This window comes from Dicentrarchus labrax, unplaced genomic scaffold, assembly GCF_905237075.1.
Source record: "Dicentrarchus labrax unplaced genomic scaffold, dlabrax2021, whole genome shotgun sequence".
NCBI classification, from domain to species: Eukaryota; Metazoa; Chordata; class Actinopteri; family Moronidae; genus Dicentrarchus; species Dicentrarchus labrax.
This window is the reverse complement of record NW_026136722.1, coordinates 17,796,775-17,857,722: the sequence shown is the minus strand read 5'-3', so window position 1 is coordinate 17,857,722 and position 60,948 is coordinate 17,796,775. Positions and strand designations below refer to the sequence as shown.

Below are 60,948 nucleotides of genomic sequence, written 5' to 3'. Positions count from 1 at the left end.
CATTTTATGTGTATATGCATCCATAAAGAAACATGTTGTCTGAGGTTTGGACTTAATGAAATCAACTGTTAAAAGTTTAATCACGACACAGCAGTTTCCAAAGTTAGAAAACATGATGATACAGTATTTTAACTTAAAGGAATGTTACTAAGAACTAAGTAGAATTTAAGGTGAAAATCATTTGAGTGGTTGAAAGAGCAGAACAGCACTTTAATGCAGTCCATTTGCCTGACTGTGCATTGCATTGTAGGATGATAGTGTCCATCCCCAGCTCTCAAACATCCATATACATACTGTATACATACTGACTTTTATCCTCATTTTGTCTCCAAACCTGGTTAGAATCCATGTGGAGTATGAAAATAGGACACAGCCTTAACTTTGCATGATGCAAAGGGTGTTTAAAATGTTGTAAGTGAAGTATAACAATGGAGGACATGCACAGAAAACCATGTCAGAATGTCAGCATGCTTTATTTGTGCTCTCTGTGTAACCCCCCCCCACCTCCTGAAGTGTCTGGGTCAAAGTTCAGCCACCAGCTCTGCTTCTCTCCTGCGTCTACTCCCGCTACTAACGTTGCTAATTGGTGCCCTCTGCTGTCCACAGTAATCTCAGCTAATGCACCACAAGAACAGGTGAAAAAAGACTTGTTAAAAACACAACTGAAACTGAAGCTGTCCTTTTCTTCACATTCTTCATGTCTGCAAACACGCACGATGGTGCACCTGCAAACACGGGTGGGTGCTGTCATGCATCAACAGATTATAAACCCTGTCCGCTGTAATAATCCCGCCTCTGAGTGTGACACAGAGGAAGACCACTGCTGTAATCTGCCTAGATTGTTCAGCAAAATAATAGGAGGTCTTACATTTGAGAGGAATGTCTTTCACCTCGTCCTGTGATCATAAAGCCTTCTGCTAGCATGTTAGCATTTTCTGAGTGGCTTTTTAGCCGCGCTCTCCGGCCTCTGTTTAGCCAGATGGCTTCCTCCGTCAATCCCCACTCACAATCAAGATTAAGATTACACACACGAAACATGCGCTCAAATACGCCACATACACAGTAATTCATGTTCACTTGCTCGCAGATGATATAACAGAAAGTCTGTCACAGTTGCTGAGTTACAACTGAAGCTTAAGTTATTAAAAGGGAGTCATTGATCGCAGAAAATTCAAGGTTGGAGGAGTGGCGCGGATTAAAGTATTTTTACCACAAAGCCACGTATCCACGAGCGCTCAGCTGAAACAGAGAGGTGAGAGGCAGAGGAGGAGAGGATGGACGGAGGGAGGGGGGAGGACAGTGGAGAGACAGATTGAAGAGGATAGAGAGGGGAGAAAGCCCTGCTGTCACCAGGCTTGTTTAGTGTTTCTCAGTCTGTAGCAGCAGTCGATACCTTCCACCTTCCCTTCCTCTGAGGCCTCCGAGGCGCTTGTTCTTCGAGGCCTTGGGGCCGCCCAGCATGAGGCAGGCACCATGGGCTTTCTGGAAAACTACCAGGAGATCGATCCCGTCACTTTGAACCTTTGCATCCTCATTGCCAGCTACGTTATCTTGCTCCTGGTCTTCCTGATATCGTGTATCATGTACGACTGCCGGGGCAAAGATCCTACCAAGGAGTACGCCCCGGACCCGCAGCCGACTCAGTCTCCCATCAGGCTGGTGGTGATGCAGACCTCTCCAGCCCCAGTGGGACGGTGGGACACGTCCAACATGATCACCACCTACCACGAGCCAACGCACTCGGACTTCAGGGAGAAGAAGAGCACGATGGTCTGAGTCAGACTCGGCGGACTCACCTTTGTACATACCTGACTCTTTTTTTTTTGTACGTACGTTCTTTTTACAACTCCTTGGTTTTTTTGGGGGGGGACAATGTTAGGATTCGACCTGCACCGGACCAGACTTGCACGGTAAGAGAGAGTGACATGTGTTGATGTCTTTAAGTGCTGTGTGTATGCACGTGAAATCCCTCTTTATCTCAAGGATCTCAAGCCAAAGCCTGCAGTCTGCTGTGGAGAGGAAATGTCAGAACTGATAAAGCACAAGGAATAAAGAGGGCATTTTCTGTTGTGTAGTGTTGAGAGACAGGAGTGGGAGAGAGGTTTAATATTATAATTGGGAAAAGACACACAGAAAAGTGTAGTAGAATAAAGAGAAGAATAGAAACTCTTTTTCTAAATGAGGCATTGAAAGACAAACAAGACAAACCTTTAGGCGAAAGAAACACTTGTCGCACCTTGACATCTTTGGACTTTGTTCCCTTTCTCCAACATGTAGATAAAACTATTATCTCTACTTGCACTACAATATCAAAGCTGCATTGCTCTTGATTGGCTGCCATTCAGGGATTAGTAGTCTGAACAGACAGTAACCTCTTACATAACTGGAGGAAGTGTGATGTACATTAGTTTGACTCACAAGGACTAGCTGTGGGTACAAGCCTGCCTGCAGGGATGGTGTATTTTTGTATTTTTGCCAACCCAGAAGTTAGCAGCGGTTGCTTGACTTCAGCGTCACTGCCACTAAACTTTAAGAGTTCGCCATGCTGACATTTTACCTCCATAGTCTCATTTAGCCACTTGTTAGCGACTGCCCTTTTTCAAGACGCGTAAGAATAAAAAATCCAGAGTGGGGTATTTACTGACATATTTTATGTCGTAGAACAAAACATGAGGTCTTATTTTAGGCATCATTCGTGCAGCAAAACTGAGTATTTCAGTTGGGAACTCCTCTATCTGTGCGTTACCGATTTCAAAATCCTCTTCGAAATAACAACAAGCTAACTTACACAGTGAAAATTACAATTTTATTCCAATTTACCGATCTGTTTCACTTCACACGAGCTTCTGTGATATTGGTTAAATAACGTTCTGCTAGAGCTACATACAGCTGATCTGAATCATCCAGTGAGCTCGTCCAGAGCTAAAGTAGAGGCCAGCTTCCCCTGTAGGCCACAGATGATCAAACTATGTTTGTGTTTTTTATCCGTAAAAGTCATATCACGTAGTCGACATACGTCTTTTACTGTTTCCTTTTGCAGGGACAGTTTAATGCCAGAGCTCACCCAGGTATTCAGACTATACACACTTATTTTTCAGTTGCCGTTGGGTATATCTACTTCTAAATCCCCTCTGATGCACATCATTCTCACTAAATGAAGTTTGGGGCATAAGTTAAGAGGATACCCACTTCTTCAGACGCCACTACACCATTGCTAATCTCCCAATGTAAAAAATGGTTCACCAAAACAAGTCGATGCACTGTGGGCTTAGCATCGCCTAGATAATTGATTGATTTAAAGAAATACAAACCAGCCAGAGCATTTTAACCCCTATACTAGAATGATAAAGACGGTTCTCCAGCGCTGGTGCAGTGCTAAAACAAAGTGTTAGCGATAGGTCTGGCTATGTGAGACGAGATGTGCGTGGATGTGGTTGCCAAAGCGGCAGACAGCCGGGTGAAAGCTCCCTGATCAAGGTCCTGACCTACACATCTAGATTCTTATTTTGAGACCGTGTGTCTTTAATCACCCCACCCTCACAACAGAAGGTTGTTAACCCTTTCAGCGCTCCACTTACCTGCCACTATACGAGCATAGCTACGACTTGCTGTTCATCTTAAACATTTCCACACCGACGATGAACAGATAAAGAAAATGCTCGAGCACTTTTCCTTTGCCTCTCGTATTTCTCAAGTGCAGATATGCTGTATCAAATCTGTCGAAACATGCAAACAAAGTCTTGTGTAAAAAAGAATGAAGCACATGATAGCTGTGTTTAACTAGTAAACAGAGTACAGTTGACATAAAGCTGCAGTGTAGTCGGTCTATACGCCCGTTTCCTCACTTCAGGATGAATAAATGGACCGTTATGATAGATTTCTCCTCTAATGCACTCAACATTTATTCCTTCACCCTCTACCCTTAACTTCAATTATATTTAGCATCTGCTTTCATGCTCCTCCTGGTCGTGTCCAAACAGTTTTACAGGTCACTCATTGTAAAGGATCTTGCGTGCAGCGTCATGCTGTAATCTGTGGCGAGTCAGACTGATTAGCTGTGCTATCAGAGTCAGGGGGTCTCACGTCAAGGCGGGGGCTTTTGAGCAGATTTACTGAGTTATCTGGATAACTGTGCTGAGAGAAACCACAAAGAATATCCAATCTGAAACGTGGAACAAAAGAAAAATGTTGCCGGGTTTTACTCAACGGGGTCTTGGAGATAAGTCAGTTTTAGTCAAACAAACATTTCCTGGAATTTAGACTCAACCAATATAGCCCAAGCTATGTTATTGACCTACGTTAGCTGCATTAGCCTAGCCTGCCATCACAATACAAACTGTCCTGACATGTTGGAATTGACATGAATTACCAGTTTCTAATTTCTTAATGTCATTTACGTCAACATCTAAGTTGTAAGCGCCTGAAAACCAGACAAACATGGACGACTCGTGTTGTTATTCAAGATAATTACACACTCATTTAATCAATTTAGTATTATTTTGTCTAAGTTAAGTACTTTTAACCCAACAATTATATAATTTTCTTGATTTTTCTGATAATGTGAGCGCCTGTGAGTGTTAAACACTTATATGGAGTTAGCGGATGTTAGCAGATTGTAGTTTGTCTTTGAATTCACGTTTGCTTGTGAAATTCTGCTAAAACTGTCTTTGACTCCTGTTTTAGCCTCTAAAAACTCATCTGATTAAGATAAATAATACCACAATATATCTGATATGAGATGTAAGGTTATGGAGAGGCTATACAGGCCACCGAATCATTTGTCTCTTGGTTAATTGAGAAACTGTGTCCTGATTATTCAACCGCTCTCAGTTTGCGCTGCCAACGCTCAACACAAATAGATCTCATAGCTCTGAGAACTCTCACAGTAAACATGGACAGAAATCTGGATGAAGCTCAATGTAATCCTGCTACTTCTGAGAAATGTGCAGTGAATGCAGTAAACGCACTCCTCGGAAAGTTTGAAACGATAAGCCAGAAAAGATGGTGGACACATTGTGCAAGTACAGATGATATCTTATCCATTTTACAACAACAAAAAAGAGAAGTAAGAATTTAAGTCCAAGAAAAGTCCAAGCTTTGCCTCATAATTTCACCAATAACTGTAGTGTAAAAGTCAAATATCAAACAATGTGCCTCAGGTATTAAATATGTTCATAAAAACTAAATATGAGCAAAATAAACTGATAAATCTAATAACAAATGTTATAGACCTAGGAATTTGGCCTGTTGAATGTCGTCTACCTCTGATATGATGAAAGAAAGAGTTTGATTATAAACATAAAAACAACCTGAAATCGATTCTACTGTATCACTGTGATCCTGCAAGCATTAATGTATTTTATTGGTGTTATTAGTACGATGATCATTATCATCATTTCTGTCATTATCATGCAAGATTATAAGGGTATAAATGTTGCACACAAATGTTGAACACAATAACTGCAGAAAGTTGTGTTAACTGGCAATTTGGATGAATTCTTTCTGATATTTTAACAATCATATTCTGTGTTTTCTTCTCCCTGATACCTGGCTGTTGTTCTAATGCAGTGAGTGAAGGCTCTGTGAATATAGCTTGTGTCCAGGTTTTGTTTAAGTTTAAATTATTATTTAAAAAAACAACAATTTAATTTGCTTTTCTTCACATAAATTAAAGAAACTCTGAGGTATCAGCCTAATGTGTAGTATACTGAAGGCCTCATGATTCCCCATGGAGCTTTGACGAACCCCAGGATGGAAACCACTGCTATAGAGAGATACTCAGATACAGCAAAAACACAGCACCAGTAAAGCTCCTGACCCAAATATAATGTATGGATTTTGTTGGTGGTGGTCAATAATAATAAAAAGCTGGGATTTTTAAATGGCGTATGAACATAAAATGCCTAATTGATCGATCTTTTAATCGTGTTTTTGCAGTTCAGTCTGAATAAACAGATTTTGTTGATTGATTTTTTAAAAAAACTCAAGTTTTCCTAATTTGCGTATCACCTTCTGTTTAAGCCAAGTACTGATTTCCGTCTCCCATACACTTTTTACAGTTATTCTTTACTTCTATATCGTAGATTTCCTCTGTAATTATTTCCGTACCTTCCCAACTGCAGGTAATGTATAGGCAATGCAGGCTAGAATGAGTAAACCAATTACAAAGCTGTTTAACCCCGGGTCACGTGTGAACATAAAGCCTCTTTTATTCCCAGGGCACTCCCCACCTATAGGCTATAGTTTTTAGAAACTCCACTCTTGTCGTAAAGTTTGTCGCCTGCATTTCACAATACAATACATTTAATCTTCAACCCCTCAGTAGGTCTATAATTGTCTATAATTTCATGAGTGTGAAACCTGCAAAACCAGTTGGAGATTTTATACTAAAACCTGCACATTTGCTTCAGTCCTACAGTCAACAAGTGTCTCCCTACAGTGTTTTTATCTGTGGAGGATTCTCATCCATTTTCAGTTTGTGTTCTTGGAAATTATAGGATATCTGGGATTTGAGGGGTAAAGTTGAGGACACAGAAACTAGGTCAGCATGTGCCTGATTCTCATTGAGTTTACAGTACATAGGCATGGCCGACCTCTGACCCCTGACTTATCAGGCTGATGAGATAATATTTGTTTGTCAGTGCTGAAATTACCACCCCAACCACAGCCTGCCTGCCCTGCTGCTGTCTGCCAAGACATACAGAAGTATCCGCTGCCGTACAACACCAGACTTATCAGCAGCTTCTTCTAAATTATCCCCATTTGTACTGAATGTAACTGTAATCTGATTACCTCTCTTTTCTTCTGTATCTGTAATGTAACACATGAGAACAGAATACAAAAACACTCTGTCCAGAAGAAATGTGGTATAAATCACAGGCTGGTCTGGTTGTTATATGTTCTGAATCTGCTTTTCCAAATTTCCTTTCGCAGTTTACTTCAGACTGTCACGAAAGCAGATTTAGACATCCGATCCTTCAATTTATTACACATTATTCCACAGTCACTTCCTCCTGCTTCTCCTTTGTCAGTGTGGAATTATCATCAGGCTTTACACAGCCAGTGACTGCTGGGGTTTTGGCAGCAGGGAGGACAAACCAGCTGCACAGACTCAAGCAGAGGCAGAGCAAGTTGAATTAAAGGCACATGAACAGGTTTAAAGCAAAGGCAAGCATGCAAGTCACACAACAGGAAAGCTGGTGGACTGGGATATTTATGTGTGGACGCTTGATGAGAGGAACGTGGGACACATGTGCAGGGAGGAGCAGCAGACTGGTGGACAGGTGGATCGGGAAAGCCCCTTGATGAACAAAGCTGGACAGATGGAAGAGTAGGAAAGATGTGTTCTTTGGACAGTCGTATGGTTACAGAGTCCCACAGCCACACAGGTGTTTTCACTTATTTTGCCTAATTAAGACTCGGTGTGATTGACAGGTCCCTGAGGGGCCTTTTAGCTTTGATGCACTTGTGAAGGAAAGTTCCTATTGGTTCATGGAGTTCGGTGATCTCCCAGTGGTCCCTGCATACCTGACCACAGTGTGAGCAGAGGGTTAACTATACTGAATATGTTTCTATTTCTAAAAACACACTTTCTTTACCTCACAAAATAAATAAATCAATTAATCAAACACTTATCTTATATTTAGTCCTGATATGTACAGAAAAGAGTGGATTGTGACAGTTTGTCAGAGTCAACCAAGTGAAAGCATGTCTAAAACCCTGCACTGAATGCCATGCACACCCACACAGGTGTTTTCAGTTATTCTGGATGATTAGACCTATGTTCAGGTTGACGTTGGCAGAGAATTACATGGAAGCACGTGTACTAATAAAAGGCACAAATAAACCAACGAAACATCCCCACATTCAGCTCTGAAAAGAGTCCAGTGACCCTGAGCAATGCTTCAGTTTCAGCAGTGTTATACTGTACCAAGCAGGGTGATGGCACACTGCAAGAATAACAACTCCAACATTTCCAAACAGTGTTTCTGTGTCTGATGTGAATCTGTAAGTCAGGTTGAACTCTGACCTGCAAGTTTATGCAACGATATTATGCTGAAAACAAGAAACACATGCTTGATCTTGTCCCTCATACGGGCTTCAACGGAAGGGAGGCAAATATTTGAACAATGCAGTGCAATGTGACCACACCAACAGAATTTGTCGTGCCCTAACAAGCTCGACAAAACTGGCAGGACAGAAGTGATAGAGATGCCAGGTAAAGGGGAACTCCACTGATCTAAGATGTTTTTCTGTAGACCGAATCTACCGAAGCCACGCTTCGTTTTAGGGATTTACCAGCACTGGACAAAGGTCTGGTATCATTCTGGTATCGGGGGGAAAAACACTCTGACTTGTTTGTATTTCTCTAAACCAATCAATTGCTGAACATTTGCACATGGGGAGGCGAGACGTGGCATTAAAGGGTAATTTTTTGCAAAAGAAAAGGTAACCGCTGCTATGTTCGTACCTTTAAAAGCAGGCTAAGCTTGGGGTACCTTGCTATTTTCAGTGTGTAGGTTGGCTCGGAGCTGGTTGTTGTTGCACGTAGTGATGGGGACGGTGAAGGAGGAGAATGCCGCTTGAAACACACGGCCAATGGCAAGCTTATACCAACAGTCTTCATCCATGAAGTCAGACTACTACGGGATCAGGTTACTTGTCAAATATTTGCTTAAATTGTTAAATTGTTGGATCCACTCAATTTAAACGATTTAAGGCGATCAGTTTCCTCAAACAATTTGAGTTGAGCTAACTCATCCGGTTTTGGGTAATCCACTCTAACCCCAAACCTAGATAATGTACCTGGACCTCAACCAAACAAACCCAGATCCTCCACAATATTTCCTATGAGTGACAGGGACAGGTGTGAACTGATACAGCTGCTTGCACAATGTGAGAGTGCAGGTCAAACACCAGAGGAACTCCATCTGCAAACGGAGGAGGAGATCAGTGCGACTCAGACACAGACACAGAGGATTGTTTACGGCCAGGAGACAAAGATATCCTGACCCGCTGTGACGTGCTGCCAACCTGCAGCTTTCAGGTCGGTGTCACATTAGAGGTGTTAGCAAAGCGGCGCAGGGAAAAAAGCCGCCTGAAGCCAGAAACAAGAGGACACTGTCCCCTGACATATGGCCTCTGGCATTCTCCCGTTGTCTGTGCTAATGTCCTGTTTTAAAAACCCCAATGCAGACAATGAGCCCTCTCTCTTTGTCTGGATCATTCTCTGCTCTCACTGGTACAGCAAACTGCTACGTGTACCACAAAAGGCCCAGATACCTTTTTATTTAATGGGCTAGTTCACCATTCTTCTCTGGATTATGAGACCTGTCTTTGTATTTGTTACTAAGAGAAGAAAACCTTTTAGGAGGAAGGACGCTCAGTTCCGCTGGTCTCCTTCTTGTTGTGTGCAGCAGCACGAACTTCATTAAGCCCGAGGATTGCACTTTGGTCTTACATAAAGGCTCTGTTATATCTTAGAGTCACTGATCAAGTTACAGTGCTATTATATAACAGAGCTTTTACAGCGTGTCACCGTGTCTGTCTGTGTCACTTTGTCTGCTGCAACATCAGACTCACTGTTTGTTTGTTTTTTTGCCGTAACTCCTGATTTACCACCAGATTTATACATTTCCTCGTCCCGCTGGAGGAAGGTGTTGGGCGTCTGTCTGCAGCAAAATCTGTCAAATGGTTGAATTAAAAGATAAATTATTAAAGAGTTAAAGCAGTTCAAGTTCATGGCGAGTGTAAAGCTGTTTTACGTAACACACATAACACACAAGATTACATTACAAGAACATGTTTAACAGAACGTGCTAGATGATAGTGTGTGCCAGCGGTGGGGTGTAACCACGAGTACACTCTTTTCTTTCCACGCCTCTTTCCACTACCACAGGGAAATATTGTAGTACTTCACTAGTTTAACAATATATGGAGAGGTTATAAAATATGATGTTTTTGTTCTAAATTGAAACCCAAATGAAATATTTCCATCAGTTCATGGTTGCAGCTTCTCACATGTGAGGATTTGCTGCTTTTCCTTTGAATCATTTTTAATATTTCTAATGTATTTTTTAATATTTTTAAGGTTTGAGGTGTCACTTTGGGTTCTGGGTAATTGTGACAGCTTTTCTCACTTTTTTCTGAATTTTTACTAAACCAGATAATCAATCGATGATTCAAAAACAAAACAAAAGAAGCAGATTAATCCATAATGATTCATTCATTCATTCATAACAGCAACTTTAACAGGTTGTGAGGAGTCCCTGCAGGTTTTCCTCCTCATTTATAAAACCCCAATGGATCGAAATGTTTAATAATCAACTCTGCAGTTTCAAATGTTAAATAATTCATTAAAAGGGATTTCTGAATAATTGTTAATTATATATGTTTATAACTTGTTTATTGTGGTGCTGGATTGTGGTTTTATGAAATCTGGAAAATAAATTTTAATCTCAGTGAGGCGGCCTGATTAAATAAAGATTAATAAATTATAAACCATCAATTTTCCGGTTATAAATGTTAAATAACAATCTATAAACTCTGCAGCTGTAAGAAAATGTCATGATGGAGGAGAACTTTTAATGTAAAAGTCTTAAAAATAGCTTATATTCATATTATATATCCATAAAAATGACATATTAATCATAATTAAACCCATTAGTTACAGTTTACAAACCCCTTTTATAAAGAGTGCTTTTAAATAAGGATACCAAAACATGAAAAGGCAGTTTCATTTTCCTTTTGTACACATGACATAACATTTAAAGGGCGTGATGAGGTGACAGCACAACAAACAAATCACTTCCTACAACACACAGGAAAGAAAATGATTAATAAAAGAGTTAAGTTCTTCCCAGCATTTCTATATTAATTAATTAATTAATTTATTCATTTATTTAGCCAACATGTTATTTATCCATTACTCATAAACTCCCTAACATCCTCAATCTTTCGTTATCTTGCATATAAAGATTGCGGATGACGCTCAAGCACAGGGCCACGCCCACCCAGCGATCCGATTGGCCAACGTTGCCGGTCGTCTCGCTGCTCATTGGCTCGCACCGCCGTCACTCAACATCTCCCCACTGCTTCGGGCGGTGTGGCTCATATAAAAGTGATATTTAACGTTGAGCTGCGGGAAGCAGCCTGTCACTGACCGGCGGAGCGGCGAGCCTGCGGCGGGTCTTCTTCTCGGTTTGTCCCGGGCTGCCGGCTGGTGCTCATGGATGTTTCTAGCTAAAAGGCGAGGCAGTGAGCCAGTATTTGCTCCAGGATGGTATTAAGAAAAAGACTAAAATGGTGCCTTTGTAGCGGGAGGATGAATGCTGCCGGTGCCTTGTAGCTATAGTGAAAGTTAGCATCCCGTTAGCTAATGCTAGGCCTTCCGTTTCCTTCGGTTTATTGTTTTATTCTTTTGTAAAGCGGGTTTTTGTTTTTTTTTAAGCTGATATTTTTCTTTGCTCCCTGCGAATAAAGCTCTGATATGAAGAGGGTAAACAGCTTTCAGAGGTGGGTGGAAAATACTACAATCTTCACTGTCAAAATAACTTTTAAAAATAACGTTTAATGTTGTTTTTATTTTGTCAGTGTCCGATAATTGGAGCAAGATAACGTTGCCTTATTCTCCATGTTCCGTTAACACAAACACAGGTTGGGTCACATATAAAGGCTTTGTGTTGTTATATGAACAAAGGGATTTCTAATTAATGCAACTGTGGCACAAAAAATGATAAATATAATTTAATAACCGAGGAGCAGTGTTGGACTCATTACTGGTAATAATATTACTTCCCCCAGTAACTAGCAGTGTAATTAATTACTAATAAATGGAGTTAATACGACAGAAAGATGAGTAGTTACAGTATTAACTAACTTAAAATCTAACACTTTAATCACATCCTTTGATTCATATTTTGTAATTGGAAATATTCACATTATTTTGATTTAAAACAAACAAAACTGGATTTTATTCCTCATTAGTCTGAAATTTGGGGACACAATTAGCAGAAATGTAATCTAGTAGTGTAACTAATTACTGTTTGCAAGGAGTAAACAGTAAAGTAATGATGTATTAAGAGTAATGAGTAATATATTAAATCTTTTGAGTGACTGGCCCAACACTGTCTGACTGAAAATGAACTATTTTGATATTAATATTAATAATTAAAATATAAAACAACCTCAGATACACAGGGACGTATTTATCTTTGTATGTTTTTGGTCAGACGCTCATCAAACCACAGAATTAAATGATAATGAAAGTCATTATTTCAGTGTTAACCAGTATAAGTACATGAATCTACTTATTGTCTGTGTGTGTGTGAGTAGTAAACTTAAACATAGTTCTAAATATATTATTAATACTACGTTAGAAAATGTAGTATTTTGTCAAATTAAAGTCCCACTCATACACACACACACACAACAATACACTGCCATTGTGTATAGTGTGTTTAGTTTCTCCTGTCGGTTAATATTATACTTTATTATTTCAGTTGTTTTACTTCTTATCCACCTTATTGAGTGTGCTTATGTTGGGGTTTCGTCACTAATGCGACTTGGTAACATACTTTTGCATATTCCATCCTTTTATTTAAAAACTATTTTAAAACATAAATATATCTAACATATCTTTTATTGTACATTTTTATTTTATATTTATGGATCTTGACTTGCACGGTTTATTTTTTTATTTTCTCTTACTGTGTTCACAGTGACTAGGGCTGCACATCTATTTGAAATATTATGGTATGGCCAAGTGTCTGTAGAATAATGGCAGTATGCTTTCTTTACCTCGCTGTGCAGCCCTGACGCGTGACCGATTCCTACCTGATCATTTTCACCTGTTGTCTCTTGATAAGGACAGAATCAGAACGATGGTTGTGTTGGTGAGAAGCTGTACGTTGCTGGAGCAGCCTTCCATAGTTGCTCACGTGTGTGTGTGTGTGTGTGTGTGTGTGTGTGTGTGTGTGTGTGTGTGTGTGCACGCGCTCCAGGTTCATGAACCGACGGGCCTCTGCTAACTGCCGCTACCAGCCCACCTGCTACGAGCATGCTGCAAACTGCTACACTCATGCGGTGAGCGGCGTGAATTCACTTTTTAACGCGAGCGACAGAATCTGAAAACGTGTTGTTTTAACGGCTCTGTGATTGCCCCCCCCCCAACAGCTCCTCATCGTGCCGGCCGTCGTGGGCATGACGCTGCTGCACCGACTGTCGGACAACGGCTGGGAGAGGATCACCGCCTGGGTGTACGGCATGGGCCTGTGTGCCCTCTTCCTGGTCTCCACTGTGTTCCATATCATCACCTGGAAGAAGAGCCACATGAGGTGAGGAGGAGGAGGAGGAGGAGGAGGAGCGATCGGCTGGCACAGGACCAAGACTGACATGTACCAGCAACAGCTGCCATTAAAAAACCCTCATACACATGACCTACTTGCGTTCGATGGATTCGAAGTGTTAACGTCAGAATTTGTTGCCACGTTTTTTGGGCTTTTTGTGGAGCAGAAACACTGAGAATGTGGATTTGTTTGAGATAAAAACGAGGCTGTTTCCTGCAGTAGCTGAGTGTCTGTTAGAGGAACTGTCATTATCTTACTGATGGCTGGGTTTTTACATTAGTGCTTGAAACATGACCGTAGCCTAAGTAACCCACAGTGTTCTTACCACAAGCAGACATACAGAAATAAAATCAAATATAGTCCAACATTGGCAGATGCTTTATTGAATTTTGATAAGAGAGTAATTAAATGAGATAATGAATCAGCTTTTTGTGTTTTATACTTGGTGAGCAGTAGTAATATCTGATTTCCAGCCGTACAGACACACCTGTGCTTCTCTGACTGTGACCACTCAAACATGCCTGTTTTTTAGAGTTTTAAATACAAAGGACACATTTACCAGAGCTCCCAGTCAAAGGAAACCTTTCATAAACTGGATTAATGACACAAGAAGGTCTGAGTTTAGGCCGCAAACATATTTAAATTCACGAGCTTTGTACTGTGATGTTTTGTTGCTGAATCGTTCCCCAGAAGCATCGACTGGAAGCACCTTCACTAACACCACTCTAGGTGATCTCTGCAGTAGCTTCAGCACATTATGAATTATAGCTAACTCTATATAGATATATATACATAATAAAAATATATATCTATATAGATTTATATAGATATATATAGAGATATATATAGTCATTGCAGAACTTCAGTGGAAACATGATATCACTTCCTGTGAAGCAGATGGTTTTTACCTGTAAGAACATGTAAATAATGTTTCTGGTTTGCACAAGTAATAAATAGAAGAGAACCAACCTGTGTGTGTGTGTGTGTGTGTGTGTGTGTGTGTGTGTGTGTGTGTGTGTGTGTGTGTGTGTTTCAGGTCTATGGAGCAGTGTTTCCACATGTGTGACAGAGTGGTCATCTACTTCTTCATCGCTGCCTCCTACACACCTTGGTGAGTGTCAGACCGAGGAGTGTGTACACTCAGAGCGGCTGGGGGAGATGAGTGGAGGCCTAACATCGATGCATATGCTGACCCCCCCATTGTCTCCCCCTTCAGGTTGAACCTGCGAGAGTTGGGCCCTCTAGCAGCACACATGCGCTGGTTTGTGTGGCTCATGGCTGCCGCTGGAACCATATACGTCTTCAACTACCATGAAAAGTGAGTTCCTTTAACAGCTGTGTGTGTGTGTGTCTCTGTGTGTGTGTGTGTGTGTGTGTGTGTGTGTGTTCTATACTTTAAAATGGGATTGTACAGAAAGTCTGTGACCTTGGAACTGTGCAGCAGCCTCCCTCCCACCCAGTCAGAACCAGAACATCTGGATACAGACGCTGCTGCCATGTTTCACCACTCAGTCGTGATCCAGCTGTCACTCATGATGTGAAACTCTTTTTATAGCTTCAGATAGAAATTCAAACGGCAGAGACCATGTTTGGGGGAAAGTTATTTAGGTTTATTTAGTTTGTCCCATCTGCTAACATGGAGGCAGCAGGCTTTATGACCTGTACTGCAGTCAGCCACCAGGGGGTTGGGATGTTTTTGGCTTCACTTTTGGAGAGCGGTCATGTTGGTGGAGGGTTTCTGTGAGATTCAGTGTAAAGACACAGGAGAGGTGAACTCTGTCCCGACCCAACAGACACATTGTTAGAACGGGTAATCTCACCGTCTGTCCTTTCCTCTTCGGTTCATCAGAGTCCTAAATCAGCAGTTTGTTCCAGTCAGTTACAGGTGGTCCCACTGTGTCTCCCCCTCTCTCCCTCTCTCTCACTCTCTCCCTCTGTGTCCCACTCACTGTCTCCCTGTCCCTGACAGTTGGATGTGAGACAGATCTGCTCTCATTGTGTGCATCAGTAGACGTTCTGAGGCAGGTTTGGCAGGTTTCTCTCAGTGCTTCGGTTCATTGTCGGTGCTCAGTCACCATAATGGGCTCCTCACAGAGTGTCAACGCCCCGAGTGTTGCCCCATGCGTGATGTTGTCACAACCTGCCAGCGTCCGCGTGAACTGCCAACAAAAGCTGTGACAAAAAAGAGACCTTTCCATTCAGCTGTGATATCTGAGCTCTCAGTGTCTTAATGAATGTGTGTGTGTTTGTCTTCTCAGGTATAAACTTGTTGAGCTGGCCTTCTATCTGACCATGGGTTTCTTCCCTGCATCAGTCGTGACGTCAATGGTAATATTATTATTATTATTGTTAATGGATATATTTACAGTCACATTCAGTTTATTCTGCACGTCCACCCAGCGGTGTGTGTGTGTGTCTGTGTGTGTGTGTGTGTGTGTTTAACTTCCTCTTCTGGTTGAGAGCGTTCACATCGACACGAGCATCAGTTTAACACCACGTCTGTTCATAAATACATTGTGATCACATCAGTGAGCTGCAGCAGTGCTTCCCCTTCATCAACTCCATTTATGTTCCAAAGCTGTTCAGACTGGATGTTATCGGACTGTTAATCATAGAAACGGGGATGTTTTCATACAGTTGGTATGGAGTAGCAATAAAGCTTGGATGTTCCCACCATGTATCCATTACTGATCTATTTCAACAGTTTATCATTAGTTTAAGATAATTCCTTTAATTCGTGATCCACTATAAATTATTTCATCCATTATTTTCTGTTAACTCTTTCACCTCCTCTGCTCCTCTTCACACACTCTTAAAGATACTTTCCTCCCTCAGGCTGTGAGATTGTTAAATTCTTCCTCAACAATTTGTTATTTTTTATGACTCTTTAATGTATTTGTAAGTTGAGCTGCAGTCTCTGAGGTCCAAACACTCCTGGTTGGGAATCACTGATCCGCACTGCCTGCTGCCCTCTGGTGGTTTCAGTGAATACAGCAGCTCATATCCCATTAATGCTACAGAGAACTACAATATGTACACTGCACTCATTTATTTCAGTCATATATCAATATATCAGATATCCAAATGCCCCACTCCCTTTTAATACATATTCTAGTTATTTTAGCTGCTTTTGTACGTTGTTTAACACCACTTTATTTCTCCCACTGAACATGGTTTCAGGTAGAGACAGTAGTGAAGCTCAGTGTCAGTGGATGTTGTATTTAAATGTTCCATAATGTTTCTCCTGTATCTCCTCTCGCTTTCTGCAGAGCAACACCGAGGGCCTTCAGGAGCTGGCCTGCGGTGGACTCCTCTACTGCCTCGGCGTGTTCTTCTTCAAGAGCGACGGCGTCATCCCTTTCGCCCACGCCATCTGGCACGTGTTCGTGGCGCTGGCTGCGGCCGTGCACTACTACGCCATCTGGAAATACCTCTACAAGGCCCCCAGCGCCGACACCCTCCTCCAGTCGTGACCGCTGGACGCCGGTTCTCCACGTTCCGCTCCCCCCAACCTGCGCTCCTGAGCGACGGCGTCCGCACACCGACTCCCTCAACTGCCCAGTGAAGCTGCTGCGGCAGCCCAAAAAGTTTACGACAACAATGACCGTGAATTGTTTACTGTTTTCTAACGCGGAGAACAGATTTTTCTGCCCAACAGAAGCTACTTTCAAAGCTGTTTTGTACAACTTCAGTGAGGGAGGGGCTTTTTACAACGAACCCTGGCACAGTCAGTGTTTGAGAAATTTGATAGCAGTCTTTTGTATCGCTCGAAGTGAAGTCACATTCCACATTGGGGTCATTTGTGTGTCAAACCTGGAGATTTAAACATTTCAGCTGGTGGCGTGAACCCCAGGGACACTGAGCGAGGTGCTAGACATCAGCTGTTAGCAGTAGCAGGGCTGGTACCATCCAAACACCACAATGAGCCGTTGTTTGATACTTTACCTTTGAGAAACATGTAAAAAAAAAAATAAACCAAAGAAGAATAAATTTGATTAAAATGCGGAACAGAGTGATTAAAGTACAGCAGAGCGACCAGTATCTGATGCCAACTTTTGTACCAGAATGTATTGAGGTTCATACCCGGTCCCCCCGGTCAGGAGTTCATTTAAACAAAAGTGTTTGAGGTCAGTCGGGGGGGGGGACCGTCTGATCCAGATCCACTCTTTGTTTTCCAGTGCGTGCTTTTGTTTCTGACCAGTATCCAAACGCAGTCCTCAGTTTTCAGAGAACGCAGCTTTTCTGTGAGTATGGAGCGCCACCTGCTGGGGGGGGGGGCAGGCTGCTCCAGGAAGGCGATGAAGAGCATTCCAGGGAGCTTTGCGGGGGGAAGGGGGCGACACTGGTGAGGAGTGGGTTTTTATTATTGAGCCACATGATGAGAGAAAATCAGTGCAGGCGGTGTGATGAGAGAATGTTTCCACTTTATTAATGTGAAGAGTGCAGCAGAGCGTCTGCACCACCTTTGTACTGTAGTCCACTATTTCCACTGATTCTCTCTCTGGGTTTTTGATTTGCACCACTAGGACGTTCGAGGCGGGGTCGATCGCTGGAGAAACCTCATGTTTTTGTCTCATGCTGTTGGTTTTTGTAAATTTGCTCAGTGGCTCATAAAATTCCCTTTCTGTTGCTTTCCTCTTAGTGACGTTCGGAGCTCAACGAGTGCATATTTCTCTGTTTTTTTGTGTCTGTTGAAACGGTTTCCTTAACCACTCTGTTTTGTAATGTTTGTATATTCTGTCCTTTTTGTTCTGTTGATTACATGATCCTGGCCTTTTGCAGGGAAATAAACTGCTTCCTGTCTGTCCCATTGGCTGTTAACGGTGCTGCATATACATGAATATCACCTTTCTAATGTGACAATAAAAGACGATAATGCCCCACCTCTGAGCCTCCAGATGTGAATCCTTTTTAAATTCAGTTTGCATTGACTGGCTATGTGTGTGTCAGAGCTCTCGGTGGACTGATTCACTTCCTGCAAGGACAACAAACAAACAAACAAACAAACAAGAACCTTCCTCTGAAGGTGACAGGATTTAAAACGGAGCACAAAATACGCCGGCTGCAGCAGGCCACTGATAATAAAAGACGGGTTAATTAAAAAATGTTCCATTACAGCGCCAATATCTCCTCTCACTGGGGAATACAAAGAAATTAAATCTACAACGTAGCAGCTGTATAAAAACGTATCATTTAAGAGTTTGGCGAAGCTCCTTCCTCTCCATTTCTGTTGGAATCCAGAATGAACTGTTCGACACCGGTTCCACTACTGCCAGTGTTTCTATACTGACACCAAGGTAATCGTTATTCTTCTACAGAATTCATGTTTTAAGCCAAACTTACATGAATAGTCTTTCATTGGAGTCGTTGCACACATTAAATGGCCCGAAATCATTCACTGCTGAGAGACAGAGGGATTTGGGAGGCTGAGACCTGATCAATGTTTCCATCACCAGCATTTGGTTTTATTTGAAGGTTTCTATTCTTTCTAAAGGCTGCAATGACCTTATAGTCTACTAAAACCTTTTAAATGGTAAATACAAAGTAAGAATTAAATGGTAAATACAAAGTAAGAATCTGAAGCATTCAATGCAAACTTTCAGTACAAACCTTTGTTTAGACCTTTACCTGTGTGACGCCTGAGTTTAGGTCTCAATACTTAACAAATTCTTCTATCTAACCCTTTAAAAAATTATTTAAACACAAAGCAGTCAGACCAGAACTCAACCTGAATGAAAGTCTCTAAGGTTCCTGATTTAAATCAGTAAATATCTGGCATTAAATGCTTGATGAGATTCTTTAATCCGACACTGAGTATCAAAAGACACATTTCAGTCAAAATTATGCTTTATTTAAATACCTATTTTATTTTTTTTACAGATCCTTATTTATAATTCACCAAAATTAGCCAAAACTTAATCAAATGCCCAGAGACCAAACCAAAACCTTCCCTATTATAATTTAGGACGATATTCAGAAGGTCTGATACTGGGCTCTAGTGATGTCTGTCACTTATAAAAACCAATGTGCATCGATGAGCGGAGGAATAAGACACAGCAGGAAAGAATTGGGATTTTATTAGACACTACAAATTACAGAGAGACGGAGAGGCCGAGGGCTGAACAGCACAAATAAATGTTATGCATCCATTCCATGACAAACAAGACCGAATACACCTTTCTGTTGTGTTCTTACACACTCAGTCCGTTGGTGTTGCCATGAATACAATGGTTACAGGTCTGTTGCAATGTCCAAAATAAGAAATGAAGAGTTGCCAGTGTATATAATATAGACTTTTTGATGCACTAAGAAGCCCTTCAGTGCAGATCTGAACCTATCCGATTGGTGCTGTGATGAGAACTTTACATTGCTGAGAGACTGTAGAACAGTCAGTGTATTCAAGGCACTGGAATAGACTCAGAATTATGGTTAACGTTTCCGGGTGAGGTAGTGAAATCACTCGACAGTGAGGTAATTTTGGGATACACATGGATTAATTATTGGCTTTTTCCTATATACAGTAAATGTATGATTTCATAAAAAGATGCTCCTCGGACTCGGGAGGCATCGTTCCAGTCTTCACTCTTCTCTACGAACCCTGTTCACACTCGAGTGCGTCTGTGCAGATAAGATGCAGAAGGGAAACACCTTCTAAAGCGCAAAAATACTAAGACAAACAGTTTGTGGTTAGAAAAGAATCTCGTTGTGTCACACACACACACACCTTTGGATCGGATCAATAATGTTCAACCAAGCCGGGACTGGGATTTGACCGACGTGTCCATTTGCTGTTTTATTGGGTGGATACTGGCTTTTCTGATTGTTTCATTTAGAATTAGTAGGATTTAAAACCTGTTTTTGAACTGAACTGACGCCTTTAAAGTTTTAAAGATTTCGGCACAAAAATATACGGAAGTTTGGGACTGCCACTATTAAAATGAAATCATTTACTTTGTGCACATTTGTCAACAAATGTATGCTAAAAGTTTTTCATCTTTTATTTTCACATATGAAAATACATAATAAAAATTAAATGAGAATCCTCATTAAAACATCATTAATAAAACAGACTTAATAAAAAAAAATCTACAATTGAATGTAAAAACAACATTTAATTCTCAAATAACCTAAAATTAAAGATTAAATAACAAACAGGACTTTTATATTTGAATTGTCCTGATTTTAGCCAATTCCTGATGAAAAGGAGAAATCTGTCAACCATCTAAACCACCAGCTAGAATATGTTGCTCACATCTGTATGCTAAATATGAAGCTACAGCCAGCAGCTGGTTAGCTTAGCTTAGCACAAAGGCTAGAAATAGCTACCATTGCTCCACCCAAACTGACTAGCAGTTCTAAAAGCTCAATAATTATCAGATTATATCACGTCTGTACAAAAAAAAAACACTGAAAAACAGCAACAATTTGTGATTATACAGTGTCTTGCTGTCACCATCAGACTCCAGGAAGTTACTGCACCCATCCAGGAAATAGTGTGGCACATAAAATGAAACAGTTTCTATCACAGTTTGGTTTGAGTATTGAGTTTAAAGGCGCTGGTAGATTGGTTTCCGTACAGATTTTCAGAAACGCGAATATCAGCCCTCAAAAACTTGAATCGGTCGCATCCCAGTCTTGGACTGATTGGTAAAAAGCAGCATGCAGCTCTACACTACAACACAACTAAGGTTTGGGCTCCACTGTAAGCCTTCATTTCAGAATGAAATAAAGCTTCCCAGTGTCCATCACTCAGGTTCAGGGACATACTACAACTGCATTGGCTGAGGGAACCAAACACACACAGAGCAGCAATGTTAAACCAGCTATAGATTTCCCTTCCTTCATAGTAACTTCATCCCGTCGAAAGATCAGAAAGAAAACAAGACTCACAAGCTGCGCGGTTACAAAAAAAGCCTCAAAAAGTCAGAATATTCACCACTTAAAGGAAGAAAAGCCTGGACGACTCAGTAAATGTCGGGGCGTGTCGGGGGAAAGGTCACAGCATTGAACACGGTGAACTAAGTGGGGGTTTCTTGTCGGATTTGAGCTGATGGGGAAAAAAAGGGCCTAACTGTACATTCTCTCTTCTGGACTGCATTTTCAGCATCTGCTTCCTTAGAGTTGAATGGGATTTAAATGAGCCTACAGGTGGCGCCAACATAAGCAGGAGTGCTGTCATAATGATAATAATGCCCAGGAGGTTTGGGTGTTGCTGAATATCCACAAATCTCTGTAAAACTACCACATCCTAGCTAATATAGAATATCAAAATACCACTATATGCATTTGTCTTTGAGTTATATACTTGTATTCTTTAATAATATTCTGGATCTGTTGTGCCTTTAAAATACATAGTTCAGTAATGTATAGGAAAAATACTGTACAAAAAGAACAACTTATAGAATAGGTTTATATAAACATATCTCTTGTAACCAATATATCATCTCTGTTGTGAATCGTTTGGTCTGCAGTAAACAAATTGATTGGGTTAACCACAGTATTGGACAACACCATCCAACTTTTTTTTGTCAACATCTCTTACATTCATACAGCCATCTTTAAAAAGAGGGCAAACATAGAGCTACAATGAGAGACTACAGACATCTATCTGTATTGATTTCTAAAATAAAAACACGCATATTAATCATGCTAAGTTAAACAGAAGCAAAAAAAAGAAAAAGAATTATCAACAACTTTGCAAAAAAAAAAGAGATAAAAGATTTGCAAACAGCTTTTCGTTCTGTGAAAGAAAATCATGCTGAAATCTGAAAACAAGGAGGCTAAACGACAACAATGTCAAGAGTAGTATTAATACTAACAATTATATCAACAGAATACATATATATAAAAAAAAACATCTTCCATCTGAGAAATAAAAGGTAGATAAATATGAGGCGGAGGAAACTTTGAGTGAGTGGAAACATTGCACCGGATCAGATTGTGAGACACGCATTAGTGCAGAGGTTAACTAAGGTTATCTTAGTTAACGGAGGCGAGCTGAAACGAGAGGTGGCGGAGAGAGGGGTGAGATCAGGGTGGGGTGAGGAACAATGTAGGTAGTCAGTTTAGTTCTGGACAGGAATTATTGCTCAGTGTCCGGTTGATGAAGAAAACGCTATTCTTCTTTAAAAACGGCAAATCTTACGCCACGATTGCACAAGGAAAAATGTGCTATCTGAATGTTAAAATACAGAGAATGCTGCTAGGAGAAGCTAGCGCGTGTTGGGGGGGGGTGGTTACTGAAGTACAACATAAACACCAAGAAAAGAGTTTAAAAAAAAAAGGGAGTGAAAAAGAAGATGCTGATGGAAAGAGAAACAAACCTTTTAGCTGATGGAAAGAGAAACAAACCTTTTACAGGGTTTAAAAAAAGCACAAAGATTTTGGGGGGGTATAAGCAGGCTCTCGGACACGTCACATGTTCACAGAAGAAGAAGAAGAAGAAGAAGAAGAAAAAAAAGGAGGAGGAGGGAAACAACAGTTTTCAGTCCTGATCTCACGTATAAAATTGGTATGAAAGTGAACAACAAACAGCATGGCATCGTTTCGCAAAAAGTGGAAGGTAGCGGGGGACTCAGCTGGTGGGTTGGCTCATAACTCCTCACAGTACATTAAAGTGGGAAGTATGCATGTGTAAATACATATATTTATCTATGTATATATATATATATATACGTAAATAAACGTGTATATATATATTTAGTTGAACGATGTGTACAGAAAATAAAAGAAGGAACAGACAAAAATCGAAGCTTATGATAAAAGTCAAAATGACAGTTATAATACCAGAATCATACAGGTGTGTTGGTTGAGGAGGGGGAGGTTTGTGGGAGGAGGAGGAGGTAGGGGGCGGTGGAGGAGGACGGGGCAGTGCCACCAAAAGAGACACATTGTCCTTCAAACTCGAGGGACAGTGGGGTCAGGGTGGTGAAAGTGGGTGTTGGGTTGGTGGTCGGGCTGGCGAGGAGGTTTGGAGTTGGGGGGTGGGGGGCTCACAGGGGCCCGTGTCGGGCCTCATATTTAGCCAGAATGTTCTTGCAGCGGCCAAGCTCCTTCCTCATGTCCGCTACCTCCATGCGGAGAGCGGCGTTCTCCTTCTCCAGGAAGCTGGCCCGGATGGCGATCTGGTTCTCCTTCAGCCGCCGGGCGTCCCGTGACCTCTTGGCTGCCACGTTGTTCTTTCTGCGCCGGGCCCAGTACCGGTCGTCCTGGGGAGCAGAGCAGGAGGGGTTAGCGCTGGATACGATCACAAAATACTCTTACAGTCCTAACAAGTCCCTGATCGACCCTGATTTTCCCATGATGAAGTCCCATGATGAAGGCCTCTGACTAGGAGGGTCAAAAGGTCGGGACATGAAGGTCTGCTGACCCCACGCTGCCAGTTTAACATATTATCAGCAGTTAATACGTTGGGTTGGTTCACACAAGTACATTTAGTAATACTGATCTTGTGGTTTGCCATAGAATGAGTCAGAGTGGAGGTTTGATAATGAAAATACTGTATTAATGTTTGTGTTTAAACCTCCCACAGATATATATATATACACGGTGGGGTGTTCTTTATTCTTTATTCGGATTTACTAAAATTACAGTACATGTCCTTGCTTACAGTATCGCACTATACTCGATCGTATCGTAACTCCTGTTACTTTGTTTCTTGCCAGTAGTACTTACGGGTGTAAAACATAACAACATCTAGACCTAACCGGGTGATCCGATCTTGCTTGGGACAGAGCAGCAGGTCAAGGACTCACCTTCAGGTCCTCGGGGATAAAGACCTTGCGGGCCTTCTTGATCATGGGCTGCGGCTTCAGCTCCTCTGCAGAGAATTTGCGTTTTCTGGGGTCGAACATTTCCTGGCCGGGCACGCTGGACAGGGCCAGGTCTGCCGGGTCAGGCTCGTAGGCCAGGGGCACCTGGATGGACTCTGGGTCGATGGGGCTGGGTGTGTCCCGGGGTGAGGGCAGTGCTGCAGGAGGACAACAACAAAGCAAAATAACACATATTAGCTGCCAGCAAGTACACAGAATCATCCTGTTTTCTGGAAGAGCTGGTAATTATTTGGCAGAGGGGTTTTGGTCAGCGGGGAACCGAACTCTAAGCACCCCTGATTTTGACTCTAATGGCAGAAATGGCACCGATGGCCACTTCACTTTGGGGTAATTGCTTATGCAACGTCATGAGTGGGTCCTGATCAGCAGATCTTTTCTGTGAAGCTCTTACAGCCGGACAGAGGACACATGAGGAGCAGCGGTTGGAAACTGAAGAGAGCCTCTTGCGCGGGCAGGGGGCCTCTGAGGGGGGGGAGCTGAATGCTGCCTTTCTTCCCTTTGAGCTCACATGTTTGTGTATTCGAGGGCTGATCCACTAAGTAATGTCAGGCTTTGACAGACCGGTGCAGATGTAAAGCAAGAGAACAGGTGACTGCTTCTTTAGAGAAAAAAACACTTGTATAGAGAATCATTTGCCCCATCCGACCAGCAGGTGGTGCTGTCACACCAGCTTTAAAACCACAGCCGCTGAGAAGTCATTTCACAAACTGTTTTTATCTTAGGAGCTGCTGATAATCTGTCAGCTGATCTCAAACCACCAGATTTAGTCTTTAAAATTGTCTCGAGGTGATCTGCTCCCGCTTGCCTTCAGGTCAGTCTGCCTCTTGTGCAAGGCTCCTCCAATTGATCGAGGCCAACGAGCCGAGGGTGGTTCAGTTCATTAGCCGGCCCAAATGAAACGACTCTGTGATTCATTACATTAGCTCGAATTTGTTTTGGCCGTTTCAACCACACCTGCACTCCCCGGCTCGATACAAAAAGCTCGACGAGTGACACGACAACCGGGAATGTGAGCGAAAGCAGCAAAGTGCAGCAGGCGTTTTCATTAGCTGCTGGCAGCTCGTACATCATGACCTACATTTCTGTGCTTGTGAGCCTGCCATGACAGCCAGTCAATGCCGCTGACCTTCAGTCAGAGCGTACATGGTCACGCTGCTTTTGGCTGCCGTGGAGATTTGAGAAGCTCCGTCTGCTCTCTGCGTAAAAATCTGAAACAAACAGGATGTCTGTAGATCAGGAGACACCGTCCTACCCAGAGGAAGCGATGGGCCTCTTCATCACTGAGGCATGAAAGCCCCCTCACACTGCTGAAGGTTTCTCTGTTCACAATGAGGAAAACTAAAGTGTTTGTTTGTAAAAAAAAACTCTGCAGGACCATTAAAAAACTGCTAATTATCACCTCATAAAACTGAGCAGAAATGTGGAAAAATACCCCGGGAGGAAGAACGTAACATATTCTCTGACATATGTTTGAGATATTCTCAGGTAGTTTCACTTCACTAAACACAAGTAGGGCCTCAGGAAAGTTGGGAATATTTAGATGCAATACTAAAACAACATTTTACTTTGAAGAAATATCAACATGAGTCCTAAAATAGGACGATCTGATCAAATAATGAGCATAAAGAGTTCAATGATCCGCCAGTTACTTTCTTGATCTAATTGATCAATCGTTTAGTCTATATAATGTCAGAAAATCGTGCATTTCCCAGAGACAATATGTATGTATGTATGTATGTATGTATTTGTTTTGGAAAACATAAAGGTCAAAAACCCACAGATGTTGATCAATTTTCTGTCGATCAGCTAACTGATTTATCCTTTGATCGTTCTGAACTTTGTGTTCTTGACTTGAAGCATCATTATTTGTATTGATCATTAATCTGATGTTCTGTTTTTCTACATTTATTGTAGACCCACAATGATCAATTTATGCCTTAGTTGTCAACTAATGAATTAATCAGCAGCTATTTTGATTATTAATTAATCGTTCTCATTTCTTTTTTCGTATGAAAAACTGTCCAAATCCTTTAAATTCAGATTCTCAAATGTGAATGTTTTATGGTTTCTTTAGTCCTTTATGACAGTAAACTGAATGTCTTTTGGTTGTGGACAAAAGACATTCGAGGACGTCACCTTGGTCATGTATTTTCTGACATTTTATAGACCAAACAGAGAAAATGATGAACAGATTAAGCGATAATGAAAATAATCATTTCAGCCCTAATTTATTGCTCAATTGTTTGGTCGTTAAATTGTGAAAGATCTCCATCACAGGTTTCCAGATCCTAGTGTGACGTCTTTAAATTGCTTGTTTCGTCTGACTGATATAAGTCAGAGAAACCCCGCAGATACAGACAGCTCATCCTACGGTAACGAAAACACGACGATTCTTATTCTCAGGTGATTATCCACTAATGAAAACATACCAATGAATATCCATTTATTTGCCAATAGATCCTCCTGAATGTTACACACTGGACCTTTAATCCACTAATCGTTTGCTTGTGTGTACGGCTGGGCGCTCAACCTTAATACTCACTCTTGAAACATAATGATTTTACTGCCATCGGCTCTTATGATCACATGACTCCTCACATTCTCGCTGTAAAGATAATCCATCCATAACCTAAGACACACATTGGCCAACGTTGCCTCCCACCATTCATAAACTGAGCCCAGCACACACAGAAAGCTACTTACTAACTAAAATTAGACGCCGTCTTAGACAATCTGTCACCTTCAAATAGCCAGCCTCGCCCTAATCACCTTGGATCTCCCAATTAGCGGAGTTAAAAACACAGTGGCATGGTCATGGGCTATAAGTAGACGTACAAGCCCGTTCATTGATCTGTACTGTGCTCAACTAACGTACAGCACATTCCAGGGGAGAGGAAGCAGGCCAACGTGGATTCACAAAAAGGTTCCCCCCCCCCCCTCCTCCACCTCCTGTACAGGAAATCTAAAATTAACAAGCCAGGAAAGGTTTGGAGCTGACCTACAAAGAGCTGTGTGAACGCTGGGATAACCAGGGCTCTCTGATGGAATACCTGTGGAACTTGTTTTTGTGTGACGTGAGAGTTTTTTGATGTATTTGCACACAATGCCGGGCTGCGGGGTTGGTGTCACGCTAGGTGATCATATCGGGAGGCGCTGTGACTGTTATCATGTAGCTGTGCGGCTGACAATGCTGCAGTGATAAGCTGAACTCTGACCTGGGTGCAACACGGGACCAATAACAGCCACTTCTCCCACACAAAGACTGCACTCTCTGGGCTAAAGGGCAAACCGATTCTTCTTCTAACTGGCTTTAAAATAGTTTCAGGATTTAGGATAACAAGGCTGCCACAACTGCTTTTTCCTTTCTTCAGAAGGTCGAACTGATCACATGACTGCAGGAATGATATTCCTTATTTTTCTTATTGTCAACAAATCTCATTAAAAGACCAAAACCAAAATGAATTGATCCAAACAAGTGTAGTTTATTTTGACTCAATCCCACACACACCGTCCCGCTCCCATAAATACCCAATAGAGAACTAAATGCATATTAATCCGCAGCTGAAAATAGTCCCCAAGCAATGCTCCATTAGCTCCCGTTTGTGTCACGTTTGTTAAAGACCACAGTGAGCAGCTGTTTTAGGAACTCCAAACAAAAAATGAAACTGTCCTTTCAAGAAATTCATTGACAATAAGAAAAACAAACCAGCACTTTTCTTTTTTTCCTCATCTGCAGGACATCACCTGCAGAAGTTATTTTTGCTTCTGTGACACACAAGTCAAGAGGGCTCGGTCAGTCCTGCAGGACATGCTGATCCTGTCCACAGGCCACATGACAAGACAGCTGAGAGGAACGCTCCTCGGTCTGCTGGAAACTGGGCCAGAGGAAATTGGCTACTGCGACAATGAGGAAGAAACTTAAAAAGGGTGAAATATTGAGAGTGTGAGTCTGATAAGTATGGACTGATTGCTGCCTGACACACTGCATTATTCCTACAGTACGTGTTGATAAGTACATGAACTCGTAGAGACATTTCGCTCCCCAAATGTGCTGATTTACGCCTCCCACAGAGCCCTCGTTCCTTGACTAACACACTGGAATGCGCCACAATGCACCCTTTGACCCCTCCTACATCTGACTTCCCCTTTGGACCCTGCCAACAGTACACAGGGGTCCATCTCCTGAACCACCCCTGACACAGTCCCTCAAGGTCTGCGGGCCTGAAGATCCTGAAGAAACGCCCAGTCATTTTGTTCTTTGCTTGCGATAACAACTTTATCGGCCGCCTGCTGTATTGCTTGCAAGCAGGCAGAACACAGAGGGATTGTGGTTGTTGTTGTGGGTGGTGGTGGTGGTGGTGGTGGTGGAGTGGCTGGTTAGACGAGACTCTGCAAGCTGGAACGCACACGTGACAAAAGCACACTAGAGTCCATGTGATCTCTGCAGGGTACAGCCTGTGCCTTGGCTCCGAGTCCAGGCTGTGTCGGAGCCGAGCCCGGCCGGGGAGGGAGAGGAAGACTGGACGGGAAGTGGAGAGTGCTTAAGGGAGAGAGCGGGAGGGGAGGGTGACAGTGAGAGTGGGAGAGTGAGGGAGGGATGAGAGGGAGGCAGCTTCATGCCGTGACAAGCTCCTGTTTGCAGCTCAGCGCAGCACACAGCGCCTGCATGTGTGTGTCACATGGCGCGGCACGCTGCAGGAAACCCCAGCCGCGTTCACGTGAGAGGTAAATGTGAAGACGCACACAGAGACAGACCCACACACATACACCCACACACACACACAAACACACACACACACACACAGTCTGCCTTTGTACGTACACACGTGCACAGACGCTGGAATAAAGTGTACTGTACAGATGAACCTCCTCTGGAGCATCTGGTTATCTCCGGCTGCACTGTCCTCAGATTAGAGCTAAACCTGTCTTAGTTCAGTCTGCAGATCCAGAGATGGAACAGTTAACAATGATAAATGTGGGAAAACATCAGGTCACATGCACTCACAGGAGGGATTTTTTTTTACAGAATACAACAAAGCTGCGCTTCCTTCTTATAAACTAGTTCTAGGTGATCTGACCTCAAATCTATATCCTGATAAACTCCAGTGCTCAAACATTCAGTCTGTCAGTCAGTCAAGATCAAGTGTTATGATGGAATATATTCGTTTCAGTCATTTAATCTAACATACGCAGCTTCCACGTTCTCAAACGGGAGGATTTGCTGCTTTGGTTTTTTTTATATTATTGTAAAAACTTTCTATCTTTGGGTTTTGGACTAAGAGCTATTTTAAGACATCACCTGCTGCTCTGAGGAGATGTGATGGACATTTTTCATCATTCTTTTTGACATTTTATAGACTAAAGAACTGGTAATTTTAAAATAATAGAACTCGCACAGTTCCTTATTGTAGGATAGAAAAAGGAAGCTAAAACTAGATTACCTCTGCTTCCAGGAACGAGTATACTGTAAATATGATACGTGCAATTAACCTGATGTGACAGTCTGGGAATTTCAGAAGATAGATTCATTCATTTCTATACTGATAACACTTTTTGTTATGTTGGCTCACTTGTACGTTGTTTGTCATGATATTCTGTTTATATTCTGTGTTTTCCATCATTTATTTTCTATTCTACTACTTATTCATATTTAAAAGGTTTAATTATTCTGGTGTTCTGACCTGAACCGTTGGCTGATTGGTCGGTTGAACTTTCAGTTAAATGTCAGGAGAATCATTTTTAGTGTAATTGAATGGAGTCACTAATGTGATGAATGTTTCTGTCTCGCTCTGTTATCAACAAAGAGGTTGAATGATGTATTTACCACATTACAGTGGAGGCTTTACAATACCTCATCAAGGTTTCTTCCTTCCTAATCTTCAAGACACAACACACTGAGGGGAAGTGTTTGTATGGCGGCGGTACACCAGCTGTGGAAGTCTACAAACACCACGCCAACATTTGACACCGATAGCCCCAACGTAACGGTTGTAATGGGACTGCAGTTTGAGGCTCCTTCAGGGGGACGTTCGGGGATTTCAACCAACCAAAACAACTAAACATTATATTATATTTCATGTAACCGAGCTGGTCCTTGAAAAGCAGGCAGGATGGCGATCAACTAACGTTCATCCTCCATTATCATCCACTCCATGCTCTGTGCAGTTGTGTATTGATCCAGCTGGTGATCAGAGGACGAATCTGCGTTTAACTCAACCCATTTCCTTAAGAGACCCCTCTTCTATCAGCCTGACGACCCCTGACTCACACATTTTAATATTATATACCTGATAAACTGTACAATGAACCCAAACAGTGAGGGTTTGGATGACTTTAAGTAAAACATTTCAAGCAAAGAATTTTATTTAGTTGTCTTCAAGAAAATGCTGATTTATAGGCCTACAGCATATATATTTTTAAAGTTTCCTTACATCCTTTAAAATCAAGAAGGTCTCGTGACCCCCAGTGAAGGTCTGATAACCCCTAGTAGGGGTCCCGGCCCCCAGGTTGAGAACCACTGATCCAAGGTTGTGTGATATAAATATGTGACTTATTAGTCCATTAACACACCCTAGTGCCTCACTGACAACAATACACCAGGACCCCACCTCTTCAGCCTTTACAGGTAAAACACACACACACACACACACACACACACACACACACACACACACACACACACACACACAGTCTCCGGCGGCGTGGTCGAGCGTTGCCCACTAAGAACGTGCTGTGTTTATGTGTTTACAGTGAGGCTCGGTCCTTTAAATGATTGAAATCGCTCTGGTGTCTGGAGAATTGACAGCCCAAATAGTGTCTGGCAGCAGCTTAACAAATTCAGTTACGCAGTTTAACGCTTCAGTCTAAATACTAACTGCCTGCTTAATGTCAACTCATTACAATAATAAGATTTCCCAGTACCGAAAGCTCCCTTTGATTGCCACAACACTGAAACACTGGAACGAAGTAGAGTATGTCTGTGATAAAATATTGTGCACTGCCTTTCTGGTTATTTTGAAATCTTTTGATGACTCACTGTGGCTCCTATTGTAGATCTGCAGAGTGAAAAGGAAATTTCATTTAAAAACATCGTAAGAAAAGCCTCAAAATTACTCAAAAATGATACTACAGGACAGAAGCTGAATGAAGTTCAGCAGGATGTAGTAATTTATGAATCCCATTTCTGACTAACGCGGGCAGCTTTTAGTTAGTAAAACAAAGCCTGCACGGAATTCTTTGGAATTGATACTGAAACCAACTCTTATAGAGGGAAACTAAAACCTTTACAACCACAGCATAAAGTGTAAACACGACTGTTGGCAGACAATGTCAGTGCACAGAGCCTTTTCTGACAATCACAGCTTCATGAGCGTGCTGTGCTGCATCCCTGGCCTGTTTAAGCTTTACTCTGGGACTCCAAAGTCCAGTTCAGGGCCGTAAATCCGAGCTTAAGTCTGTCACTGTGTACCTAACCTGCTGTTGTCAAAAGCACAAAGTTAAACCAGCAGCAGCTAAATAAGAACCAGGTAAAAATGAGCGCTCAGAGACGATGCCTCCGGAGATTCGGGACACAAAGCTCAGTAAGTGGTTTACTCTTAGCATCTCTGGCTGACAGTGACTTTAATGTTGAGTGTAGCAGGTGAGCAAACAGCAGCGGCGCCTCCTAGAGCCTCCCCAGACATCGGGGAGGTGTGAACAACGCAGCGCCAACACGTGTGATTTGCAGGTGCACGTCAGGCTCCGCCGTGTGCGAGTCCTACCTGCTGTGCTGGGGCTGCAGAGGCAGTTCTGAGGCGCCAGGCCCGTGTGAACCGAGGTGGTGGCGCGGCTGCTGAGGTCCACCACTGAGGGCGTGGTCGGGGTAGGCGGGGTGGGTGGCGGGGCCTGCTGTGCCGGCTGCGTCGCCTGCGGGGCCTGGTTGCTCTGGGCTGTGTTGGCGGGGATGCCGTTCTCCGACAGGAACTCCTCCAGGTCCATGTACTCCAGCTGAAAGTTGTCCGCATCGTAGGGCAGGGTCTTGTCCCAGAGGGTCGGGCCCAGGAAGGCCGACTGTGGGTGGTTGGCCGCGCTGCTCTCATCGTCCAGCTTCTTCGCTTTCTCCTTGTCTTTCCCGAATCCTGCGAATGTTTGCACACAGTCATTTCATTGTCTTACAGCAGGGGAGGATCACGGGTCATTGCATGGGTAATAATAGAAAGTACGGCTGGGGGCTTCATCTTAAAGGGTCAGTTCAATCAATTCATTCAAAATGAAAACATTTCTCTAGGGAATATTTCCATATAGAAAGCTTCCTTCTTCAGTGTTTAATGCACGTTCGATTCAATTATCCTCATCTTATTGAGAAAATACGTCTTTTCATTTTACATGAACTGACCCTTTAAGATTAAAAATAAACCAAAACAAGTCTCCATTCATGTTCAGATACTGTAATGGCACTCAGTACATTTAAGCAATACAAACAGGAGGGTGTACAGCATTAACAACAGCTTCTCAGAGCAGAAAGGACGCCCTCTATCGACAGCTCGAGGTACCACTAATATAAATCCCATTGAAGACGAGGGTTTAAAGGTGATAGACGCAGCACCGAGCTTAAAACAGTCTCAATAACAACACATTAAGTATTCACGTATTTCACATAATAGAAGTATATATATATATATATATTAAAAATCAAATAATAAAATACCTAGTAAGCTTGTCAGTCAACTAAAAACCATCGTGCTGTTTTTATTTATCTGTGCAACCTGCAGCACGTAAAGGTGACACTGTTTGTTCCTCGACAAAGATCGTGTAATATTAAGAAACATCACTCTTTAGTTTAAACCTGTGTGTCCCTTCACTGCGGTTTCAGCTGTCAAACAACCCCCCCCCAAATGGATGACTGCAAGAACGGACACCGGAGAGAGGAGGTGCACCATCAGTGCACCGTGCACAAGTTTTAAAATAAATACAAATAAATAAAACGTACCTTCATCGTGATGGAAAGGCAGCTTCAGCGGGTTTTCCAGCAGCGATTTCAGGACGCCGTGAGTCGGCGGCAGGAAAGTTGGGTTTATAGCAAGAGGTCTGGCCATTTTCTCCATATCTCTTTAAAGGGAAACTAAAAGAATAACGCTTGCAAAAAATACTTTTATTATTTTTTTTTTTCCAAAAAGAAAAGCCCCCCAGGGAAAGAGACCGAACTCTTGGCTTGGCTTTGCCCCGTGAGAGGAACCTCGCAAGCGGGGGAGAAAAACCAACAACGCCGGGGGCTCGGAGGGGAGAAGACGAGGACTCCGCAGCGGCAGCAGGACGGTGAGCGGCTGGCTGTCTGTCTGTCTGTCTGTCTGTCGTCGAGGCTGGTTGGCAAATAGCTGGAGGAGGAGGAGGAGGAGGAGGGGGGGGGGAGCTCTGACGGAGCTGCTACTCTCCTCCATCCATGTGCGGAGACGGACGCCGGTGACGTCAAAGCCCTGGGAGGGCGGGGACGTTTTTCTCGCGGTGCGTTCACGTAGCGTCGGGAAAGAACAAAGCAAAACAACTTCATGAAAAAAAAAAAAAATTTTTGAGCGGCCAGTTCGGAATATGGTGCCTTCAAGGACTGTGGGGATTGTTGTTTTTCAGTGTGATCAAATAAAGTATAGATGAGGCAAAGTGTTTTCTCTCTTTATGTAATAATCTTCTTCTTTTTTTAATGTTTGGTTTAGACATTGATGATATTAACAATTAATACTGAATAATAACCCATAATTAATAACATAGTAATATATAAAGGACAAAAAGACATACATATAAATTAATGAATAAATCATTTTCATTGACAAAATGTATTTATTTTCGTTTATTTATGTCTTTATTTATTTTTATTAATTTATTTAATTTATTATTATTATTATTATTATTATTATTATTATTATTATTATTATTTTACCCTTCATAATAATATGAAGTTTATTCTTCCCAAAGTAAATATTTGTGACATTTTATGTGTTCAGTCAAATAAATATGTATAAATTGATGCATATATGCCATTTATTTATGTATACTTCTATACAAAATAGAATACATAAATAGTAAAATGAAATAAGAATAGAAAAAAATAATAATATGCACGTTCAACAACATGAGGTGCAAATTACAAATGACTGAGTGTAATACATCAATTAAAGTGCAGGGTATGTATTCTATTGTAAGTATACAGAAATAGTTTATATGCATAATTATATACGTGGCATCTTTGGACAAACATTTACTTTGTGAAGAATAAACCGTGCATACTGCATTTGCAAAAACACGATACAAAAAGGAATAAATATATGCAAAAAATCTGCTTAAATGAAACAACTTGTTAGTGTTTAAGGCTATTTATAGTTAACTGATACTAAAACTGAAGCATGACAGGATAAAATTACAAAGAAATAACAACACTTACATCAGTGGTCCTGAGAATTTACTTGAGACATTTGCTTTAAATCATTTATTCAAAAGTCTCAAAAGTTTTTTTTATAAAATTAAACAGATTCATATGTATATGGGTTTTGTGGTTTTATGACATGTTTCAAACATCAAAACTGACAAAGTTTGCGCTTACTTCTCACATCAATCTTATATACTGCCTGTCATAAAGTCCTGCTGCAGTCTATTAACAAAGTCTTTCATGTTACGATTGCTCCCGTGTGATTTTCTTGCGATCGCAGCCCTGCAAGGTATTTAGAGAACGCAAAATCTGTGACGGACAGGCCTGAAACGTGTCGGTTATGCTGCATCCAACAGCAGTTTTATGGCGTTCAGTTATATTTTCAACTAGACCAAAAATATTTTCTAAAATTATGACTGTGGGAAATTCTCTCTGAAAACACTCTTAAATCAGTTGTCATCAGACTGCATGGACACTGTGAATGGTAACTTTCTCAGCTTGTGTCTAGATACTACGGTTTGTTTGTGACTTAAATGTATTTATCATTACGTTTTAAAGCTTTTCTCAGATATGCGTGTATTGTATTGGAATATATATACAAACAACCTGCTCGGAACAATAATTATTTCCACAAAAAAAAAGTATAATTTCCACATTAAAATCCTTTAAAAAGGCATCTAGTCCTTCTTCCTCATTAAAAATACATTAAAATTAAAGTTTTCCCATCAAGTCCATTCTCAGTGTATGTGTGCCCCCCTTAAACTCAGATTTTCAGTGAGCTCAGAGAAACTTTACACTTTCAGCAGATGAATGTGATTCTGCACAGTGAAGCTCAGGAACATGAAGAAACACATATTTTTGAATGGATCGGGACCTTGACATTAACTCAAAATGACAGGACAAAACAAGATGCATAACACATAAAACAATAGATACATTCAGTAATATTTTTTAAATGTTTGTGACAAATTTGCTTTCAGCTGAGACTGATTTGGATGCCAAACATCCTCTCAAAGTCAGACCAGTGGGTCCCGTTCTTTATGAATAAGGCAGCTTCATGTTGTGCCAGTGACACAGATTAGTTCCCTGACTAGTACATTTTGTTCTCTCAGATGAGGTTTGTTCATAATTGAGCATAAACTCTCACAAAAACCACAAAGATATCACACATTTCAACCCGAGTGGTTGTGTACTTTACACAGCATTTAGGTCTGCATTACCATCTTGATAAATAAAGCTTCTCAGCGCTGCTGTGTTCAACTGTAAGTCTGAACACCGAGGACACAATCAACTGTAGTGCAACAGTGAAGAATGACGTGAATCTAAACTTGACCTACTTTCAGCCCATGGGTGTTGTCAGACTGCAATTCTATCTTTGCAGGTCGCAGTACATGGAAACTCACGCTTTCTAGTGTAGTGGCTGAGTCACTGTTTAAAACCCTCGCTCTACTCTGCCCATTTGTTTGATTTTAATGATTAGTCTGTATCATCAGCACCACTTCCCTTCTGCACAAAGAAAAACACAAAATGGAGATGACAAGAATGACAAGCTGAGGAATAACTAGTTGTTTGAAGAGATATATGACAAAGGTCTTATGAAAGGAGCTGATTGTGCGTGTGGGACAAATCCATTTATGTAAAACGGTCCTCATGCTTATGAAAATGTCTCGCCTCATCAAACCAAAGATCTTATTTTTCGTGCAATCAAAGCAAGACTTTCTTATGCATCATAAAAGTTCGAAGCCCCCCGAATCCCTTTGTGTGCTGAAATTAAACCAGGTCAGACCCTGTTGCTGTATTTACTGTATGTCTTTTAAATCTTGTGTCTTCATGAGACTCTGCAGGGCTCCATGTGGATGTACTAATCAGCCATCTTAACTCTGGCATGAAATAACAAAAAATTCAGGTTGACAATCATCAACATGTTCTAGTAACAAATATACAAAACTAAACAAAACATTATTTGTTAGTTGAAAGTGTGCAGACGTACATAAAACGTTACAACTGTGTATTTATGCGCAAAATTCTAAATAAATGACGCACCAAATACCAGAAGAAAACCGAAATGTAAAAGCTACAAGCATAATTTTTCCAAGCCAACAAAAGGGCTTTCTTCCTCAGAGAGTAAACTGACTCACTTAAATGTTTTATTATCTTATGCAACTTAATATTACATAATTACAAGTAAAAAAGTCAATAGGAAACTCCAATCTATCCATATTATTTCAAAGGCATGTTGGACAAAGACGGTTTTCTTCTTCCAGACTGACATAATTGGCCAGTTTCACCGATAAAGTACTAGCTCTCAACCGGGTACATTACGAGCATTGATTCTTAGAAAAATTATACACAAGACAATATAATTCTCTGTCCAAAATCATGCTCCAAGTTAAAGAGTCACAGTTTGAACATTGCTCTGGGGGACGTAAACAGGAAGTGTAATGTTGCCATGCAGTGAGTTACGCTGTGTAGCCTCGTTTATTTCTCTGATATTTTAATTCATATGATTTTCTTTTACATTTTGGCAAATCTGCACCAATAGAGTCTGCACAAATAGCTACACTGCAAAAATAGCCCTGCTAGAAACAAACCAAATATTCTTAAATATAATCACATTTTCTTGTATTGAGCAAAAAAAAAAAAAAAACAATTAAGTAAGACAATTTTGTTTGGCGGGAATTCTTTAAATCTAGCCAATGAAACACTGTAATGAGCCTTAATGGGAAAAATGCCAAGTAGTGCTTATTACAACGAATGAAAACTCAGTTACTTAGTATTTTGGTCACTTTATTGAGCTGAATCTAAGAATGTGTACCTTAATCTAAGATTAATAATGAATAGTATGACAAAGTCACTTATTTTTATTATTATGCTGTTTGAAGAAATTGTCTTAAATGAAGACACCAGAAACACTTATTTTTAGCATTTTTTATTAAAATAATAAAAAACTACACAGCCACTTCATTTCCAACACTGGGACTTCAACTGAGAAGTTATTCAAGTGGTCTTACTCTTAAAATAATGAAATAATCCTTTGCTGGGATATTATGCAAACCATTGTTGTAACTTGAGCTCAATAGTTTCATTCTGAGAAAAAAAATTCAAAAGGGGGAAATTCTCAGGCAAGTTCTAGAGTTACAACAAGTGCCCTTTTGTGCGTGTTTCTGAGCAGATTTATGGACATTTGTTTGTCAGAGATGATGATATCGGCAGAAAGGGTGAGTCACACTGATGTGTACCATGTCTGTGATCACAATAATCAGTGCAACCGTTGATATAGCTGTCATGAAACACTGCAGATGCTTTGAACAAACGTTTCTCTGTCTGCACGTTCGATCCTTAAATTCAAAATACATGGCAAAAATGTGAAACTGACGTAAATAATATAATGACATGTCAGGGAGAAAGTGAGCAGTCGTACATTTTCAACAATTATCAGAACAGGTATCTGCAACAACAGCAGCTAAAATGCTTTTCGGACGAGTGATTGTGAGCTGCGGTGAGGCCAAAGGTTAAAGGTCGGGGCCCAGGTATCAATTGATCACATGGGCCCAATCAGCTGCATGTAAATAGCTGAAATTCAGAGCATTCTTCAGTCTCTCTGTGCAGCTACTTGTTTCACGCAGTCTAAAGAATAATATGTGTTTTTTTTTTAACTGTGAGAAAACTCTGTAGCAGGAAATTTGTGACGTATAAGCCGAACAAAACGTGTGTTGTATGAAGGCGGTCAGCTGAACGGAGTGGCATGCCCCCAAATCACTGCAGCAGAGTTCGTCAAGGACACATGAAAAGATGAATTCAAAAGGACTTCAGCCCTATGAAAATGTGATTTCAAACTGTGACAGCAGACCACAAAGACTTGTGTGTGGAGGCAGAGGGGATTACACAGTTTAACAGTGGCTTGCTGCTCACTGTCAGGCTTAGACATTAAGATTTCTTCAAGATACTTGTTTTATTAAGATGTTGACCGTACAGAGAAAATGTTTTTTATGAGGCCAAATCATTTTAGAACAGTTATAAAAGAGAATGTCCTTGCATGATAAATGGCAGCTCTGGTCATTTGTTTATGTTCATGTTTATGCTCTGTGAACATTGCAAATCAAATGTTTCTCACACAGCATTATCGGAGCGCGTAGGGGACGGCTGTGTCTTTAGTGTCTCTTCAGCTACCTTTAGCCTAAATGCATTAAAACCTGAAATGACAAACACATACGCCATCCAATACCGTAAAGTGCGTGGTCGCTCATTTGTCATTGTCATACTCACAGGTTTTACGCACAAGAGACAAACAATGTTGGACTACATACTTTGGAGGACATGTCTTGACAACAATTCCCCAGAGGCTTATAATCTAACCTTACAGGAACTACATTTTACTAAGGAAATATTCTCAGACAGTTTGCAGAAAGACATATTCTTCAAATGTATCACATATCTCAAACCCTGGGAACATGAAAAACCTCAACTATCTACGTGGCTGGTCACTAAAACAGAGACAATATGATTTTTTTTGTGATTCTGGTGAACCTTTAAACAACAACACACATAACCATAAAATAAATGGCTAACCTTGTGGGGACTTATGTTTGTCCCCAGATGGAAGGCGAGTCCCCACAGTGTGACCGTGTGAACAGATGAGGGGTCCTTCTATCCCTGTGTCAAACACAGCAGCAGGAGCAGGTGCGTTTTAAGCTGTTTGATTGGCATGGAAACCTGGACATACACAACCTTCTGTGCTAACATGTCTCCACCTGAACATACAGCTAACATGATGTGCCACTACACTGTTTGCAGACGACAAATAGTCTGTTTCTGGTATTTTACCTTAAACTATAATTTTCTTTTTCTGAGCAGTTCAGGGTTGCAGGAGGCTAAATTCAGACAGACAAAGAAAAAGCTCTTTTTCAGTGAGCCACATCTATGGCCGACTCTTCCAAACGGCTCTTTATTTAGTACGACTTCTCGCTTTTATAATTTATCCACGTTTTGACCTATGATTGGTCTGTGCACATATCACTTAAATTATTCAATGCAATAATTAAGTAAGCAATAATTGAGTCTTAAGGTTATTACCAAACTGAAACATAATTGGATCATATACAACAAATACATTATTGCATCATCCTATTTTGCAATAAAAGAGTCTTATCCACTCTCTCTCTCTCTGCCCCCCTTTCCTGTCTATCTTCGGCTGTCACTATCAATAAAGGCAATAAAACGCCGAAAAAATAACTTATAAAAATAAAATAAAGAGTCTTAGAAAGAGCCCTTTTTATCTACATAGGGAGCAAGAACTCTTCTACAGATGTTTCTACAGCCCTGTAAAGCTACAAGTTATTTTAACACTGTCACTCACTGACAACATTTACAACTTTAACACAAATTCAAGCAACTTTGTAAGTTAAAATCATTCTTGATTAAGTTCAATGTCACAAATTACTAAAGCTTCTTGATCAAGAAGGTTTTTTTTGACTTACAAATTGAGCTGCAATCTGCAACGTCACCCCTATACGTCACTTAATCTTACACACTGGACCTTTAAAGTTTTGCCGAACTTCCACCTCAATGCTCGAGTGTTCTTTGTAAAGTGTAGCTTCAACTCGCAATCGTCGAGATCTCGTCGCAGTGATAGTATTCCCATCAATGCAGTGCTGTTTCCTGTGTGAACTCTTTATGTAGTAGTTGTGTGTGTCTTTGTGAAAATGTATTAACAAAAAGCTGCAATGTGCACACAAACAAATAATTTAAAAAAAAAGTGGTGATAATATGCAAAAATCTCATTATTACCCAGACAGTAACTTCACCCATGGCTTTGTGCTCAAGGGCATTGTCATGTTGAAACAGGAAAGAGCCTTCCCCAAACTGGTGCAACAAAGCTGGAAGCACACTATTGTCTGAAATATCATTGCATGCTGTAGCATAAATATCATTAGGGCCTAGCCCAGACCAGTAAAAACAGCCACAGAGACCAAAAGCACATGAAAGTATGTGGACAGGTGTGTCACACCTATTATCATAGCACAGATTTTTGCCCAAAACAACTATTTACAAGTTTTTTCCACTCGGTCAACAACAGGCTCATTGTTTTTAGACCATCCTGACTATACGAAAATTGGATAAACAACAACAACAACAACAACAACTGCGTGTGTGTGTGTGTGTGTGTGAAAATACCACAACCTGACCTGATGCCATAAATAGGTTGAGCAAAGTTTCCTCTTTCTGAGAAATGGGATAACAGAAGGTGGAGGGGATACAAATAAGCTTGATGAAATATACTAGAATAATCCTGCAGCACTGAGGTTTTAAGCTTGCTGTTTTCTGCTGAAATGATCCTGAATCTGCCACAAAAACTAGGCCTAGTCCTGTTACATAACACTTAGCAAAGCAATTACATGGACTCAGGCTGTTATCCCTCGGTCATAACAGCAGTGTCCCAAGTCTGAGAGCACACAGCCATCCCAGCTGACACTGTTCAGTCAGTCAGACCGTCACTCCGTAAGAGGTTGTTGGCAGAATATCTCCCTTTAAAGAATACTAACAGGAATTCCATGTAATCACCTCATATGCTCAGAATGCAGATAAAACTGCACAAGCTGCACATGATGCTAGTTTCAGGCCTATTTTGGAAGCGAGACCTTACTATCGGCCTATTTTTATCACATTCACAACGGGGCTTTCTTTTAAGAGATTAGACAAGACCTGACACAGAAAAATGACATCATCAACAAAAAAAAACTCAGTGAGTGAGTCAAATGCTCTCCTATATGTCTACTGATACATCTTAAACCAGGTCCGTAAAGAAACTTAGGGGTGAACCGAGCCAGGCCTTATTGGCCTTAGCCAACCTCACTAATGTGCTTTGTGGCTGAATGAGAGTAAATCCCTGCAGCCAGGTTCCAAAAATCTGGAAACCAGAAGAGTGACGGCTGTTGTAGAGCTAGTTAGTCCTGGTGATACAAGTTCGATTAGTGCTTTATTGTTTAATATTACGTTTCACTTTGAACGTTATACGCATCAGGCTTAGGACTAAACATAAGGCTCTCTCTTAAAATGAAGTGGAGCTAGGTTAGATAGTGTTGACAGTAAGCTAGTGAGCTGCAACTTCATTATAGAAGATAAACGCAAGCGTACAAGTGGAATGAATGGATTAAACTGTGTATTTTTGGAGAGGCTAAATAAAACACCTCCCTCCAAAAAGATGCTAATCTTAGCATAAACTCTTGAGTAGCAGTACACGTGCTCGCCGTGTGGATGGTATAGTTAGCCAGACATGCTAGTGTGTGCAGCTTACATTATAGCAGATAAACACACTGTTGGAGAGGCTAACAAAAGACACCTGCTCCCGTACAGAGAGAACTGCTTTTACCAGAGCCCCATGAACACCCCTTCAACGTGTGGAGAAATCCAAAGACTGGCAGGCACGCTGCGCCTAGTAATAGTTGCTACTATGATTGGACAATCATAGCAGGTGCTTAACACACTGTCAGTTGCACTACAACGCCATAAATAACAGGCCTACAAAAAATAAATAAAGTGCTTTAAATGACACTGTCATTCATGTCAATGGTTGAGTTCACGATACTCACTGCAGACCTGTTCTGTTGGGACATGTTTGTGTTATTTTGTCCACCCGGGATTGCTTTTATTGTGAAAGCGTACCCCATATCGACGACCCCTCTGCAAAATCTTTTAATGTACTTCTGCAGTTATTAAGTTGCTGCTTTGTTAGAAGGAAATTCCCAGAATCGGTAGTATTTCCTTGCAGACAAACAGCAAGTGGGCCACCAGGAACAAGATCTAATTCCACTGGAAAGTCTTCAACAAAACCTTCATTTAGAAAAAAGGGCAAATCATGACAAAGGCTGAGTGTCAGGTTCATGTTTTTCCTGTTAACCACGCCAGATAAGATGAAGAAATTTCATATGAAATGGGATCTGTTGATGTGTCAATTAATGAATCATGACTCATGAGCCTCGTAATTGTCCTTATTTTCCTTCATTTAAGAGGCTCAGATTCCCTCATGCACCAAGCCGCAAAGTAATACCTGTTTATGCTATGGTAGGATAATTACGTCAAACCACATTCTCCCACCTTTTAATAAGACAATCTTGTGCTTTCCAGCTTTCGGGCTTTCTGCAGAAACAGAATCAGCAACTCTGAATTTCCATCATCTCCACTTGCCAGCAGGTGAGAGATGTTGAGGTGTAGGGCTGTTCATCTCCACATCCCACACACTGCATTAAACACTCACATCCCTCCGCTCGCCGCCATACACTCAGGTGCCCACACACAGCGAGAGGGCTGCAGGTGAAACAAGTGGCTGACAGATAGTGTATATTTCTGGAGCCTGTAATGTGCTGCGTGTCCATTTATAGAGGTAGGAGGGAAAAGACAGATGCTCTGTTGGGTTTCTTCATTGTGAGCACTTGACTGTTTAACATGCAGAAGGATTAAATAGACCCATAATTAGATCATATATAAAAGGATGTGGATTATGGAAGGAATATTTTGTTGTCAGTGCATTACTGTTCATTTTAAGAGCACACTGCTGCTCAGTATGTCTGAACCAAATGCAGCAGACAAAGTGATGTGAGCAGAATGTTTCATCCATTAATGTGATTATTCTCTTTGCAGAAATGTAATTTTTTGTTAGTGCAGAGTGACACTCGAATGAATGATTTGGCAGCTCTGGCGAGAGCAAGTCTCTCAGTGTTTTTGAAATTCATTTTCATAAAGTACTATGGAAATGGGACTTTGCTCTCAGCACTAATGACCAAAAAGGCCAAATTAGCCAGAGGAAAAAACAACTTGAAAGGCAGCTACGACTGTTTGTTTGGATCTCCACCAGCCTCTGCTGTGGGAAAGCTAATCTTACAGTAAATGCTGGTGACTGCTGTGAAGGAAAAAATGATTAAAACAGTTTGATTTACAGCACCCACGCATTTTGTAGGATTCACAGTAAGTTATAGCTTAAGAAAAGTAGAGCTCTCCTCTCAAAGGTGAGATATTCTGTTGCATCAAATTATATTTTATATTTGTTTAAACAGATAAATAAAACATAAATACATGGGTTGGGAAATATAATTAATTCAAATGCATCCCTACAGGGTACGAAGGCTCACTGAATGGTTTGATGAAACGCATGTAAGTCATATTGATCTGAACACCAAAAGAAGATTTTGTAAGACACAGCTCTCCACCACCATCATCAAAAAAAATGTTGTTCATCCCTCCCGTAGGCGAGTCCAACACACGTGGAGAATCTGTGACAAGGAGCACTGGAGCCGTGTGCTGGAAAAACACCTTTATTAACAGACTTTCTGTGAAATATGAGCTGATGGTGGCGCTAGAGAAAAAGTCAGAGGATCATCAAATTCATTAGGCTTCATCCTCCGGATGCCATGAACGTCTGAATCAAAATTCATGGCAATTCTTCCGATAGTTGTCGAGATATATCCAAAAGAGACATGGGAAATCATTTTATTATTATTTTATTTCATAATGATTATTTCTGTGTATTTCTTGTTTATTTACGAACAGGGTCTCCATATTGTCAAACATCTGCACCTATTTTCAGCCCATTTTTTCCCCCTGCTGAGTCATCATCTGATATGCATCCTCTCCTTTAGCATCCAGTCGTTCCCACCCAGTCACCTTGCCAGCCTTCACGTGGCACATAATATTTGCTCCTGTATGGGGGGTGGTGGTGGTGGTGGCGGCGTTGGTGAGGGGGGTGTTACTAGGAGGCGACATCACACGGGGAAGCCAATCCTCCCAGTAGGAGACAAAACAACAGTGCCTGCAAGGATTAAACAGAAAGAGCAGGCTGATCCTCTCCACCAATATGATGGATTTGAGACCGTTGGTTTCGATTACATACTGCACCGAGTCTAACGTGACACGATGACCAGACTTCATTCATAGTCTGCACGATTCTGCAAAAGTGAGGTAGTATTCAAGCTGGTGAAGCAAGTCTGCACACACACACACACACACACACACACGCACACACACACGCACACACGCCCCTGCAGTGCTCTGCTCACAGACTTGTATGCAGTCACATGCTGTCAGCATGGACAAACACGTTTCCAAGCACATGCCCTCTGTCTCTCTCCATCTCCTCTTTTTCTGTCTCTTTTTTTCACTGCCTCCTCTTTCCTTCTTTTTCTGACTCTCATTTTCCACATCTCTCTGCTGATCCTCTATTCCTGTCACATAAACAGAAAGAACCTGTTGTTGTGTTGATGTTATGGACCCGTGTGCCAGTGTATGTCAATGTTTATGCCTCTTGCAGGGGGGGAGCAGTGCAAAAAAGAGAGCAGAAAAAAGAAAAACAGGTAGTGAATGTCCACACGGCACAGAAGACCATTTTAATTTAGCGCTCTCATTTTTCCATGACAGAGCGTAAACAATCCGGACCCAGCAGAGCGCCTCATTAAGCGACTGCTCTCTGCTCCCATTCCAATGTTCAGTTGATTGAAGTTATTGGTGTTGAGCCAAAGCATCCCTCAGTGAGGGAATGACTGCTGCAATCAGAGAATAAGTGATTATCCACCACAATTAACTTCAGTTAGCTTCTCCAGTGTTCCAGGTAGGTTGATGTCCATGCTCCAACAATAGGCCTTTTTCACAGCAGCCATTTCCACATGAAATAGTAGCGTAAACAGGTGTTACCAATGATATTAATTACGGTTCTTTTCCTTTCAGGTCAAACAGAGTCAGGGTGCTGCTTACTGGAAAGGCTCTGCTACATGAAATGGATCAGAACATGAATTAGTGTCATTGGTATACCACAGTGACGCCTGTGTTTACCCTATTTCATGTCAAAATGCCGGCTGTGGAAAAAGGTCTATCGCCATCAGTATGTGAAAGTTCGAGAAGATCAATGTACGTGGATGGTTGCAGTAGTTATCAGCAGAGCTACTTTACATGACTTGAGTTTAGACTTAACTTTGATTTGCAATTTGGGATGGTAGTAGTGGTTGGTAGGACTTGTTGGTATTTATTTGTTGGTCTTGACATTTAGCTGTTGGCCTCAATTTGGGACTTGCCTGTCTTGACATGGACCTTTAAATCAAAACAATCTTTTTGTCCTACGTCTTCAGTAGTTACTGTACCAGTGTAGCTGAAACTGACTCCATGAAACTACTGCTCACTGTTTGTTTCCACTTAAAACCTTCAAGCTGTGTTCCTTCAACCGGTCACTGGCCAAATCTAAGTTGTTGTGGAAGACTGTCCAGCACAGAGCGCTGACCTCAACCCCATCCGGCACCTTTGGGATGAACTGGAACTGCAATCCAGGCCTTATCATCCGACATCAGTGCTGGTCCTAATGTTCTTTTAGCCGAATGGATGCAAATCCCACAGCCAGGGTGGAGCTGATACAGCTGCAGAGTTAATGCCCATGGCTTTGGAATAACATGTTAAACCATCACATCTGGTTCTAATGTTCAGGTGTGCACATACTGTATCCTGATCTCTGAGGCGTGGTGGTAAAATCCTAACTGCAAACTGAAAAAAGGACGTCTACGAGTTTTTTGGTCATTCATACAACCCACTCACCTAAGATGATGAGCTATGTGATGCTGCAAACCCTCAATTATGTCCAATGGTGTTTTTTTTCATCTGTTCTTCCTGCAGTACCAGCTCAGCTGAGCAACAATTTTCATCACTCTGCCAAAGCTGATAAAAGATTGTGATCATGCCAACTTAAAGAGAGTTAAATAAATAGTATTATTTCTTCCTTTATGTGATTATTTCCCGTTGAAACAGTATGTTCAGTCAGGACACACCCCATTAGTTTGATCTTTTACTGTTCTACCAGTTATGGAGACAAAGGTTGGTTAATTGGAAACAAAGGCGGAATAATCCAAGAATAACTTTGTTTTCCAGGAAGTCCCCATTTAATAGAATAGTTTAAGGTACATGACCTGATTTTAGGCCTAATAGTTCCCCCAACTCATGTTGATACTGAACTTTATAAAAGGGCGGAGAGTTTTCATCAACATCAACTTGGGGGATTTAGATACATTAGTGGGCGCTTTATCTCGCGGTGCAGGTTAGGAGATGATTGAGTTCAAATAATAAAATAGTTTAACCAGGATGCCAGTGTGGAAACGCCTACCCACCTTAACCGTAACACCCTCGGTTTTTATCTGCACACTACTTCCTGCTTCGGCACTGAATGCTGCCAATGTAGAATTTTTTGCATAAGATGATAATTCATCAAAACCAGTGCTGCTTAATTTGCCTTTAGTAGTTCTGATTGGACTGATTGTCTCAGGTTATCACGCACAATGCAACCACTCTCTGAACTAGCTTCAGGACATTGGTCAATAGGCCTGTAAAGAAGATGTGGCCACTCACGAGTCTTAGTGAAATGATGCAGTGAAAAGATGTAATTAGTCAATGTTTATTGTGTTTGCATGCACTCAGTAATCCATCTATTGGCAGAATTCCAGTTTAAATCCTACTTGGGAGAAACCAAAAGGTGAAATGAGTTTAATGAGTGAGCCAAGTATTTTTATCTGATAATGCTTACACTGGAACCAGGTTTGTTTAGTTAAATGGGTTAAGAACTGAATATTCTCAGGTAAATATAGCGACTGATGCACCGTTTGTCGAGCTGAATGGACAAGGCACACGGCGTCCTTCAGGCTTGTCAGGCCCGTCTGTTATTTCCGGTGTACCAGTGTTAGTACGACAACAGCAGCTGCTTCCCCGGCGGTACCGTCCTCCTGCCTTCAGGCGGCTAGAACAGAGCCAGGCCGACGTCTGCAGAGCCAGCCGAGGCTTTGGTGCAGACGAGGGAGGACCAGGAGAATGAGTTGTGTGTGCGATTGTGTAAGTGTGTTTGGTGGGGTTGTCCTCCGGCTGTCTGGTGTTGTCACGGAAGCCCCTTGGATGCTTGCCAGCCTGCCTTCAGGCCAAGTGATTCACACTAGCGCTAATGTCATAGCGCTAACAACAAGCATTTAGTTTCTATGGAGCGGGACCAGTTAGTCTGTAAGAACTGGGCTTAACTAGGTTTTATGAACCACATGCCAAAATAATAGCTGGAGACTGAAGCCTCCAAAAGCAGATTGATTGTTTTGATATTCTTTAAATGTGGTTTGTCCTTATTTTATTTCACTGTATAACCCATTAAAAGGGAATTACTGTAAAAAGGTTAAATGACATAGTCATCCCAACAGAAACACAGCAGGATAATATAATCAATAATATAAATGTATAAATATGGAGCTGTTTTAGGAAGGTAAAGATGTTAAAATACACAATGTAATGTGTTTTTTTACTTTAAACCCTTAACACTGACCTGTTTATGAAATCATGCTGTGCAGCCAAACTTTGTTTAAACTTTATTTGAAAGTTTAATGTAGATCTTAAAAGGTTTTAAAGATACCAAATATATCAGGCTGAATTTTAGGAAATGTTTATAAAACGATACTAGAATGAAGCTGCCATAAAAACCTGTTTGTTGGGTTTGAATTTATCATATATTTGAAAAGAAAAGCTGGAAAGTGCAACACAAGAGCTATTCATAGGGGTAAAAGTGGACGTTAGCAGTTAAAGTGTCAAAGTATCTCAACAAATTCAGTGTATCTCTGTGTCAATTGCTTGCTTCCTTCCAACCTTTTCGCTCTGCCCTTTATAATCTCCCTCCTGTAACCTTGTGAAGATTACGGGCTGTGTGGGCCACTCTGAAATATGAGCTTCCATTTTTTTGATTTTTTGACCTTTTCGAGGATGAAGAGCTGGAGGTTTGGCTTGTAAAATCACCTCAGTATCAACTGACACATATGTAATATACACAGTAACTTGCATTTTTAAGATAAAAAAAAAAAGAGAAGGCCTTAATGATGCAATAATTGTCTATGAGATGTCAAAAAGTAGTGAAATGATGCCAAAATCCCCCAAATATATTTCATTTACAATTATATATAATAGAGAAAATAAGCAAATCTTCACATTTTAGAGGCTTCAGTGTTTGGTAGTTTTGCTTGCTAAATAAGCATCAATCAACAAATCTGTAAATTTTTTGGGTTCTCAATTAATTAAATCCAATAAATTGTTGCAGTACCATTATATTATCTATTAATTTGTCTCATTTTTGTTCATATATTGTAAAATCTGACCTTTGATGTACATTTACGACACTCAACTACCAGTTGAACACATAGTTAATGTCCACACACGATAATCCACACAGCGCAGCCTCTATTCCTGCAGAAGTGAGCAGCCACGACTAGAAAAACACGACAGGAATAGTACAGTGTACTATCACCAGAGCAAAAATAGTTGACCACTAGCTTTGACCAGCTGATGGGAGGATTACTTTGTAAATCCCCTGGTGTCCTGGAAATCTTAACAAGCCACCTAAATGTGTCGGGAGGGCACTTTAGATCATCACAGTTACACAGAATGAGAAATAAAAAGCAGAAAATGTAATGGCATGCATTTAGGTCACTACTGCTCAACATGAACATGTGTCTTCATGTTCTTTACATTCAGGTCTGCAGCTGCTACTTGACCAAATCTGCATCAAGAATAAAGGATTAGTCCTTGTTCTCATAACCCTCACTTATGTCACCTCATTGAGAAGAAAATCATGGCAGAAACATGTGACTCCGACAGAAGTAATTAGCTCCGCTCTAAAGATTCACATAAACATCGTGTTGAGTCCTTTTGTTTCCCAGACTGTAAAGAATCAGCCCCCAGACTGTGGTGGCACACAGACTGAAGAGTTGTGATGATGTGATGTTACAACATCAACAACAACATGAAACTCCAGAATAAGCAGTTTCTGTTTCTAGGCAACATGGAAGTTCAAATGATCAGAGGAGGGTTCACACTCTCACTCTTACGTATTCTGGTTAATGCGACCTACTTTCACATATACTCTGACACGCTAGTTGCCTCTGAGCCAATCGCCTCTTTAGACAACGGCTTACCTACGTGCTCACTTTGGACTTGCCTCAACCACTTTTGTATCCTCTGCTTGGAGGCAAAATTAGCTGAAGCTGCAAGTTGAACCTGCAGGTCTGAACAGTCAGTTTAACCCTCAGTGCTCGTCCACCTCCACCTTCAATAATACAGCTATTTCTGTCACTCTCAGATGCCTGACCGATACAGAATCACAGCACAGCGTGGGAGGAGGTTCCTCAGCAGCTACTGCAGGAATATCAGTTTAGATTTCTTTCTTACATAATTGTGGCTTTCAATTGAGCTTTTTAGTGCGCCACGGTGTGCTTAAAGCTGTTTCGGAGGCCATAAAAATGTCCAGTGTGTAACATTTAGGAGGCTCTATTGGCAGAAATTGAATATAATATTCATAGGTATGTTTTCAGTAGTGTATAATCACCTGAAAATAAGAATCGTTGTGTTTTCGTTACAATGAGCTGTCTTTATGTACAGAGGGAGCGGGTCCTCTTCTAAAAAAAAGTCCTATCGGATCGGTAGCCCATTGCTCCAAAAAATAAACGCTATGGTACCACTTACATACTAGAAATGGCATAAAACGTAGCCAACAGACATTAGGTTGTGATTAGCGATCTAGAAACTTCCAGCTCCAACGCGATCTCCCTCCAGCCAACTGCCACCTTGTTTAGGTTTTTTCTAGTTAAATAAGGAAGTATCCTGAAGAGAACTCCTCATTTAAACTTAATGAAATCTGTATGCGGCGCTTCCAATGGGAGTGACAGGAATAAATTATAAAAACAGGGCGTCCGACAAAAGTTCAGTTCCAAACGGTGGCCAAAACTCTCGGCCAGTTAGGACGTTCTCATATAAAAATGTGCAGTTAGAACACAGTAACCTAACAGTTTTTATGCCAAAACCTAACCAAACTACAACCGCTTCACATTATGGTTGCTATGACGTTGAAAATGATCTGACTTCGTCCTTTCCTGCAAATCTAAATACACAAACATATTATATATAAAATGATATTTATATATAATAACAATGTGCAATACCATTCCATATTCACTGTGCAATCTATTGCCCATGTGCAACTGCTGCTGTTACTATTTGTGTTATGTTTGTGGATTCTTACTAGTTTTTCTCTTGTACATAGTGTTTTTATTTTTTTATTATTTCCCTACTCTTACTGTTTTTTATACTGTTTTTTTCCTCTATCCACTTTGCTGCTGCAACATTGGAATTTCCCCATTGTGGGACAAATAAAGGAATATCTTATCTTATATTAGGGGGGAAAACTCCAGTGAGTGAGTATTTTTGGGTCCTAGCTGCACTGCTGATGCAAAAATACTGAATTAATAATTAACGTCAGATTAATTTAGAGGGGGCCTTTGATGTAGGGCCCCTACTGACCCCCCAGCTTATTGCCCTCTGTTGCTTCCATGTTCCCACAAAGTCCTATGAATAAAACGTGTGTTAGTTTGTGGTCATTTGATTAAACATATCATCATGTGAGCACAATATAAATAAAGCTTTTAAAACTCTAAGATAGAAAGTTTGCTAATAATGCAGAAGCAGGCTTTACATCTGCAATTACCCAAATCACCAGAAACAATTGACATACAATGAACCTGGGGCTTTTGAGATCCCCCCCGGGGGTTTGGTGCCTCAGGGCAAATGCCTGGTTGGTAATGCATCTGTGATAATAACGAGCACTCATCATATATGTCCCCAAAGTTTTAAAAAGACACTCAGAGGTTGAGGATGTTGAAAAACTAAAAATGCTGCTTCTGCCTCTCTTCAAAAGCCCATTAACACTTTTGAAACTGTAGCCTCTGCACACTTAATGAATGAACTGCATTACACTGTTCAGATCATTCAAAAAAAAGGAGGCACACCATCAACGTGACACGGCTACTCTGAATAAACATAATGAATATGGAGTCTGATGTAATTCTATGAATTTGCGATGATGTGGTGCAGTGGGTACAAACTGATCTCTTCATGTTTATCCGTCTGACTCCCGAGGCAGGAGCGGGGTTAGTGAGCATGTCAGTAAGCATGCATAAAAGCAGCACTCAGGGGTTGTACGGGGTAAGACTCTCTCTCATGGTCTAAGTCTCTCCGCTCAGGGCACGCAGCAGATGGCAGCTGTAGGTTCAGCACCGGGCACACTTACACTGACCCCTGTGTGTGTCAGCAAACAGCATCCTGCAGAAAAGAGAAAGCAATGCTGCAAGAACATATATATATTATATAAAACATGACTGACCTTATCACTGTCAAACATCCCGGGACCACCGTGGTACATTCGGTCATTACCTAATATATTCAGCAGATTTCAGATCAAAGATTTTTTACACAAATTATGAACTTGCAAATCACCAAAAGAAGGAAATATGCTCTTTGCATATTAGACCGGGGACAAGGATGGAACCAACAAACTGTATTTACTGTTTCTTTTTCTGCTAACCAGTGAAACAGCAGCCGTACTCATAAGGCCTCTGCAAGTATTACATTCTCACATGGGTTCTAACCATGATAGCAGCAGTTAGCATTTAGACAAGAAGCCATCAATCACTTTACACCATAGGTCTATAATATTAGTGTCCTGCTATTATGCCATCTTTGCTACAGGCAGCCAAAAAAAACACTGAAGCCCTTAGTTTAAAAGTTACTGTACCATTAGCTAAAATGCTAACAAGCAAGGCTAAGAGCATTATTTGGCATTTGTTTCCTTGCCACATTTCCAATTCTCACAGGGATTTAGACTTTTTCTGCAATATGAATTAGACCCATGTAACCAAAATGACTCTGTCCAACAGCAGGTTCGCATTCCCAACCCGGTCTCCTAGAAATTACATACATATTAAATTGTTTGTAATTACATTGTGGTGACAAACGTAATCAGAAATATTGCGTACCGCACTAGAGTCACAGGGAGCTGTACTGGGTGGACGACAGATGGACGACAGATGGACAAAGTGCAGGACTGCGAGTTCAGACTCATGTCTGTGTTTAGGTTCAGGCAACACAAGTACCTTGGTTACGGTTAGGGAAAGATTGTGATTAAATATAACCATAAAAAGTGTTGAATAATGCTGTGATCACTACGAGTGGATCGTATTGCAAGGGCCTAGTTTGGCAGAAAACAAATTAAAGATGTTGTCAGTGAACATTTTACTGATCAGGAGGCAGTTTCAAGACCAGTACGCCATTGGCGGTGTGCGGATCCCCACCTCTCTTATGCCATCAAGAATGGGCGTCGTCACACTCTAATTGGCCAAGAGGGGAATGTACCAAGCTGTTCTCAATCACTGCTGAGGTGATCTGAATGTGCATCTAATCAACCCAGAGAAATGTTGAGCCAATTAATTAATGTGAAAAGGAACGAATGAGGGTTAGGTTAGGATTAGGTATTATACATAGTTTTCATAAAAATGTGAAAGAAAATAAGAAATACACAGTCACTGTTACTGATATGTTCAGTATCAAAATGTTTGTGACTTGCCAGGTATGTTAATTGACAACGTTTCCTCTTTTTGTTCAAAGAAAACAGAATTCGGCCAGCATTCCCTTCAAAAATGATTTGCTGTTGTAAATTCGTTAATGTAATTTCTAGAAGATCAGGTTGGACTTGTGTTGCATGACACCAACACTGAACCAACGCGAGCCTGAACGAACTATAAATCTGCTCCAGATAGCAGCAATTTGGCCCACATACAAACCGTACAACAATATATTCACGCCAGAACCAACTCATGTTTGGTCCTCTGGCACCCAAGTAAAGCGTGTGTGCTGACACTCACCCAATTTGGCTGGCCTACCTGGGACTGGTTAATATTTTAAGTTAAAATCTTTTGGAGATTATCTTGAAGAAAATGTGAATATCAGTTGCTGCAGAGCTAATTTAGTTGTCAAAAAGTGCCCAGAAGTGCAAAAAAAGAAGTAGTTCTTAGAAGTAGGTAGAGGACAATGTTATGGTCCTTTTTTACCTCTGTAAAGAGCTTATTTGAATCAGACATTGCCCTCCATCTCCAGCTCTGCAGGACATGTTGGATGATTTTCTGTTGTTCCCTGTGGAGGGTGAGGCAGAGAACAGTACCAGCTATAAACCCACCACTGAGCCAAGCAACAAAGACAAACTGAAACATGCAGGCAGCTGTGTGGGCTGATATGTTCCCACTGAAACCATGCTAAGATGGTTCACTTACCTTGTTGCTTACTGGAAAGGATTCCAGGTTTAAAACGCACAAGGAATTTCACACCGTTTTGTAAAATGAGTATAAAATGAAGTCCGTGTACACCACATATACCAGCATTATGTTCCTCTAACACTAATAGGATTGTTAGAAAACGGCTGAATTTAAGAGAGTCAAATCATGCATAATGTAACCTTTACCTACGGGTATTAAAACTCTTTAAAGATCAAAAACCCACTGATGTGTTTGGCCCAGTTTGATGTTCAGGAGGTGAGTAATAGCAGACAGCAGGAGCTTGTTACTGTCATAAAATCAGTGGCAGGTTCAGGCTTTTTGTTGGTAATACTGATTATGAACAAAAAAAAATTCAAGCCAGTGTTATACTTTATATTTGTAACAGGAAAAATGGGTTTTAAAAAGCGATTTTCCATAAATGTACAGTGAATTCATAAGCAGTAAAATAGTTACTGTTCGTAAGAGTACAAATGAAACCACTTAAAGTTCAACATCCACTATGGTGCAAGTAAAATTGGGAAATGTGATTTATCCAAGGGTGGATGTTTACTTTCAGATTGCTGCTGGCAGTAGTTAATAGGGTGGAGGCCACTTAGCAAATATTGTTCTGGGTCCCAGTAAGGACGGGGGCAGGCCTGTGTCTAACAGAACACCCCATATGTCTGTTCAAGAAAAGACATTTTCTGATGTTCCTCTCTATAATTAAGGTCTGGTTAAGATTATACAATTAAAACAACTTGGGTTTCGTACTTTGAGGGAGAGATTGTTATCATGGTGAAAGAAACCATGGTTGACTTTGGCTTCTTTCTTTCTTTGCTGCTGAGTGAAGACTGACATTATTTTTGCACAACTGCAAACATCCTTCTATTAAAAAAAAAAAAAAAAAAGCAATATAGCATGCAAATAAAATGCACATTTATACAATTTACTCAAAAATCTTTGTCTGGTATAACCAGCAGCTTATGGTGGCTAATATTAGTTAGTGTTACATACATATTTGTGCTACTGTTTCAGTCTCTCATAATGTCTCTCATGGCCAAAAGTTACTAACCTTGCGAGGTAGCTGGACCCACAAAATCACATGAGAAACCAGCTTGCCAGGCTTCCATTTCTACTTGGGGCCAAACCACGGTGATTCTGACCAATCAGTGCCCTATGAGGAACTACTGGCAGCTACGACATGAGCCACAGGCCTGGTTTAATTCTAGGTGTGTGTGACGATGCGTGGGAAAAGCTGAAGAGGTTCACGTAGATGCTGCGAGCATCGGTTATATCAGAGTGTAGATTATTTCTTCATTAAAAGAAGAGCATAGAAGGGGACTAAAGGCTTTTCTTGATGGAAAAGATGTTTTCACTTTTCTCCAGGCTCGTTATAGGATTTGTTGATGAAGTTCACCTGTGATAGGTCATAGGGAACCAATTGCTTGGTTTGAGACGCATTTTAGCCAGATGTTGAAAAAGGAAGTGGCGGGAATGAGACTGCGAAGATGAGAAAAATGTAAATGGCATTGATCAGTGTGTTTGTGTTGTTAATGGATTGTAACTAGTGAGCTAAACTGCTCTGCTCTTCTGTTGTCAAACAGCCTCAGGTTCATTCCCTCTGGACTGGAAATCAAGCTGCATGCAGTCAGATTTGAAATCTGGATAACACAGGTAACATATGTGTATTAAACCACATCTGATTGAATCCAGATCTGAGACACTGACATGCCAAGTGTGTAATGAGGTTTACCAATTTCAACAAATGACCAGTGTTGTCGTTTTCTGGTGCTGACAGTCCCTCCCCGGCGCAGATTAGGAAGTAAAACCAAAACTGGAGACAGATGTTGTCATCCTTTGTTACTTTCATTGTGCGGATTTTATTCTTCTCACTTTTCCCACACAGAACACAAATTCACACATCTCAAATAGACTTTAATGATAGACCCCATCAGACTGTAATGTTCCCTGACACGTCACAAAAGGTTTTGTTCCACAGAAGGCTAATTGAAGACACATCTTGAACTAGGTGTTCTCACCCACACCTTCATACCTGTTGGGTGAGGCATTTTACCCTATAAGTAATCATCAAAAAACAAATAAAGAACTACTTTACTGATGGTAAAAGTCTCGTTGCAAAGTTATTGCATGTTGCAGGAGCAGAGGATAAATACATCCTGTATTATTAGCTGCAATACTTCTGTTCCAGGAAATCAGAGCCTCACACTACTTTTGTATTTATCAAATTTAATGACTAAAGATGAGTTACAAAGATGAATGTGGGAGTTTCAAACAGTGAGGTGGGTCAATCAGACAGCCTGTTTGATGGGTTTTTATCACGCTGAGATGAAACCATGACAGATTTCAAAAAACGGGGAACATCTGTAATCTCCGTCTGTTAATGAGGAAAGGAAAAGGTTATCAGAACCGCAGCAGGAAGCGAAGAGATGATTTATTCCTGCTCATACTGCCGTCTTTATCCTGGCCAGTGTATCAGTTTGAAACCTGCAGGCTTTGTGTTTGGAGGCATTCAGCCTTTTCGCCAATGGCATTAACATGATGACAGCTTACATCATCTGTGTTTATTATATCGGTTACTCATTCAGCCCGAGGAAAATGAGAATAAATTGAATCAGGAGGGACAGAACGAGAGAAACTGGGGGGCCGTACAACAATGATTGGGGTGGGGAGGAAAGCTGAGCCTTATGGTCAGTTTGTAACATTAAAGAGGCTCCATGGAATGGAATATAGGATGGATGGATGGATGGATGGATGGATAGATAGATAGATAGATAGATAGAGACGGTGAAACGATGGAGTTTGGATCTCCACTGGATGCCACTAAATCCTACACACTGGACCTTTAATGGATCCTCCACTAATATGTTGAGATAATATAACCATGTTGCGAGGGTACAACATGTTAACCTGACTGCTTGTGGTTGGAATCTGTTTGGAAAAGGGCTGGCACACCGAGGCAATCACGGGCGAACTTCAACGTATTCAAACGTAATCAACCTGGAGAAGAGTTAAAACATCTTTTCCGATAAGAAAAGGCCTTCAGTGCCGCTCTTTGCTTTTCTTTCACTGAAGAACTACTTTCTCCCTCTCTCGCTATCTCTAGCAGCCACCATTGTTGTTTTTGGGCAGTCACTTCTCACACACATTGTGACAGACAGTTTAAAACCACACCCGTAGCCGACAGTAGTTTCTCATAGGACGCTGTTTGGTTGGACATGAGTGCATTGCTTGAGGCCTGGCAAGATGGAGAAACTGAACTGGCTGAAACGGACTCAAGCTTTGTAAGGCTGCACATTTGGGTGATTCTCTAGGCCCTTTCACACGTTCTCATTTGGTCCTTCTCAGTTTGATCCGAACCAGAATTACAGGTGTGAAACCTCCCTTGGACCATGTTCCAGCCCAAACAGCCAAACCTTGGTCTGACTGAAAGAAATGCTCTCGGTCTGGACCAAGTTAAAACATGGTTATGTTGGTTTCAAGTGTGGAAAGACTTTTATGGATGGTTTTAACTTTCTGACCAGTTACAGGAAGTTCTGGCAGGATGTTAATTTGGCGACTTTGAACTAGTCTCAAGTATTGTGCTTGAACTTGGTGCTGCTGGTAGTAATACCATAATATTATAGCGGAATGAATCTGTTTTTCTCTAGGTCAACATCAGAAGTACGTCCGTCTATCAACCAACCAATCAATTGCAAGTATATAGAGATGCAGCTCATGTAAGCCACAGGACATAGGTACAGTATTATATTGCACAATTGCAACGTGAAACCAAATTTAACCACATCAAATGTATACAATGAAACGAAAACGCACACCTTGGTTCGGACTTTCCTCTAGAGGTTCATCTCTACAAGCAAGCCCTTCACATGGTTGATACTTTAAGAATATAGCTGCTGTAAGGTGCATAAAGAGTTTGAAATAATGTACTATTTTAAATTCAGTATGTAAATGGTTTGATCATTTTCACCACATTTCACATTAGAAATTGTGGCAAAAATACAAAAGCGCATCCCAAACATTCCAGCCTCGCTATTTTTAAACCAAGAGCTGCTAACTGAACAGTTATTACCACTTCAGTGACTAAAGTTAATCACGCACAGGCAGCCGCTGTCTTCATGTGCCTGTCATAAAGACAGACTGACAGTTGATCAAATCCCAGAACATACAGTATGTGTGATTCAACAGATGGCAATTCATGAGTTCACAGATTTGTATACACACGGCTTAACCCATCATTATCATAGTTTGTGCTTTTGTTTGTGTGTGTTGGTGTCACTGCTGTGCTTTCAGATTGAGCTGGTCCATAAAAAACATGCCACAAAGCATCAATAACAGATCATCCAAAGTCCTCTGAGTTATGTAACAGCTCTGCATTCCAGGTAGGATCCCGGTCTGGGCTAATACCCCTGTGGACTGAATACAGATTCATTTTGCACAAAAACATTGAAAATATTTCATACCAAGTGGGCAAAAATGTGCTGTGTATACCTGCACGCACACAGACCAAACTCCTGCCAGATTTTATCAATGTACTGCAGGCTGCGCAGGGGCTGTGTTCAGACGGGATGAACTCACATCGAGTTCATCCCGTCTCGATGACTGTGTGAGTCTCCAGAATCCTCATTTTTATGCTCTTCCATGTTAAAACATTTGCTGACCTCACGTAGCCGTGACCTCTCCAGGTCTTCAGCTCTCAGATTTAGCTACAATATATTCATCAGCCTCCTCATGACTGCTCATTGAGGGTCCATCTGCTTCCTGCCTGGCATGACATTTACAGGCCCAATGTGGGCAGAGAGGTCACTCCCTGAGATTGCAGTTTAAGTGTGAGAGTGCAGAACTGATGGCTAGGTTTCACTTTGTTTTCCAGCAACAAACATAATCTTAATCAACCGGTCGGGGTGTGTTGCTGCCTGGCGGGTTCTTCTCTCTCTGTCTCTTGCTCTGCACACCACTGGCTGGCTGCATGTCACCCAGATCACAGTCAAGAACCCTCACCGCACAATCATTCCAGTTGCTGAATAATACAAAGCAAACAGTGACCTACTTTCGAAGTAGGGAACAAGCTATAGAGAAGACCCGGAGTGGAATCCAGCACAGAAGTGGACTGAGGGAGGAGCCGAGGCAGCTCGGGAGGCGGGGGGAGCGTTGATGGACGGGTGTAGGTATTGGTTTGTGAGGCAAATTTAGGAGAAAAGAGGTGCGCCCGTGCAGCGGAGACGGGAGAAGTAAGCATGGTAAGCCATGTGAGCTCCTGAGTCCGGTCCAGGTGGCCTGAGAGTCCCTGACCGCGGCTTGCTGCCTCCTGTAAATGTGATTAAACAGGCAGGCATAAGAATACTGCAGCAAGCCCCTATCCTGGAGGCCTCCCTGCACAAGGAATGCAGCTCACAGAAACAGGGCCTCACACATGTGTCAGACCATCAATCTGGGCAATGTAAACTTTCTGACCTCGTGCCCACACTTCTGCATTCCTGCTATTTTCTACCTTTTGTTTATAACGCGTTTATCTGGCCCGGAGCTGCAGCTATGATGTTGTCACACTTGTTGCTGAGGTATTTTCTGCTGCTCCGTCATTGTGAAGATGGAAAACTGACACACAGGAAACCAAAACCATAATGCACACACACACACACACACACACACACACACACACACACACACACACACACACACACACACACACACACACACACATATTGCTACAGTCACATTTAAAATGTCTCATAGTAATTTAGGGGTTAATTACAGGTTGATCAGGGCTGGTTATGTTTTGTAATGAGGGTAATTAATGCGTTCTCTAACATCTAATGATTTTTAATCATCTGGCGCTCTCGCTTAGAATGAAAACATACATCATGGCTTTAAGGAGGAGAGTGATTCACTGAATGACTTGGAGATTAATGTTTCCCTCTGGTCTGTAGTAGGATTCAGACTTCCTGTTTAATGATGCACCAGGCAGTAATTTAATATTTAAAACATCCTTTTTGACACCGCTAATTGAGGCTGAAACAGATGAATGTGCTGCAGCTTGTTTGCGTTGTATGTTGGATAAAGTCAGGTCAAATGTTTATCCTAAACCAATATGAGTTTCTCTTGTGTGTCTGTTGGTGCAAATCATCACAGATTGTTCTGGGTGAACTCTTCTGTACTAGTACTGAAGTTCAACAGTGTCACATTTGGAGCCCAAACGTGCAGCAAAAGTTGCCCAACAACTCACTGTGGACAAACATTGAGGGACACGACTCACATTTCAACTTTTTCCTTCAGGGAAATTCTTCATAAAGAACTTTATATTGTACCTACCATATAAAAATACAATATATATATAAAAACTGATTATATACAATGTCGAACAGTCATCACCATCCAACTACATCTGTGAACCTGTAACAACTGATTTTTTTGGCCACTTGGGGGCAACAGAAACAAGCTTGCATATCATTATCTTTTAAGTTAATATTGTGAACTTGTTCTCACTCTTTTAGCTCCATGTTTGGTCTTTACCAACTCCTGAGGGAATTATCTCTCTCTTTAGCTGTTAAAGCTCCATCATGTTCACCAGCTAGTCGCCAACCGTGTTGGTTTGCTGCTGAGCAGGTAGTGTACAGTGAGTTTTTAGAGCTTTTTCTATTAAAACATCTTCCTTCTACGGCCAAAGACGACACAATGAGAGCGGTGAGAGTGAACCACAACAATAAAGTCGCAGCCAGACTGCTAAACAATGAGCTAAAACTAATTTTAAAATTAATAATTTTGTGTGTTTTTCTGTTGCCGTTTTCCAGGCTCTGGCACAGGAAGATGATGTCCTCAGATGACCTCACCAATTTAGCATTTAGCATTGCCCCCTGTAACATACCACACCAAAAGGACAAAATCAGTTCAGCATAACCAGAGATATTTTTATTTTCTTCCTTGTCAAAACCTGAAGCATACACTACCCACAATGCAACATGACCAACAACAGTTTGGTCTGTGTTTCAGGTGTGATATGATAGTAGCGGCTAATGTAGCCTGGAGCCTCTAGCCTGCAGCAGAAAGGAGGAGCAGGCTGCGGAGGTATACAAAGCCAACCTCTTTCTAACTCCACTCAAACTGATGTTTTTCATTTTTTGCAGTCTTTAGCCTCAACCGACACAAGTGACATCACTTGACGACATTTATCAGACTTCACACAGCTTCCTCTGGAGCTACAAAAGGCTTTATACAACCTTTGACATATGATACACCCC

General features: G+C 41.3%; 3 protein-coding genes across 4 annotated transcripts; 2 read left to right on the top strand and 1 right to left on the bottom strand.

The window, feature by feature from the left end:
- The first annotated feature begins 1,453 nt into the window (after positions 1-1,453).
- Positions 1,454-18,229, top strand: mmd (monocyte to macrophage differentiation-associated). 2 transcript variants are annotated; one of them, XM_051388664.1, is made up of 7 exons: positions 1,454-1,910; positions 13,002-13,083; positions 13,174-13,334; positions 14,383-14,457; positions 14,563-14,664; positions 15,605-15,674; positions 16,616-18,229. In XM_051388664.1, the coding sequence occupies exons 1-7, from the start codon at positions 1,873-1,875 to the stop codon at positions 16,817-16,819; spliced, it is 732 nt and encodes a 243-aa protein (XP_051244624.1). In that variant the 5' UTR covers positions 1,454-1,872; the 3' UTR covers positions 16,820-18,229. The 2 variants fall into 2 exon arrangements, with proteins under 2 accessions (XP_051244624.1, XP_051244625.1); XM_051388665.1 differs by lacking the exon at positions 1,454-1,910 and adding an exon at positions 11,134-11,514.
- LOC127356696 (small integral membrane protein 36-like) lies at positions 1,474-1,776 on the top strand. Its single transcript, XM_051388691.1, has one exon. The coding sequence runs from the start codon at positions 1,474-1,476 to the stop codon at positions 1,774-1,776; it is 303 nt and encodes a 100-aa protein (XP_051244651.1).
- A 1,178-nt stretch (positions 18,230-19,407) lies between the features above and the next one.
- hlfa (HLF transcription factor, PAR bZIP family member a) lies at positions 19,408-33,516 on the bottom strand. Its single transcript, XM_051388657.1, has 4 exons — positions 33,147-33,516; positions 31,939-32,295; positions 24,101-24,315; positions 19,408-23,554 (listed from the first exon to the last, which is right to left on the bottom strand). The coding sequence occupies exons 1-4, from the start codon at positions 33,259-33,261 to the stop codon at positions 23,339-23,341; spliced, it is 903 nt and encodes a 300-aa protein (XP_051244617.1). The 5' UTR covers positions 33,262-33,516; the 3' UTR covers positions 19,408-23,338.
- Between the last annotated feature and the right edge of the window lie 27,432 nt (positions 33,517-60,948).

What these genes read in the sequence shown, in the direction of transcription:
- mmd (XM_051388664.1), top strand. Translation starts at nt 1,873, where the DNA reads ATGTTAGGATTCGACCTGCACCGGACCAGACTTGCACG. An exon ending in TGGAAGAAGAGCCACATGAG is followed by an intron (nt 13,335 to 14,382) that starts GTGAGGAGGAGG and finishes TGTGTGTTTCAG; the next exon opens with GTCTATGGAGCAGTGTTTCC. An exon ending in CATCAGTCGTGACGTCAATG is followed by an intron (nt 15,675 to 16,615) that starts GTAATATTATTA and finishes CGCTTTCTGCAG; the next exon opens with AGCAACACCGAGGGCCTTCA.
- hlfa (XM_051388657.1), bottom strand. Translation starts at nt 33,261, where the DNA reads ATGGAGAAAATGGCCAGACCTCTTGCTATAAACCCAACTTTCCTGCCG. An exon ending in CTGCAGCCCCAGCACAGCAG is followed by an intron (nt 24,316 to 31,938) that starts GTAGGACTCGCA and finishes GTCCTCCTGCAG; the next exon opens with CACTGCCCTCACCCCGGGAC. An exon ending in TTATCCCCGAGGACCTGAAG is followed by an intron (nt 23,555 to 24,100) that starts GTGAGTCCTTGA and finishes TCTGCTCCCCAG; the next exon opens with GACGACCGGTACTGGGCCCG.
- LOC127356696 (XM_051388691.1), top strand. Translation starts at nt 1,474, where the DNA reads ATGGGCTTTCTGGAAAACTACCAGGAGATCGATCCCGTCACTTTGAAC.